General features: G+C 38.8%; 1 protein-coding gene and 1 long non-coding RNA gene across 3 annotated transcripts; one reads left to right on the forward strand and one right to left on the reverse strand.

Moving 5' to 3' along the window:
* LOC109235866 (ethylene-responsive transcription factor ERF118-like) lies at nt 1,517–2,161 on the reverse strand. Its single transcript, XM_019402114.1, has one exon. It carries the CDS (start codon nt 2,159–2,161, stop codon nt 1,517–1,519), a length of 645 nt encoding a protein of 214 aa, XP_019257659.1.
* Nucleotides 4,389–9,087, forward strand: LOC109235260. Of its 2 annotated transcripts, none has more exons than XR_002069346.1 (5): nt 4,389–4,582; nt 6,397–6,467; nt 7,091–7,195; nt 8,328–8,712; nt 8,834–9,087. It is a non-coding gene; the product is annotated as an uncharacterized LOC109235260 (long non-coding RNA). The 2 variants fall into 2 exon arrangements; XR_002069345.1 differs by having other exon boundaries at nt 4,390–4,582; nt 6,394–6,467.

Here is a 54,119-nt window from a genome sequence, read left to right on the forward strand (position 1 = left end):
CGTTTTCCTATTAGCGAAATGTCTCTGTAATGTTTATCGTCTTCAGCTGCCTATGGTTCTCACACTCCAGTAGAATTTTTGGAATTCTTTTACAATTCAAAACAAAATCTATGTTCAACGTCTTATCAATTCTTGGTCCAAATTACATATTCTCAACTACTACTTTACGCTTAACTCTCACTTTGTTGTTCATGTAGATGCCTTATCAGATTTGAAGTGCAACAAAGGTCGCTCAAATTTTTTCCCGATAGCCTACCGCGGTTGTAATACTTGCATTGAAGGCACATTTTGATGGTGTTGTTTACTGCAGTACAGTCTTCCACATTTTGTGTAAATAAGTACGTAGATTTTCATGAACCATTTACTGCAGTACAATGTCTCACATTTTGTATAAATAGTTAGGCAAACCGACTCTTACCAACAGATTTTGGTGGTGTTATTTACTACAGTACAATCCTCCATATTTTGTATAAATAACTACGCAGGCTTTCATGAACTATTTACTATTAGCTAAGCAAACTAAGCCTTTTCATCAGAACTCTAAGCCAACGCCACATACCCATACAAAATAATATCCAACCTTAGCTTAGTACTAACAAATTTACTCTCAAAAATAAAAATTTACTACCAACAGTTAAATGAAAACCCATTCACTCACTCTTACCCTTACCTTGACAAGGTAGCATAATATATAATAAAAAGTACAACATTGTCAGTGTTGGACCCGGGCAAAGCCCGGGCTAACCCTACTAGTATGTGTGTATATATATATATATATATATATATATATATATATATATATATATATATATATATATATATATATATGTTATATCTTTTTTGGCTAGTAAATGCAATTAATTTCATACGACCAACCAATTTTATATTTTGCACTAAATACAAAGGGCAGCCCGGTGCACTAAGCTCCCGCTATGTGCGGTGTCCGGGGAAGGACCGGACCACAAGGGTCTATTGTACGCAGCCTTACCCTGCATTTCTGCAAGAAGCTATTTCCACGGCTTAAAATCGGGACCTCCTAGTCATATAGCAGCAACTTTACCCGTTACGCCAAGGCTCCCCTTCCATATTTTGCACTAAGAAAAATTCTATAAGTCCCTTTTACTACCAACTCTTGTGAAGTAGGGAGCAAATGAAGGGCCGGCATATATATCTCGGGAGCCCTGACTCATTCAAATAAATGTTATGTCGACAACAGGACAAGTGATTGGTCAAGTAATTAAACTTAATCATCAACATGGCTGCAAGAAAATTCCATTGTAATATCACATAATCCAGAAATGGAGAACAAGAACTCAAATTTACATTGTAGGAACAAATTTGTATTGCTGCAAATAGCCTGCAATTACAATTTCAATCATCAACAAGAGGAGTCCATAACATAAGAATAGCAATTCACTCATTTCAATTTCCCCACTCTCATATATCACTTATTCATTGAGAAGTAAATCATTGACTTACAATAACAAGATGGCTATTTTTGTAAAAAATAGTTATCTCAGAGATCATTTTCTACATCACAGACAGAAATACTAAGATCATCCAATTCACTAAATTCACCTAATAAAAATCCATAATTATCAACAATTGGAACCCCCAATTTCAATGAAAAATAAACTTCTTTATCATCTGAAATTTGTATCCACTGCCCCATCAACAATTCTTCAACCCCATTTGATGAATCTGAGGTCTGACTCTCAAGTTCAGATTTTTCAGAAATAGCCTTCTTTGTTTTTGCAATTTTAGCCATTTTTAATTTTCCCTCAAACTCAAGTTTCTTAGACTGATGAACTTGAGAAGCCTCTTCAGCAGTATTAAAAGTACCCAACCAAATTCTTTTCTTGTTAAATGGGTCTCTAATCTCAGCACAATACTTTCCCCATTTTCTCTTTCGAACCCCAGATGGCAATTTGCGAGGAAAAGTTGTAGTTTTTACCTTATCTTGAAAAATTTCATGAACAGTGAGCTTTGGCTGCTGCTTTCTTGGTTGTCTCTTTTCTTGTTCCTCTTCTTCTGAAGATGATGATTCTGTAGCATCTGGGTCTGAGATTTTTATTATTATTTTTCTCTGGATTTTGATTTGTTCATCTTCTCGTTGTTGTTTTTCATTACTTTCGTCTGCAACTTTGGGTTGCGATTTCATGGTCAAAAGGTGAAAAAAAAGAAAAAGGGAGACTTCGGTAAAACCAAAGATGAGAAGACACACATAGGTGGTATTGAGGTTTAGTGATTTGTAAATGACATCAAGCCCACGAAATAAGGAAAATAAAAATGTTTTTTTTTTGTTGCCTGAAATTTGCATTTATGCCCTAACTAATCAGGATTTAGTCTTGTAAATCACAATTAAAGAGGGGGCGCTTCTTATTTTAGAACTCCAACTCAAAATTTTTTACTCAAAATTAGGGGTGGATCCAAGATTTTAAGGCGATGGGGCATAATACTATGCTCAATCAATGCCCGTAAAGGTAACTCGGAGCCCATCGCTCAAATTCATGAAAATTGCGTGAACATTAGCACATGAAAAAATCGAAAATCGTCGTGAATTCCGATTTTATGGTCCTAAAATGGCAAAAACTAGGAACATGAAAAGAAATAACTATTGTTCATAAGATCGTTCCTGAGGGTCCCACCAAATTTTAGGTGATTCAGAGCCCGTCGCCTGAATTCATCAAGATGATATAGATATTAGCACTCAAAAAATTAAAAATCGTTTTGAATTCTTGTTTTATGGCCATAAAACGCCAAAAAACGAGGAACGGTCATGGCAAAGTAATGACTATTGTTAATTAGGCCTTTTCTAATGAGCCACAAAATTTTAGGCTATACGAAGCATGTCGCCCAAATTCATGGACATTACCACACGAAAAATTGGAAATCGTCTTGAATCCTGTTTTATGGTTCTAAAATGCCAGAAAATGAGGAATGGACATGGCGAAGAAATTCATTACATCGTTTTTTAGGGGGCCACAAAATTTTAAGCGATCTAGAGTCTGTCACTCGAATTCATGAAGATGGCGTGGATATTAGCACACGAAAAATTATAAATCATCTGAATTTCTGTTTTTGGCCCTAAAATACCAAAAAAAGGAACAATCATGGTGAAAAAATGACTATTGCTTATTAGGTGATTTCTGATAGGCCCACAAAATTTTAGGCGATTCGGAGTCCTTCGCCCGAACTCATAAAGATGACATGGACATTAGCATAAGAAAAATCGAAAACATCCTGAATTCCTGTTTTATGATCCTAAAATGCCAAAAAATGAGAAACGGTCATGGCAAAGTAGTGAATATTGTCCATTAGGCCGTTTCGATGAAAATATAAAATTTATTGATCACCACAAAACTAACTTATAGTGGAACTTTAAAACAAAATAAAAACAGAGAAACATGAGCCCCTACAACTAATCTTCTCCTAGGTGCCTACACTTGCTATCTGTATTCTTCTATCCTTTCTCTAGCCCTCTAATGTTGTCCTCTATTTACACTTTCAAATTTTCTATATTTACAATCTTGCTTAACCTGGGGAACCTTTTGTTTCCATAGCGCTTCATTCCTAGCCTTCCGAATTCCATAGACAAGTGCTACTAGTACGTCCATCATAAAGGATCTATTAATTTTTCCATTCACATTTCTCGTGACTCTTCTCCACATGCCTTGCATCTCTGTGTTTCTCACTTGAATTTTCAACCATTAGAGGACTTAGTTAGGCATATCTTAGAGAATTGACATTCAAACATTAGGTGCTCTCTACTGACTCAATTAAGTTCCCACATAAGAGGCATGTAGTATCTTGGCATATCCCCATCCCGCTCAGCCTCTCCCTTCTCTGTAGTTTCCTATGCATAGCCAACCAACATATGAGTTTATGTTTGGGTACATTCATATTGTTCCACACTCATTTACTCTTAGACCATCTTGGTACACTCTCTTTAAGCCACACTACAACATTTTATGCCTACAGCCACACTAATTTAGGCAACGCTTAAAAAATGTTGCCAAAAGTATTTGTAAGAACACTTTTTAGGCGTGGCCTTTGAGTATAGTCTTCGGCCACGGATTTTAAGGTAACGCTTGTAAAGCGTCCCTTTTAAATATAAAGACAACATTTTTTAAGTGTTGCCTAAATATAAAATTTTTGGCCACGCTTCTTAGGTGTATTGCTACGTTTTTAAAGAGTTGTTATATTGTCATATTAAATGCAACACTTTACAAGCGTACCCTAAAAATTCCTTATAAAATATTTTTCCAAAAATTTCCCACCAAAATTTCACTTAATAAAATATTTCCCCCCAATTCTCATAAGGGTAAAGATGGACGACGTCCAGTTAGGAGGCAAAAGTCTAAAAATGTCTTATATAAAATTTCACTCAAAATTTCCCCCCAGAATTAATGAAAATATTTTCCCCCAGTACAATATTATCGATCTTTTCCCAATTTTTCTCTCACTGCAGCTTCACCTTAATTGCCTCCTTAACCTAATTTATTCCTTTCAATTCTCTGTTGCATGTATCTTCAGATTACTCTCACCCATATATTATAAATCTCCATCCCTTTCTCTACTGGTAAATATTTCTTTGCTCAAAACTTTTCTATTTTTTTCAATTTTTAGTTTTGTTCTTATACTGTACAATCTTTCTTTTATACTCAAAGCTTTGAACTTTATATAATTTCAGATTCTTGGGCTAAAAAGAAGTAATTTTGTTTTGTTTAGTTTTGGGTATGCTTCGTTAATTTGGGTTTTTGTTTACACTAATTTGGCTTCTGGGTAATTATTGATTTATTGATATGTACTGTTTTGGACCTTTATTTGTTTGCTTACTTTGTGTTTTTTTTTCTTGGGATAAATAGATTAATTTGGGTTCTGGGTAAACGAAATTAGACTAATTTGTTTGCTTACTTTGTGTATTTCGTTGGTTAAATAGACTAATTTGTGTGCTTACTTTGTGTATTTCGTTGGTTAAATAGACTAATTTGTTTGCTTACTTTGTGTACTTCGTTGGTTTTCTTGTGATTAATTGTTTGTGGGTTCATTAAGATAGACTTTTTATTGATGGCGGGTTTTTTCCTTTAGATTTGTAGATATTTAAGTACTTTTTTGGACCTTTATTTTGTCCGTTTTATTTGTGTTTTCTGTTAATTGTTTGTGGGGTTTTAGTTTAGGCTTGAAATCCCAACTACATTGTTCTCCGAAGCATTACGTCGAACACTCAATTCCTTAGAAGAAAACACACTGCCTCGCTTGTGGTTTCATTGTCACAGGTAGTAGCTGGAATTATTTGTTGCAACAGTTTAGGATCATTTAGAAATGATGAGTTTATATCAACACCCTCCTCATCTGCTAGGATTTCAAATCCGTTTGGACTGGCGACAGTTTGTAGAGCATTTGGAATTCCAATAACCAAATCTGGAATTCCATAATATAGATCTATGGCAACTGAGTTGTAGAGCTACTCTAACTGTACAGTGTGTTTAATTGGTCAATTATTGCATATGCCCCATAGATGGCAGATCTTGATATTTTCATGGTCAAGTGAGTTATAGTAAATCATACCAGGGGAAAGATAGAACATCAGGATAGCTTTGATAATATTCAATACTTCATTAAAAGTTAACAAAAATATATAGGAAGATGACTTTGCTCCATGAGTCACGAAGTCCTTTGTCCATATTGGTGAAAAATGTATTCATTGATGAAAATTATTTCTTAGGAAAATGTTTATGGTCATTGGTGTAAATGCTTGGCTGCTTCTCTTTTATATTGATAAATATAAGAACTTGATTCTGTGTTTGTACAGGAATTGCCGTTCCTTTATGTTAAAAGGAATATATTTGAGTAATAGTTCTTAAGAGCCAGAAACAATAAAATTATCGATCAAGACTTTCTTTGTTTGTGAGTCTGATCAAGCTGTGTGTGCTATATCAGTTAATCACTTTGTTCCTTGCAGCTGGAGTTTCTGAGATTCTTTTCTTCTCGCTTCTTCTCTCTGTGAAGAGTGCCTCAAAACACTTCTCATTCAAATGCAGCTATTTTGTTTGGTTCTCTTTTTCATAAACTGAGTTACTGTTCTGTTCCAATCTTGTATGTCATTTGCACTCAGCCCCATTCACAAAGGGATGGACCTTCACCATCTTATTGCTATTTAATATACACAGATAATTGCTAGAACCTTAAATCTCTTTCGCCCACTATTTTTAATGATTGTACATTCTATTCAAAATAATTCTAGTGTGCACATAATCTAGAGCTTTCAAGTTAGTAATTACCTTAACATGGGCAAGCATTATATAAGAATGTAGGTTAGCAAAATAAAGAGAATTGACAAACAAGAATCGTATTGTGGTGGATCCTACTAATTTTACTTTTTTATTCTAGAAGATAAGTCACGCTCGGGAAGATTTATGGTGGACTTGAAGTTGGATTTGGCTTAGCTTAAGTGTCATGACGAGGTAAGAAAGTCTTATTGTTTTACAACACATGATTTTACAGATTTATTCTTGACGTTTAGGATTTAGTTCTACAATATAGTCAATGCTTACTGCAGCACTTTGAGTTCTCACAGTACCTTGTTCCACAGATTGCTGATTTTTGGCATCCTCCACAGTTATGCTTAGGCTTATCTCTTCAGAGTTCTTTTTTGCATTGGCCTTGCCATTAACACTCTGATCCTCTTCATTGTCTGCATCACCATTGTTTTCTTCCTCCACTCCATTTAGCTGGTCTTTTACTAGATGAATATTGCAAACTAGAGCCCTTAGTCCATGAGTTGCTATATGCATGAGAAGAATCACCTATTTTGTCGCCTGAAGATTGTTGTTAGTTTTTTACAGTGTTCTAAAGGTAACTTATTTCTTAAATATTTACTTTCTCACATACTATTATATATTCTTACTAGTTGTTAGGCTAAAGTAACTTAATTATTTTTGTACTTTAGTCGACACTTTGTAATCTTACTTTGTAATTTACATTGGTAATATTTAGTCGACACTTTGTAATCTTACTTTTATTTCTTTTTGTACTTTGTCGGAACAAAGTGATATCTTTTTTATATCTTCTTTGATGTAATTTGTAGCGCGCAACCAAAGAGAACAACGAGGAACCGTCAAAGTCTGAAATGTTTATTACAACTCGTATAAAGAAAGGGAAGGAAGTTCATACATATACTCAAGTTGCAACAGTAAGTCATGTTGCAATTTAAGTCTTATTATTGTATTTTTTCTCTTTAATGCCGTCTCATGAGCTAAAAAAGTAATAAGATGCTTCTTAATGAACTTGCCACCAAATCACCAGACTGATGACTTATATATATATATATATATGTTCATGTACATATGCTTTTGAATATGAATGTGTGTTAAGAGAGTAGTGCATAGTATGATAACTAAAAGTAGCATGTATGCGTTGTTGTATCCTACATTCTTTTAGCACTGATTGATAACTACATAAGAAACAATTATTGGGAAGAAACTAGTTTTGAATGCTAAAGGAGTAATTCTTGTGACTCTGTCTGTCACCTAGGTCTTAATGTGCCAACGAGAAAAAAAGTGTATGTTTATTTGCTTTCTTGGAATAAATTGATAAATAATGTATGTCCAGTTAAATCCTGATAACTGGACATGACAGCACAGTCAAGTAAATGACTGCACACATCATATCTCTAATCTCCAAGCTAGACACAATTATGTATATCATGAGCAATTGGTCCAAAAAGAATAGCAAAAGTAATACAAAGTTTATAAATGTGAGGACCTGAATGACAAAAAACGCAAATAAAAGAAAGTACCACTTATTTGAGTCTACAACTTCAAAGAGCTTGAGAACCTGATTCTAACAGATGCGTGGCCTCATTCTCATGCACAGCATATTTGTGCACATCAGTAGCAGCTGCAACTCCAAAACTTGACGCAACTGTAGCACCTTTTGTAGCACTAGGAATATTACTGATTTTCCACCCTTAGTTTTTCTCAACTAGCTGCACCTCAAGACTCCTCTGCTCCCTGCTACATCATTTTCACGACCTGATGCAACAGTAGGAACAACTCCCCTTGTACCATCATCAGCTTGGCCTGCAACATTATGTGTAATCCCAGAAGACTAATTAGGATTAACATGCACAAATCAGTTCTGTTTGTTTGAAACTTCATATTAAATTGGTTACAATCCTTGTCGCTGAAAACTCCATTGACATTCTTGGATAAATTTTGAGGTCTGCTAAACTTTTTTTTAATCTAACTTGACTTGTTGAAAGTTATTTTAGTGTTCGTTCTATCTTGACTTGTAAGTGATGTGCAATAATATTTTTTTGACAGTCTGAACTTCAGAATCGTCAAAGTTCCGGAGAAACATCAGATTAGGGCTGTATCTGGAAAGGAGCAGCCTGGTCGGGTTAGATGCTATGGTAGATCGGTGACGACAAGCTCTCTGAAAAAAGATGAAGAAATCACCAAGCTTAAGCAAAAGCATGTCAATGAAATAACTTCTCTCAAGGAAGAAATGAAGGAAATGATGAGAGATGAAATGCAATGTATTTTTAGTCAAATGGTGAAAAACAACCCTGGACTGGATTTTCATGATATACAAGTGTTTGTTGGATCTAATATTCCTTCACCAGTTGATGCAAGTAGTGCACGAGCTATGAGAGGCCAAAATCTACCACATTCTTCTGGCTCAACTCACGCCCCAAGTCTTGAAAAGGTATTTATATTTCCCACTTCCAAAAACTACCTCGATTTTAACGTACAAAATCATGCTTTCTAACCAGTGTATACTATATATATGTTTATTCGTAATTTTTAATTTTATTTTGAATGTGTAGGAAAATACGGGTGATGCAATTGGATATGGTGGTCACAAATCAATTTGATTCATTAAAGTGAATGGTGAAGACCTTTTGAACAATTGGGATGTTTATTTTTATTGATTCTATAAATATGAATACATTTGGTTTTGTAGAGGTTTTTGCTAGTGAACTCTTGAACCAACAGTGCTTTATTACTATAGACAGTACATAAAGTATGTTTCTTTGTTGAATTTATTTTAAGTATATGTATTTGAATTATTTTTATTCTATTACTTATTATCTAATTTAATGCTTGAGATATATGTGTGTGTGAGAATAGAATTTGATGCAAACAAATATAGTTTTTTAACCACAAAATTGTGGCTAATATAAGTATTTGAAAAATAATTTTGTTGTGTAGACAAAATCGCCACGCTTAAAAAGTGTGGCCATAGGGACTGTCAATTTGGCGTTCTTACCGATAAATGTTGCTCTAGAAGCCACACTTTGTAAGCGTAGCCTTTAACGTGACAAAGATCACGCTTCATAAGTGTAGCCTTATGTCATAAAAGCGTGGCTATATGAGAAAATATAAGTGTGGCCTTTGTATGGTATCGGCCACACTTTTAAAGCGTGGCTTCTAAGGCAACACCTACAAAGCGTGGCCAATAGTCAAAGGTTACGGTACTTTAGGCCACCCCCAAAAAGCGTTGCCTAAGGTCGTAAAGTGTTGCCTTTGCCCAAACGCTACACTTCTTGGCATCTTAGGCCACACTTCTCAGGAGTGGTTGTATGCCTAAAATGTTGTAGTGCCAATTATGCCCCCACCAATTGTGTATTTGCCGTTGCAAGTTAGTCATCCATTCTAGATATATCTGGGTGCCAATTTATCTCTCATTGTACAGTTTTTTTTCTAGTACCAACAACAGTCCTGGGATTGTATATATTCCTACCAATCCCTCCCCTTCAGGTACACGTGATTAACCCATTTTACCCATGTCTGCTTTCTTTGCTATATCCCATACATATTTCTCAATTGCAGCCTCGTTCCATTTTACGTCTCAAATCCCTAATCCTCTTTCCTTTTTGGGTCTAGTAACCACATCGCATGCCATTGGAGGTGTTCTATTTGTTTCTACTCTCACGTCCCCCAGGAAGTTCATGCAGATTGCTGTAATTCTCTTCATCACAAGTCTTACTCTTTGCTTTAAATTTGGTCGCAACCTTCTATGAATTAATTGGATCATAAGATTTAGAGCGATATTCATTAAAAATTTGTTAACTTCAACATCAGAGCGAATTCCAAACTTCTCATCTCTGAAGTCGAAGCAGTCACTAGAATTATTGGATGAATGAGTAGTCCAATAAAGTACCCCGTTGAGGAATATGTAATCCCTGGAAAAATAATCGTGCTAAGGAGTTTTCGTGATTAGTTCTATTTCTCTCTACGACATAGTTCCTAGAGTTAGAATCATAATCTTTAATCGATCTTTGTGATGATAAACATAAAGAAATTTGTGTTGTTCCACGACCGAATCAAATCCTAGAAACACATAAGAATAACGACCCTCCCAGTAAAAAATTATTAGAGAGGATGGCAAAGCTTTCATCTCCCACATGGTGACATTGCATAAGTAAATTTCAGACTTATACTTGTTATAAGTACAAACAAGGCCATTGCAATTGTTTGAGCACATATGGAACTTAACTCTTGTCTCTAAATAATGACGGGGAACGAGTTATAAAGATAATTTTTCTAGACGTTGTATATTACGCTTAAAAGATCTTCGAGGATTAGGAGGAAAAATATGTAGTTAAAAAAGAGTGGGTGGGTGAGGGACCACGAGCATGAAAATCTACATTATGGGATTTAACAAAGTCAGAATCATGTCCTATCAAACTCTTACAAGCCTTACAAACACACGTGAATCGCATCAAAGATTTGGCAGGAGGGAGCCGTGTTAGTATCTGAAATATTATGTGTTAGAAAATAATGGGATGAAATAATTTGGCATCAATAGTGTAATTATTGTCCTTAAAGAATTTAAGCTTTCCACTTTGTTGCTGTATGGATAATAGTAGAATTCCTCCAGAATTTTATAAAGTCTCTAAAATTCAAGTTTCAGCAATTAACTCGTATTTCTCACAAGAACATAATATTTGTGAGTTGTAGAAAATAAGTAGAAGAGAAAGGGATTCCAAAATTATTGGATGTATTTCATTTTGAAGATGATATGGGTATTTGTAATACCTCTAGGCGTCTGTTGGAATTAACAGATTCATCTCATTATAACATGCACCTGTTAAAACCAATAGTCACCTTTTTTGAATTTAAAAATAAAACTCTTAAAAAAAACGTTTTTAATTAACTAATAAAATAATAAGTGACAAAGCTATTAACTCCGGGCTACTTATTGCCCCAAAGCCCAATTGGGCAATCTTGACTGTTAATAGTATAGTCAAATTTTAATTTCCCTCCAAAACATCCTTTAAAATATTCAAACTATATAAGATAAAGAAGTGGCTTTAAACACTTTTTTCTTTCTTTCCTTTTCCAATACCCTTGAGTGCCTCCCTCCAAGAACTCCACACCTTGCCCTTGGGCTCACTCGAACTCACAACCTCTTGGTTGGAAGCAATGTTTTAAAAGGCGGGGGCGTGAGGCGAGGCGTTTTACCTCTGACGAGGCGAGGCGTAAGCCCTGAGACATGGGGCGTAAGTCCCACGGATCTTTAAATTTTACTAATTTCAAGAATTTTAAAATAGTATAAAATAAAAAATAATTATAAAAATTACATTAAAATCACAAAATTATAACAAATAATATATTTAAAATATTTATAAAGTATAATTCAACTATGAATAATACGAAAAGTATAACATATATCATAATATGCAAATTAGTTGTAACGTCATTACAACTCAAACATCAAAAGTTATGTATTCGATACGAAGTCTTATATGTATCTCTTAAGGAGTAATGAATCTTGAAAGAATTTCGATATTATAAATTTGATATTTTTCTTAAATACTCCTTTTATTTAATATTTCTATTTGAAAGAGAATTAATATGAAAACATAATTCACATTTTCAATATGATTCTCTAGCATCATTTATTTTTATGTTTCAACAATTTAATAAAGTGACACATAATTCACCATACAATACCATGATAACTAATTATTTGTAAATAGTTACTAGCTAATACTGAGCTATTAAATTAATAAGTATTGTATCTCGTAAACGTGAAAAAAATAATATTTAGAAAAATAATTATAAAAAAATTATAAACTATTATATAGTAAAGACATAACAAAAGTTAATAAATAAATACTTTTTTAAATGAAAGATTTATTTAAAATTAACTATCATAGCAGTCTTAATGGATAACGTACAATAATTTTTATTTTAATTATGACACAAAATACTCTCAACTTAATGATTTATGATTAAGAAAAAAGTAATTTTGAATAGTCAACGATTTATTAAGAAAATTTGAGGATTTACAAGGTTAGTTACATACAGTTGCATAAAGTTCTATTAGGCGAGCCCAGTACTCTGGGCGTTGGGCGTGTTCGGGGCGTAAGCCCCGATGGCCGAGGCGTAAGTCTCACGGAACTAAGCCCCACACATAAGCCCAGGGGCGTTTTAAGAGTGCTCCGCTCCGGGGCGAGCCCCGAACGAGTCCGAATTCTGCATTTTAAAACAGAGGTTGGAAGTGGAGTATACTCACCACTAGAGCAACCCATTCTTGTCAACTAGGAATCAAATTATATTCGATCTGTAATACCATATACTCCTACTTGAATTAATTGTATTGCCATGCATAAAAGTAGTCTCACCATATTAGGGAGATCTTTTTTCCAATTCTACTCGGTATTTGATGCTCAACAATATTAGTTTTCAATTTAACGTAAAGAACTTTTGTTCACAAACCGTGAAACAAATTTGACATACAATTTGATTCAAAATATTGCAAAACTAAGAATACAATTGATTTGTTATAAATAGAATCCTATTTATGGTGAATGTCCATATTTAGAGAGATTCTAGGGTTTATTACTTGGTGGCTAAGTCACCATCTCCCTATAAATAGAGGGTTCTATTCCATTGTAATTCATCCCAAAATCAATAAGAATCCTTTCTCTCTCTCTTTCTCTGCAATATTGTTCTTCTACTTTTGTTGTTTTATAACACGTTATCAGCACGAGACTCTAACCAATTGAGTAGAAGCTTTGGGATTGAGCATAATGATTGTCAATTATTCCATGAACTTCCTTCATGATTAAATTCTGGATTTAAGGTAAGTATTTTACTTTATTTTTCTCTTTTAAATTCTTGAAATTCTATAATTTGATTTTATATACAAGCAAAGACAACAAGGTTTGATTATAACTCTAATGGAGTTCGTAAGAAATTATAACCACCTGAAGTGGTAAAATTTCAATGTCTTGCCATGATCAAATTCATGTATGATTACGGGCACAAAAAGTGAAAACTCGTCCCATTGAATTTGCTCCATTCTCATTCCCTTAAGAGAAATGTGATAGCAGTATGTGATAAGTCTGAAAGAAGACAAAATTATCACTATGAATGTATCAATGGATGTGGACGTGGCAATAGACGAAATTATAATCGTCATCATTGTGATAATGAGAATAATAAGGATTCTCAAAATAATTCTTCACTCTGTGAAAGTAATATTTGTCATCGATTTGAAATGAGATTTTATAAAGCACATACAGATGATTATGGTCCATTCATGATGTGAATGTGACAACATCTTATTTATGAATACATATTCATTCTTGGAAGAATATGAACGTGCTAGTGGTAGTGAATATACCACACTCACCTCTAGAAGGAGGTTTGAGATGATATAAGAAAATAATGTCATTATTATGGCATGAATGGTCATTGGTCACGTACTTATTGTATGCCAAAATATTTTGGCATTGTGATTATTAAAAGACAACAGTAATGCAAGAAACAGATCTTGCATATAATTTTAACCATAACCATAATGGTATAACTTTCTCTTTAAAAGAGATATTCACCATATGGATGTTGATGAATATGTGGTAGTACCAAATTAATTGAGAGCTCTGGAAGAGCCAATTATTATTATTTTGGAGAAACACAATTGATTACCAATAAAGTATTGTGTTGTAGTAAGTCTCAAAGAAACTTATTCAGTTTCCAAAGTATACGCGAAAGCGGTTGATTATATTGAGACTATAAATAAAGGAAAGATTTAATATCTTCTATTACTACAACTTGTAGTATGTATGTGAAAAGCTACCCGCTTTATTCTCCAATTTGTACTACATAAACAAAAGAATGCCACAATAAATAGAAGTTTATTGATATAAAAACCCATATCATAATAAACTTGGAGTTTATTGATAATTGCACACGTCATGGTGTAAATATGAAGTTTATCAATATTGATAATTTATTCAGTTGGCATAATTGGTTTATCCATATCAATTTAAGTATGATGTGCAAAAATAAAAGAGAATTCACATGGGTAAATATTAAAGAACAAGAAAGTTCTTTACGAATTCTCTTATGTTGCTTGTTCTCATTAATTAATAGACCAACTAAAATTGGGATTGAATCCCATGAATGCTGGAAATTTCAAAGGTGAATATGGGCCCATTCACCTGCCATGTATACATTAACCCGCAACATGGTGTTTTGCGAGTAACTTGCTCAATAATTTAATTTCGAGCATAATTTCCAGATTTTTTATTCAAGAAGTTTATCTTGATAAGTTGGTTTACATCACAGTTCGTTTAGCAAAATGATTTATTGAGTGCCTCCACTTAATAGCTAAACTATTGCTTATGAGAACAAAGTTATCTATATCAGTTTGATATAGGTTATATACGAAAGTATATTACATTCTCCCCTCACAAGTGGTTCAGGGTCAGGAATCAAATAATTCCATCTTATTATAATTGATGTGCGGCGTATATTTTGATTAACACCATAACGCACAAAGATGGATTCTCAAAGTTGAGAAAACAAGTTAGTTTTTTTCTAACATGAGGGGGAGACAAGAGACAACAGTTAAGAAAAAGTTACATGGAATGAATTATCATTTATACATCTAGATCATCGAATAAAATAATATGAACTTGAAGTTCATAAAAGGATAATTCATGTGCAATTTATTGCAAAGCATGCTAGACGCATTTGCTGACCCAAAGAAAGTAACTATATTCTCATTGCAAATGCTCCTATTAATATAAGTCCTAGAAGGACAAAGTCTATGGTAAGCTTAAAGCGTATAGACAATAAGTTTCAAATAAACTTCTTGATAAAGAAGATGAGCAAATGATCAAAATAAAGGAGGCAAGTGATCTAGAAGATCACATGACATAACACTTCATAAAATCTCATGAGAGATTCAGGTACCTGAATATATGAATGAAGAGATCTCTATGTTATGTCTTTATGAAAAATAAGGAGGTTGGAACCGATATAAAATATTTGTCGACGACATCTATCATAGCGCTAAGATAGATGAGGATCTTAAGTCTATCGAATATAGACACAAAAATATTGGCCAAATGGAAGAGCCACAATTCAGGTATAATTTGAATTCATATGAAAGACATGTAGTTTTGAACATGTAGTTCAAATACTTGAAAGTATAAAGCCAATGATATGTGCAATCAGTTTTCGATATCTTATTTGTCTAGCATGACATGAAACCTTGATATGCATCTAATTAAAGTCTATTATATGACTTATATGGCTTAACTTATGAGACCCTTGAAAGATTTAAATTGCTTGAAGCATATACAATTTTTGATCTTGAAGTACCACATCCTCATTGCAATTTGTGCATATATGTATCTTGCTATAACTATAAGCATGATAATGTGATAGCAAGAATACCTCCATAGAGATATTGAAGAGTCATTCTACGATGTTTATGAAGACATTATATTTCTATCAAGAATGATGATTTCAAGGTGCAATATATTCATTCAAGTTAATATGGCTGATTTGTTCATCAAATCTCTACCAAAGATCTTTTGAAGATGGTGCACAAGATTGGAATGCAAATGCTCAAGGATGTGAATTGATGCTCTCATCAGGGGGAGTTAATACGCGTTGTACTCTTTTTCCGTTTCAAGGTTTTGTCCTACTGGGTTTTCCTTGCAAGGTTTTTAACGAGGCAACCAAAAGGCGTATTGTTAGATAAGTGTACTCTTTTTCCTTTACTAGAATTTTTTTCCCACTGGGTTTTATTTTAGTTAAGGTTTTAACGAGGCACGTTATCTGTTGAATAGACATTCAGGGGGAGTGTTATAAATAGAATCCTATTTATGGTGAATGTCCATATTTAGAGAGATTCTAGGGTTTATTACTTGGTGGCTAAGTCACCATCTCCCTATAAATAGAGGGTTCTATTCCATTGTAATTCATCCTAAAATCAATAAGAATCTTTCTCTCTCTCTTTCTCTGCAATATTGTTCTTCTACTTTTATTGTTTTATAACATGATTACTTTTTAGGTACATCAAAAGTGTATAGGATTAAATTTGGCTCATAACGCCCCCACGCCAAATGGGCACGTCCCTTATAATAAGGGCGACCCGAGTGAGGGCACGACCCAAGTTGGTGAAGAAGAAGTGACGTCGGTTAGTGCCTGACCTTTTTACTGAGTAGAAGCCACCAACTTTTGTACCTTTTTAATTATTTCGAGGGAGGTCTCCTACTATATAAAGGAGACCTCCACATTGTAATAGGGGGATGGTTATTCTCGGATAATACAATTTCTCTCTCTCTCTCTCTCTCTCTCTCTCTCTCTCTTATCTCTTTCTTGATTTTCCAACCATTGCTTCGCTCTTAAGCTAAGTCTATTTCACTACGAACTTACAGATCTACAAACATTCTTGAAGCAATAATCATCTTTTGGGCTTATTATATTTGATAACGATTTAACCCTATATATTTTCGATTGTTTTTAAGCTTATAAAATACGAATATAATTTTTGAGCTAAACAATTTGGCGCCGTCTGTGGGGATTTCGAGAATCAAAACCATAGTATCCACCTAGAGATCAACCAACTACCACTCTCTACACCACACAAAAACAGAAAATGGCCGAAAATAACACAAGATCGAAAGCTATATTGGGTGTCACTACCAATCTCCTTGGCCCTCTCAACGAGGCCAGTGACGATGGCATCCTAAATGCAACCCCTAGCATCACACCGGGTGTAGAGATCTCACCTTCCCCATCCGAAGGTTTGACGATCTTGCACGAAAAAGGAGCTTCCACATCTGCGGCTACGGAAGCACCCTCAGCGGTCAAGAAGCTACTGGAAAGATGGCTAACAAGCACTCTAAGTGGCTTGGTTGAGAGGTCACCACAAAGTAACATCGGGTGTACACCAACGGTAGGTACCACTACTGCCGTGGGTGAACCGGAAGTTGCACTAGCGAATAACAAACCCATCGAGACACAGACCAATGATGGCACGCTAACAGCAATCCTAAAGAAGATGGAAGAAATGGAAAATGAAAACAAGGCGCTCCGCGGTCAGATGAAGGAACATCAGGAGAGGGTCGACAAGATCCCCGGTGCTCCCAAGTTGCTACCAAAACGCGACGTGGGAAGGTTCGTTGAACAACCATACACTGAAGAAGCTGCCCCTCACTCCACCCCAAAAACATTCAAGATGCCACCCTACTTGAGGGTATATGACGGAACCACAGATCCCGAGGATCATCTGATCCACTACGTCACCGCTGTGAAGGGCAACAACCTATCAAAAGAACAGGTACCGTCGGTACTGCTGAAGAAGTTTGGCGAGACGTTGACAGGAGGGGCCTTAACATGGTACTCTCAGCTACCGGCTAAGGCAATATCAACGTTCGAGGAAATGGCGGATAAGTTCGTCACATCCCATGCAAGCGCGAAGAAAGCGGAGGCCAGGGTCAACGACATCTTCACCGTCATTCAAATGCCCATTCCCCTTTATTAAAACTCTACCTCTTACACTCTAACCTACACACATTCTTTTAGGAATTTTTACATTCCTATGCCACATAGAAAACCTTATTACCCTAAATGTTTAAGGTTTGACTTAATTACACTTAGTATACCAAATTACCAATTCTATACCTTAGTGTATTTTAAGGGTACAACTAATGCTGCCAAACAAAATCAGTTAGAGCTTTTGGTGTTTTGCAAATTCTCGTGATGTGCCTCACGTTTCTAGTTCCTTGAGGATCCATGATGTGGTTGCTGACTAGGATAGCTGATTGGGTATCGGAAGTGTTCATAACAACTTCTCACAACTACTAGCAAGAATTAGTCAAAGGTTAGGCTAAGTAATAGCCACATCCTAAAACATTAGCAATGAATAGCTAAATCCTACCAAACAAACTAAAGATTAGGAGAATATGAGTATTCAACCCCTAATTTAATTCTCCAATTTTATGCTTGTCCCTTTCTAAAATTCAGATTCGCCCAAAAAAATCGCACACATTTAATAAAATCTTCAATCCTATAAGTTCAGAAGATTTCATGGCAATAACATATATATCACCATGTATATGAATGTATATCACTAATTAATCTAACCTGCTAGTGCGTGGGATTGAGGTTCGATTGTAGCTTGTAGCTTAATTGGTATTTTCGACATTGGTAAATTTCTCATTCAATTGTAGCTTAATTGGTATTTTCGGCATAATTGCATTTTTTGCAGAAGATTTTGTAGAAGTTTTAGTCGTTTTGGATTTGTGAAAACAGAAAACAATGCATCTACAATCAGAATATAAATATTCTACAATTCATCTACAAAATATCTACAAACTGGGTATATTGAATTTTAATATCCCAATTGCCATTCGATTGTAGTTTAATTGGGATTTTCAACATAATTGCGTTTTTGCAGAAGATTTGTAGAAGTTTTAGTCGTTTTTGATTTGTGAAAACAGAAAACAAAGCATCTACAATTAGAATACAAATAATGTACAATTTATCTACATATTGCAGAAATTGTAGATAAATTGTAGATTATTTGTATTCTTCTTCTTCTTCTTCGAGTTTCAATCTGAAATTCAGTCAAAACCAAGTCTAATCTTCACCAAAACCCCTCAAAATTGAGATATAAACTCCAAACCTTATTCCCGATTATTTTCAACAACACCCAATCCAAACAAATAATGATTTTTGAAAACTCAAATTTGAATTCAAAGCTTTCAAGCTTTTTAATGGCTGTCAATGGTGGAATTGCTGCTCTCTTTTCATTTGCTTTGTATTACTGAAATTTGCGATTGAGAAATAGAGAGAGATGTAGAGAGAATGTCGACGAACAGAGCTTTTGCAGAACTGATTTCTACAATTTGAAATTGAGCTTCTGATTTCGACGAACTGAGCTTTTGATTTGTGTCTTAAGCGAAAACATCGAAGAACAGATCTGAGCTTTTGAACAGATTTGATATCGATGAATTGAGCTTTTGAACAGATTTGATTTGTGGATAAATCAATTAGAACATTCTGTTCCTGAATTTTAGCACGCCTAATTAGGAAGATTCAGCTACTAATAATTAGTATTTAATGAATGGTATAATAATTGTAGGAAAAATGTGGACAGGGCACGTAAATTAGAAACTGTGAACATTTTTGATAATAAAGTTTCATATATGGTATAGGAAGAAAAAAATATCTTTTTTTTAGAAACCTAGAGATCCCTTCCCCTAAACAAAGGGTTGAGGTTTTTGGATGGGGGGGGGGGGGGGTTCTCTTTGTTGTTAGGTCTCTTTTTTGTGAAGGAGAGCTAGAAACGGTGCTCCTCCTTTGTCTAGGGGAAGGTGTCTCTAGGTTTCTAAATAAATGTGTGTAGGTTAGAGTGTAAGAGGTAGAGTTTTAATAAAGGGGAATGGGCATTTGGGTAGTGGGTTGGGACGGTATGGGTTTGGGTAATTTGGGCTTCAAATTGAGCTGGCCCAGACGAAATTGACAGACCAAATCTACTTCTTTTTCATTGTTTTTATTTTGATTCCAAACTCTAACAAATTAAATCCTAAATTAAAACGTAACTTAAATCTAATTTAGCAAAAATAATTCTATTTATCTATTAACAAATGTATGTAAAATCTAAAAATATTTTGTTTGATTTTTATGCATTAATTCTAACAATTAAAGAGTAGTTAATTCCTAAAAATGTAAATTAAACCTACGATGGCATGACACGAAAAATGTGATAATTTTTTATGATTTTTCTATGATTTTAAAATATTAAACATGCATGAAATGCAACTAAATAAAGAAAAACTCTTAAAATCCATTAAAATTATTTTTTCGTATATCTTTAGGAGTAATTTTCATGCGGGGCAAAAATTAGGTGCTCACAGTACGCACTTGTCACCCCGCATACACAACGCTCACATATCATAACAACACCAAATCCTAAGGGGATTCCTCCTCCCCCTACAAGGTTAGGCAAGCCATTTACCTCGAACCAAGCTCAAATCAATCTGTAACAATGCTTTTTCCACGAATATCTGACTCCAAATGGCCCAGATCTATCCAAAATCAATTACATACCATAAATATAACTATAAGAAACTAATCTAATTAATAAAATCAAAGATATGGCAAGAAATTAGAAAATCGCCCAAAAAAAAGTCTCCCCGGGCCCACGTCTCGGAATCAGGTAAAATCCATAAAATATGAACACCCATTCACTCACGAGTTCACTCATACCATAATTATCCAAATTCAATATCAAAATCTCAATCAAAACCCAAAAATCTTAGTTGAAGAACTTCTTCCTATTTCTCCTCAATTTTCCAACTCAAATCCGAATTTAAAGGTGAAATTAATGATAGATTAGTGAAATATAACCATAAAGGAGTTAAAAATCATTAACCAAAAGCTTTCTCTGAAAATCTCTCAAATAATCGCTCAATCCGAGCTCTCAAAGTCTTAAAATTAAAAATGGGATAAAGCCCTCGAAGTTGGCCCTTTTCTGCCTAGCGATTTCGTTTCTGCGGGCCTAGAATCTCACCTGTGACGCCGCACTTGAGGAAATTCCATCGCAAGTGCAGAAATGACTAAAAAGGTTGAGCCCTCTTCTGCGATTAACGGGGCCGGACCGGCGAGTGTGCGCCTGCGAACATACATTCGCTTCTGTGGTCCTTTATCGCTCCTGCGAGTCGTTAAGCGCATCTGCAAGCATCACAGATGCTGCACTTCCCGTTCATCTGTGGCCCCTAGAAGCTCCTCTCCTTTCCGCTTCCGTGCTTGTCTAACCGCACGTGTGATCTCACACATGCGGTCTCCTCACTGCAGGTGCGAAAACACCAGAACTCAGAAAGCTTCAACAATTGCATAAGTCCAAAACTCAATTAGTTAAGCATCCTAAACACACCCGAGGTCCCCGGGACCTCAACCGAACATACCAACAAGTCCTAGAACACCATACAAACTTAGTCGAGCCCTCAAATCACATCAAGCAATGGTAAAAACATGAATCACCCTCTAATTCAAACTTAATAAACTTGAAACTTTAAATTTCTACAACCGATGTTGAAACCTATCAAACCACGTCCGATTGACCCCAAATTTAGCACACAAGTCATATTCAACATTACAGACCTACTTCAACTCTCAGAATCGGAATTCGATCCCGATACCAAAAAGTCCACTACTGGTCAAAATCTCCAAAAATTCGACTTTCACCATTTCAAGCCTAAATAAGCTACAGATCTCCAAAACACAATTCGGACATGGCCTTGAGTCCAAAATTACCCAAAGGAGCTAAAGGAACTGACGAAACTCTATTCCGAGCCGTATTTACATAATTCCGACTACGGTCAAAATCCTAGTCCCAAAACACTTCAAAACCAAAAATGAAACCTCTCGAAAAGTCGCATAAGCTGAAACAAATACGGGGAAAGCAGTAAATAGGGGATATGGGCTATAACTCTCAAAACGATTGGTCGGGTTGTCACAATTAAGTTGCTTGCAACCTGCCTGCATCAGCTGCTTGGAGATAAACTTCAATAGAGTACTAAATGGATAATCTTCTTCAGGAAGATTATCTACATTGGAGTAATAAATGGACATCCATAATAATATTTCATAGGACTCCCCCTTGGATGTTCATAATTAAGTGCCTCATTAAAATCTTACTAGGAAAAAGCCCGTGGGAAAAAATCCTAGTCAAGGAAAAAGAATACACTAATAATATACATTGCAATTGCCTCATTAAAAACCTTATAGGGAAAACCCACTAGGTAAAAAACCCGGGGATTAGAAAAGAGTACAGTGCATACTTTACTCCTCATGATAAAGATGTTGTTTCAAATATCCAAGTTTCCGCATTCCAATCTTGTATATCATCTTCTCAAAGGTTGCAGTTGGCAAAGACTTGGTGAACAAATCTGCCTTATTTTTACTTGAACAGATTTGTTGCACATCAATGTCACCTATTTTTTGAAGATCATGTGTGAAGAATAAAATTTGGTGAAATATTCTTCGTTCTACCTCCTTTTATGATCCTCACTTTAAATATCGCAATATATGTTTAATCCGGTTTCAGTGTCTCCGTGTAGGAGAAGAGATATATCTTGCTAGTAAATTGACAGAAAATGCTATATCAGGTCATGTAGCATTAGCAAGATACATAAGTGCATCAATTGTACTGAGATAGGATATTTCACGACCAAGGGGTTCCTCATTCTGTTCTGGAGGTCGGAACGAATCCTTATTCTCTTCAAGTGATTGAACAACCATTGGTGTACCCAATGGGTGCGCTTTGTCCATGTAAAAGCGTTTAAAGACCCTTTCTGTATAGGCAGATTGATGGATAAAGACTCATCTGCTAAATATTTTAATTTTCAGACCAAGGCAAAGTTCTATTTTCCAAGATCTTTTATCTCATATTCTTTCTTAAGATATTCAATTGCCTTTTGGAGCTCTTATGGAATTCCCACAAGATTTACTTCATCAACATAAACAACAAGTACAACAAATTATGATGACATTTTCATTATAAAAATTGTCACACCTCCTTTTTTCCGAGGGATAGGGATTTTTTTCAATTGAAGTGTCATTATTCAAAATGAGATTATTTATTTAATTAAAGTCACCACTTGGGATAATTATTATGGTGTCCCTAGTCACCAGTTCATTTTATAATCCCAAAATCGAGGAAATTAACTCTTATTTATGTTCTGCTAACACAGAAGATCGGGTAAGGAATTCTGTTAACCCGGGAGAAGGTGTGAGGCGCTCCCGAGTTCCGCGGTTTTAGCACGGTCGCTTTACAATTACACCTGGCTTAATTATCCGATTATTACATGTTTTAGACATATTATGCATTTTACCTTTTACCGTTTTAAATATTTATTTAACCGCTTTTATTATTTATGGAATTTCTTTGAACAAGTCGTGATACAGCGCACCCATTGTTTTTGTGCATATTGCAAATCACGCCACGTGAAACGCACCCGTAATTTACAACAGAAGCTATACACCTTGTTAGGAGGTTGGTGGAACTGTACAGAGAGAGAAAGAAGGATCTGCACATTGTGTTTATTGACCTAGAGAAAGCGTATGACAAGGTTCCTAGAGAAGTTCTCTGGAGATGCTTGGAGACAAAAGGTGTGTCGGTTCCCTATATTATGGTGATTAGGGACATGTATGATGGTGATAAGACTCGAGTTAGGACAGTAGGAGGCGACTCTGAGAATTTTCCGGTTGAAATGGGGTTACACCAAGGCTCTGCGCTCAGTCCGCTCTTATTCGACCTGGATATGGATGCATTAAGAAACCATATTCAAGGGGAGGTGCCATGGTGCATGCTATTTGCCGATGACATAGTTCTGATTGATGAGTCACGAGCCGGTGTTAGTGAGAGACTAGAAGTTTGGAGACAAACTCTTGAGTCTAAAGGTTTCATGCTGAGCAGAACGAAGACGGAATACTTGGAGTGTAAGTTCAGCACTGAGCCGGGGGAAGTGGGCGTGGATGTGAGGCTTGAATCACAGGTTATCTCAAGTAGAGGCAGCTTCAAGTACCTTGGTTCGGTTATCCACGGGGGTGGGGAGATCGATGAGGATGTCGCACACCGTATTGGGGTAGGATGAATGAAGTGGAGGTTAGCATCTGGAGTTTTGTGTGACAAGAGAGTGCCAACGATACTCAAAGGTAAGTTCTATAAAGCGGTGGTTAGACCGGCCATGATGTATGGGGCTGAGTGTTGGCCTGTTAAGAACTCACATATCCGAAAGATGAAAGTAGCAGAAATGTGATATTGAGGTGGATGTGCGGGCATATTAGGATGGACAAGATTAGAAATGATGATATTCGGGAGAAGGTGCACGTGGCTCCTATTGATGACGAAATGCGGGAAACGAGGCTCAGATAGTTCGGACATGTACAGAGGAGAAGCCCAGATGCTCCAGTAAGGAGGTGTGAGCGACTGGTTGTGGAGGGCACCAGAAGAGGTAGAGGGCAGCCTAAGAAGTATTGGGGAGAAGTGATCAGGCAGGATATGGCGAGGCTTCACATTTCCGAGGACATGACACTTGATAGGAAGTTATGGAGGCCGAGTATTACGGTTGTAGGCTAGGAGGTAGCTGAGTCTTGCATTACCTTGTACTGTTGTGACCCTCGTCTGGTAGGGTTTTTGTCTGAAATAGCTAGGGGCATTGTCGTGTCTTACTATTTTCTCTTTTCGGTGCAGGACCTATTTACCAGCCATCATTTTTTTTTGCATTTTTCCTTCTACATTTTATGTTCCTATTTTTTCTATGATCTCTGTGGTGAAACTAATATTCTCTCCTTTCCGTTTTTCTTATTATCTTGAGCCGAGGATCTTCCGGAAACAGCCTCTCTACTCCTTCGGAGTTGGGGTAAGGTCTGCGTACATACTACCCTCCCCAGACCCCACTTGTGAGATTTTACTAGGTTGTTACGTTGTTGTTGTTGTTGTTGTTGTTGTTTATTATTATTTGAAGTTATGGCCAAGTCACGTGAGACACACATTCGAATTGGAATTTAGGTATCCTGACCATGCCACGGGAATCATACCCATGGCTACAATGATTTATTAATCGCGCCAAAATATGATGTTCGAGAATTGTTTACTTCCTATGTTTGAGATTTTGGAAAGCCGCATACTATGATAAATGAGCTGTTGGCATTTGAGATTTTGGTTCATTCATAAAGACTAGATTCTTGATTCGTTTAAATTAAACCAAAACTAGCAATGATTCTATTGGATTTCATCAAAGTCCACACATTTGGATTACAAGAAAACGTGATTCAGCTACAGAAAACAGTTAAGAATTTTAATAATTCAATATCGAAAGAGGGAACTCAATTCATGTTATTATCTTGTAGTAAAGTGAGCCACAGATCCGTCAAGATCCTAAACTCACTAGGCAGCGTTGCAGAGTCCAATTGACTCTGAGATGCAAATAGGCCCAAATGCACTTGCACGGCATGGTATAATTTTTTGGAATTTTTATCTAGCTATACTATAATAGAAACTTATTTACTATCTTTATTTAAGTTCTTTATTAATTACTTTATATACCTATATTTACTAGTTTTATACAAAACCATAAAAAAGAGAAAATGAAACATATCTTAAATAATGGGTATCAGTTACACATAATCCTTCTACATTTAAGATACTCTTCCTTTTCCAAAGGATTACAAAACATCATATGTCTTTGTACTTGCCCACCGTAAGAAACATACTAATATCCAAAATCAGCACATCTCTTTCATACAAATCAATCAATATCTCTCTCTCCCTCATACAAATCAAACTATTATCTCTCTAAAATTGTAACATTATATATTTCTCTGAATCAATTCCAATAACAACCATTAAAAAGCTTCAACTATTGACAAATCAATCAACATTATCTCTGAAATTGTAGGTGGAGGGGTCTGTCATTGACATACCATTAAAAAAGCTTTGAAGCTTTGAATTAGATATTCAGATTTTACGAATTTATGATTTTTTTTGGATTGGGTGTTCTTGAAAACGATTGAAAATATCCTTTAGAGTTTCTATTTTAAGGGAGATTCGTTAAGTGTAAAGTTGTTTTTAGGTTGAATTTCTTATTGAAACTCGAGGAAGAAGAAGTTTCAGAATTGTATTATGATTGTATGATAAGTGTATCATAATTGTATCTGAGTTGTATTTGATACGTCAATATCTAAGACAATTCTGATACAATAATAATACTATTAAATACAATATTGTATCATAATTTAAGTTTAGATTTGGTTTTAGGTGGATATTTTAAATTGAAACTTGAAAAAGATGAAGATCAAAGTTATATCATAGTTTAGAATTGTATCATAATTTTATCGCAAGTTGTACCTAAAATAATATATGGTACGATGCTAATACAAATATAATACGATATTGTATTAGTGTAAGTTTAGAATTGGTTTTAAGTTGTATCATAATTGTATCAGGGAAGAAAGATGATTTAATAAATGATACAATGCTAATACAATTGATGATTTAATAATATAAAGATATCGCCAATGGCGGGAAGAGAGAAGATGGAGATTCTGGATGTAGATTAAGGGATTTTGATGTAAAAAAAAAAAAGGAGAGATAAGAGGAAAGGGGAAAAAAGGAAAGAATATAATCGAATCCCTTAATTGAAGACACTAATAATGAGATGAGAGCCTTTTAAGGAGAAATCTACACAATTTGTAAAAAAAAACCTACATACTTACTAAAAACTACAAAATATAAAAAATATTGGTAAAAATATTTCTAATATAGTATAGTTAGGTAAAAATCCCTAATTTTTTTCTCAAATTCTAGGCCAAACATTTGGGCTTGTATTGAGCCAAACACATGAGAATATGGAACAGATTGTAATGTGAAAATAAAAGCTTACACAAGAAATAATAAATAAAAAATGTTAATTACAAGAATAAGGACAGCCAGCAATTAATTACACAGATGCCAAATCTAATCATAAATTTAAAACTAATTCTTTAATCATCTTGCAACTAAAACTCTTAGTTCACATGCTTTTGTATCTTCCCAATTGAGACTTGAATCCTTTGGCAGCGTATGAATTAACAACATTGCCACGCCAATAACTTTTCCAATGGAGTTTCAGTCGCATTAACTCTCAACAAAGCTGCGGAATTCAAATACCTCAATGGTTACAATCATACTCCATTGAAAACTATTATTATACCTATCAAATGGCAGAAACCTCTTAAAGATTTTTTATAAGCTCAATTGCGACAGTGCTTACACAAATAACACCAAGATTGGTGGTTTGGGAGGAATCATCCGTAACAGTCATGGAAAATAGATAGTGGGTTACCAAAAATTAACTACCATCATTGGCAACACACATGCAGAACTTCTGGCTCTAGAAGCAGGTCTAAAAGTGGCGGTCCAATTCAGGCTTCATCCTTTGGAGATTGAAACTGATTCCACAAAGGTAATAACTCTATTTGATAAAGATCACCAAGTTTATGATCACCTTCTCTCCTCATGCAGGTGGTTAATGGCACAACTGGGAGCTCCAATACTCAGACATAACTTCCGAGAAGCTAACTCTGTAGCTCATCTTTTGGCAAGAAATAATAAGAAACTAAAGTCTATGAATAAAACAGTCATTCATCATGCACCAACACAGGAGGTGGAGGCAGCTTTGAAGAATGATGCTGTGGGAAAACAATACTTTAGGTCTATTTCGGAAGAAGTTTGTAATAGGTTAGCTAGTATGGGTAATGTTAATGCCATGCAAAACTCTAGTACTTTGGTAAGCCCTGTCAGTTTCGATCCCAATGGGATGACTGATAGAGCCTTTTGTAATATTACGTAGTTTATTAATAAAGTTGCTTATTTACAACCAAAAAAGAAAACTTCCTGCTCCACGACAAGCCACTAACATTTGCTAAGTTCAATACCAGACAAACTCACAAATAGCAAACTCCTTAAACATCATGGTCATAAAGGAAAACTTTAGGTAAATCGGCAGAAATTAAAAGTGGTCCAACTATCTTCAAGCTAAAAGAATACATTTCAAATTAAAGTGATCACCTGATTTACAGTAGCATTTTCTTAATCTAGAGACAGAACTAGATTGCCTTTAGTTATGTTACAAATTATTTATTATCTTCAAATTGACTCAAAATGCACACTCAATACACATAGAACTAACAGAAATTAAAAATGGAGCATATCTGAAGATATGAAACAAGGATTCAACCACTTTAAATCACTCAACAAAGCATGATACAAGGGAGTTTTGAACTTACTTAACTGAAAAAGCAAAAATATATTTGTATACGGTAGAAACCGGAGAGCTCGATTTCGAAGAATTGATTGCACTCCTAGCCCGAGTTCTGGAAGCTCGAAGAAAGAATCAAGCCAGGCCCGAATGAGCGCACCTCGAGAAGCAAATCGGGGATCCGTCATGATCTGCCTCGAGGGGAGTACAATTTCGAGGACACTCAAGAAAGAGCGGGAATTTCTCAAGGACACGTGGGTCATGGCATAACTTATAGGATAAGATTTGTACGAAATAGTGCAAGTCCGTACTAGGTTGTTATACAACTGTACCAATAGAATTATTTACCATAATTGGAAATGTACCATATTAGGGTTTTCCCCTCCTATATAAAGGGGACCCCAATCATTTAAGCATCATCTCATTCATTGCAATAGAACATTCTACTCTGATTTTCTTGTTTACCGTGCTCAACAATTGTTCTTCAGCTTTATTGCCTTTACTTTATTGTTCATACTTTATTGCTCTTAGCTCACCTCGAGGCCCCTGAGATAATCGAGCTCGACGTCCTTATTGCTCTAACAACACTGGTTTGGTTCATCAATTCTTCTTACTTAAACTTAATATTATTTGTGCATTCACTAGTATTGGAATAAATTACATATCATTAAAACCACAAATCATATTTAGTTGTTACTTCCATTTTTCAAGGTAAACAGTTTGGCGCCTACCGTGGGGCTAAAGATAATAGTGATTATTTTAGTGCTAGTTTTCTGATAACACACGTTATTCTTCACACTTTTTCTTATCAAAGATTCTTTGATTTCAGGCTACGATAAGTCAAGCACACAAAACGCACCTGCTCATGACAGTGAAGGGCTCGGAGAAAACAGCGGTATAGGGGTCGGTGTACCACCCATAAACCCTAGGGGAGTGGCAAATACGGAGCCAGTTGATATCAGTTTGCATAACGCTCTAAACACAGACGCAGGCACAGACCCCGTAAGGAATGCACACAGGGAAGCCCGACCAGGGGACCAAGGAACGCCAGGAATGGAAGAAGGGGGAGTCATCCTCCAAGCGATATTCGAGATGTTGCAAGTTTAGCAAGTCGCCATCGCTCAACTTCAGAGTCAGAATAGAACTCCAAACTCCGCCGAACCAGAGAACACTCGGCGTGCGGAACCAGCGCTAGAGAGGCCCGATGAAAGTGGTTCGGGGACTGACCCTACGATTATGAAAATGCTTGAGGAACAAGCCAAGAGGATCGAGTCTGGAGAAAAGAAAATTGAAGAAAACGACAAAAAGGTGGAGACATACAACTCGAAGGTCGATCAAATACCAAGACCACCTCCGATTTTGAAAGGACTGGACTCGAAGAAGTTCGTGCAAAAACCATTCCCCCAGAGTGCGGCTCCGAAGCCCATCCCGAAGAAGTTTAGGATGTCGGATATCCCAAAATACAACGGGACCACTGATCCAAACGAGCACATCACCACATATGCTTGTGGCATAAAAGGAAATGATTTGAAAGACGATGAGATCGAGTCTATTTTACTAAAAAAGTTTAGGGAAACTCTGTCTAAGGTGCCATGATTTGGTACCATAACTTACCCCCAAACTCCAATGATTCGTTTGTCATGTTGGCAGACTCATTTCTAAAGGCACATGCCGGTGCCATAAAAGTCGCAACAAGGAAGTCCGATGTATTCAAAATAAAGCAAAGGGAGAACGAGATGTTGATGGAGTTTGTATCCCGTTTCCAGTAAGAACGAATGGAGTTAGCACCAGTCTTCGATGACAAGGCCATACAAGCCTTCACACAGGGGCAAAATGAACGAAGTTCGATAGCTTCGAAATAGCTGAAGCATAACTTGATCGAGTACCCCACTGTGACTTGGGCAGATGTGCATAACAGGTACCAATCAAAAATTAGGGTCGAGGATGACCAATTGGGAGCCCCCTCAGGCTCAGTTTATCCAAGTAGGTTACTAGCAAATGAGTCAGGAAACACAGACAAGCAGTCAAGGTCGAATAAAGAGATGTATCAACCATACGTCGAAGATCGAAGGAACATTTCAAGGTGTAACATACCTCGGAATGATCAAAGAGTATATCGAGGCCAAAGTTCTCGGGGACTCATGAGCAAAACCGGATTTGATAGACACTCGGGACCGGTGGAGGCACCTCGATTATCAGAGTATAACTTCAGTGCCGATGCCTCGGGTATCGTCTTAGCCATTGGCAAAATTAGAGATACTAGATGGCCCAAGCCTATACAGACCGATCTTTATCACAGGAACCCCACCTTGATGTGCAAGTATCATGGTACTCATGGGCATATGACCGAGGATTGCAGGCAGCTTAGAGAGGAGGTAGCCCGATTGTTCAACGAGGGGCATCTTTGTGAATTTCTCAACGATCAGGCAAAGAACCATTTCCGAGAAAGAGATGCAAACAAAAAGAATGAACCTGAAGAACCTCAACATGTCATTCACATGATCATCGGTGGAGTAGGTGTCCCACAGGGACTTATATACAAACGAACTCGGGATTACATGCCCGAGGACACCCTCACATTCAGCAAAGAAGACATCGAGGCCTTATCTCAGCCTCACAACGATGCACTGGTAATTTCTATCCTCTTAAATAAAGTTCAAGTTAAATGTTTTCTCGTGGATCCAGGTAGTTCGGCAAACATAATCAGGTCAAGGGTCATTGAGAAACTCGGCCTGCAAGGTCAGATCATACCTGCATCCCGAGTCATGAATGGCTTCAACATGGCAAGCGAAACAATAAAGGGAGAAATCATCTTGCCAGTAAGCGTAGCCGAGACCATTCAAGACATGAAATTCCATGTGATCGAAGGCGACATGAGGTACATCGCACTCCTCGGGAGACCGTGGATACACAACATGAGGGCGGTTCCTTCAACTCTTTACCAAATGATAAAGTTCCCGACGGAGGAAGGAGTGAAAACAGTCTACGGAGAGCAACATGCTGCAAAGGAGATGTTCGCTATCGAGGAAGTGGTGTCGATACTCGAATCCTTGACCTCGAGCAACAAAGGTAAGCGGGAGGCTATATAGCCACCGCAGCAGGTAACCGAACTTCTCAAAATAGGGCCTATTCGGGAAGTAAAACACCCCGAGAGGTTAGCCAACATTTTAAGGAGGACCAACCTCCGACATTTCGGAGTCGGGGACTTAGTTCTACGAAGAGTCACCCTCGATACCACTGCTAAGGTACGATTTTATCCTTTTGTCCATTTGAGTTTGAAGCTAACTCATTACAGATTTTGGATCAACGGCATACGATCTCGGAGGCATCATTTTCTACACAAAGGCCCTAGGTTTTAAAGCATGCGTTGCACTCTTTTTTCCTTAGACCGGATTTCGTCCCAAATGGGTTCTACCGGCAAGGTTTTTAACGAGGCAACAATTATGTGCTACCTAAGGAAAACTCAGCAGTATCTAAGGCTTCTTTTCAATCAACCTCGAATACATCACCCTCGGAGGCTATACTTTTGAAAAATACTTCACGCCTAAGAAGGCCTCGATAGGAGAACTTTGTTATGGGCCAAACGGTCAAATGAACCGTGTCCATATAGAATAGTCGAGCCCCGACGGCAAAACATGTACGCATATATCGACTATTTGAAGAAGCATTCTGGTTATATCAAAAATACTTTGTATCTCAAAGAAGTTTACTATCATACGAGTTCTACACTTACAATCCTACAGGAAGTGGCTCAAGGGCCAAAGCACCCCAAAATACTCGAGGATTGTCACTGACAGTCAATACATCCGAGTTATCGAAAAGTCGGACTTTGGATACCTCAAAGAGGCACCCCCTCGAAACAAAGGCCAAGTCCAATATACTCGGGATCTAACTTTTCGAACAAGTTTGGAAAGTTATCGGGAAACAAGTCCAAGTGACAAACCCGAAAGCTACGACCATACTAAATACTACGGTCACATAAAGGCTACGGCCAAAATAATACGAATCGGAGATGTTCGATTTCCTCTATAAATTAAAGGCCTTCAAACATTGAAAAAACTTGTGAAATCAGGCTACCATCAGCAAAAGAAAAATATGAAGGGCGTCGATAAATACAACCCTCAATTAATCTGAGGGCTTCGATAACATCGGCATTCGGAAATACCCCAAGAGGTATTCATTTATGTTTACACAAACAAATAGCCAATAAGGTTNCTATTGGCAAGAAAAGTTTTGATGTAATCCGTGAGGTTTGATGTTTTATCTTTTTTTTACACTCTCTATACCAATGCCCCAACTCAGTAGGACACTATCTATGTTTATTTTTTATATTTTTATTTTTAAATATGAATTTGCTATCTTTAAATGAAAAGTTTTCATATTTGTTTTTATATAACCAGGCAAAAAAGAAGGAAATTTCTGATAATCTATAAATTAAGGACATCTTTGTGGCTACCGAAAAAATGAAACCTGGTCGAGTATACAAAGGCTCATATGAGGATACAACTAGTAAAATTGTACGAATTTTCTAAGTTAAAATGGGATTGTTTTTTCTTGAATCCAGTAGTGAGACACATGTATCTGGTTACTTTTTATGATCTTTACTGTTACAACCCTTTTCCCATACCTTTTCAAAGAGCAGAATAACCAATTTAGTAATGTGATTAGAAAAATTGTAGTAGTTTGAAAGACGAGCATTGCAAGTCCACGATGCCTTGTGTGTCATCCCCTAGAAGATGAAAACTTGACTCTTTTTTTGAGAAATTCTCTGAAGTCTAGAAGTATTTGTTCTTTCACCTGCATTTAGTGCTATCATCAAATTCAATTAAAAGAGTTACCCTCTACCTGATCCTAGGAAGCTCCAAAGTGCCTCACTTGCCTTCCACACAACTGGTGCTCCAACCAACCGATTAACGGAGGAGATATTATACCAGCACTCAAGCCTATGAAAGTTGTACCATTAATCAGTAAGGTTTTAAATATACTATATGCTCATGTCAATGTAAATCATGTACTGTTGATTGAGAAAATTCCTGTAACGACCCGACCGATCGTTTTGAGTTCTAGCGCTCTGTTCAGCAGCCTGGGGTCGTGAGCAGCTCCATTTCAGGTATTGTGACTTGTGCGCGTGGTCAGAATTGAATTTCGGGAAGTCCAGAGTTGATTTGGAAAGAGAATTCTCATTTCGGAAGCCTAAAGTTGGAAGAATGAACTAGGATGGGAGTTTTGAGTAAACGACCTCAGAATCGGGATCTGAAGGTTCCAGCAGGTTCGTATGATGATTTCGGACTTGGGCGTATGCCCGGTGCGGGTTTCGGATAACCCGGGAGCATTTTGGCGCCTATTGTGGAAGTTAGCATTTTAGAAGAAATTTCATAAGTTTGGCTTGAAGTGTATTTCAGTGTTATCGATGTCCGTTTGGGATTCCGAGACTGTGAATAGCTCTGTATGGTGATTTTGGAATTGGGGGCGCGATCAGAAGTGAATTCGGAGGTCCGTGGGTCATTTTGGAATCATTTGGCTAAAGATAGAAATTTGAAGGTCTTTGAGAATTTTGACCGGAGGTGGACTTTTTGATATCGGGGTTGAAATCCAATTCCGAAAGCTGGAGTAGGTCTGTAATGTCGAATATGACTTGAACGCAAAAATTTGAGGTCAATCGGACGTGATTTGGTAGGTTTAAACATCGGAAATAGAAGTTTGAATTTTTGAAGTTCATTGAGTTTGGATTGGAGGTCGATTCATGATTTTAGCGTTGTTTGATGTGATTTGAGGCCTCGAGCAAGTCCATAATGTGTTTTGGCACTGGTTGGTATGATTGGTTGGGGTCTCGGGGGCCTCGGGTGGATTCCGGGTGGTTAACGGATCGAAAAATGGGATTTTTGGAAGGTTGAGGTCTGCTGGTTGCTGTCATAGCCGCACCTGCGGAAAGGGGGCCGCAGGTGCGGCACCGTAGAAGCGGCTAGGAAGGCGCAGGTGCAAATTTTTGGTCAAGGGCTGGAGGACCGCAGATGCGGTCAAGGTTCCGCAGAAGCGGGACCGTATCTGCGGAGAAGTGGTCGCAGAAGCGGATTGGGTCGGCTCAGAGTGGACCGCAGATGCGGTCAAATTTCCGCAGAAGCGGGATCGTATCTGCGGAGGGCATATCGCAGAAGCGGAAAAGGGAAGCCTTGGGCGGACCGCAGAAGCGGTGATTGATCCGCACCTGCGGATCCGCAAAAGCGGTCAAGGGACCGCAGGTGCGGAAATCGCTGGAGGCAGAAGGGATGTTTTAAATCGGGGTTTGAGTTCATTTCACCCATTTTTCATGGCTTGGGCGATTTTTGGGGGAGCTTCAAGAGAGGATTTTCGTCATCAACGACAAGGTAAGATATCCTCGCCTATTATGAGTTAAATACATCAATTATGTGTGGATTTAAGCATGAATTGTGTAGAAAAACTTGGGGCTTTGAGGCAAAAACCTAGAAATTATATTCTTGGAATTTAATTACGATTTTGAGTATGGAATTGAGAGAAAATTATATATTTGAGTTCCTAAGGTCATGGCTAATCTGTATCTTCGAAAAATTTCGGATTCCGGGCACGTGGGCGTTTTGGTCAACTTTTCGATCGGAGTTAGGAATTTCTATAAATTAGTTTGTGATGAATGTTTGAGCATCAATTAATGGATTTGCGTAACCGTTGGCTAGTTTTGGATCATGGTGCATCAATTGGAGTCCCCGAAAGGGCATGGATTGCCGGTTATGGATCTTCGGAGCGAGGTGAGTCTCCTTTCTAACCTTGTGAGAGGGAATTTTTCCCATAGGTGAAATAATTGATTATGTGCTCCTATTTGTGGGGGCTACGTACGCACGAGGTGACGAGAGTCCGTGCGTAGCTACTATTATGCTATTGTCCGGGTAGTTAGGACCCAAAAGCATGCTATACTTGAATTATTTACGAACCTATTGATAGCTTGAACTGCTTAAACTACATCGAATCAGTAAACGAATTTCTAAAAAGGGTTTAAACTTTATTTTTCCTAAATTAATAAAGAGAATTAGCTTTCCTTTGAATAATTGCCCCATGTTGGCTTATTGACTGAATGTCTCTATGTGTTTATTTTGGAACGGGCCGAACGCCTCGGCAGATTAAATAGATGCATCTATAGGCGCGCCGTCGACCCTCGGCAAGTGCACATTTCATTTATGTTGGAGCGGGCCGTCGCCTCGGCATGATTTGCGCATGATTTATATATCGTTGCCTGAGAATTTTATACGTTGATGCTGCCTTTCATGGCTTGAGATAAATTGATAAAATAAAGAAAAGTAAACCTTGAAAATCCTTTATTATTTGTTGAAGGTGTATTGCCTGTTTTACAGCTTTGCGAGTTAGAATTGTTATATAAAATCCCTGATTTCCTCACACATTTAGTATATTATCATTGGACCGCTAGTAAGTGTCAAAGTTGACCATCTCGTCTCTACTTCTTCGAGATTAGGCGGGATACTCATTGAGTACACGTTGTTTATGTACTCATACTACACTTCTGTGCATTTTTGTTGCACAGGTATATCTATTTCTAGCAGCCCACTGGGCGTAGCAGCGCGGATGATTTGGGGCTAGGTGAGTTGCACTATTCGAGGCGGCCCGCAGCTAGTATAGCCCTCTTCAGTACATTGTATTTATTCCCTGTCCATTGTATTCCGGACGGATGCTGTATTTTACTTTCCTATTAGTAGATGCTCATGCACTTGTGACACCGGGTTCTGGGATAGTTTGAAGTATTGTATTAACTGCTTATCATTTAAATTTGATTTGAGACTATATTCTTTAATATTGCTAAACTTGAAGGAAAATCATAGATTTCAGAAGTATTAAAACGAGAATTTGATTAAGTACTTTGTTGGCGTGCCCGACAGCAGTGTCCGGCGCCATCACGACCCTTAGTGGATTTTGGGTCGTGACAATTCCCTGCTGTAAATTTTGTTTCTACTCTTTTCAATTATGATGGAACTGGAAAGGCATTATGATTTTCCCATTTAACATGAAGCTTAATTGAATTGCTTGCTTTTCCATTCATTCTTGCTTGAATCGTCAACTAGACGCTTGAAGGATGACTTTTATTTATCTTTTTTATAGGTGGAGAAACATGGTGAAAGGAAAACGAAGACAGTGCGATCTGGATCTTACTAAGAAGATTTTTGAATTATTGATGAAATTTTAGTTGTTTTGAATTGTAAAAACTTATGCACTTGTGTTTGAATACTTTGCTTATTATGTGACTTATATAAATTTTGGTATATTCAATTATAATTGTGCAACAAGTGTATATATCAAGTTAAGTTGTTGTGCATAGGCTACCAGAACCGTAACAATAGGATAAAAAAACATATTCTAATCAGATAGTGTAAACCGTTGCATAGGTCATGCAATCTGTTTCCAACAACTGTTCATATATGAAAACACGTAATAATAGCATTTGAAAAACCATTGTCATATCATTAAAATAGTCATCGCAATAGCTTAGGTAGGCGTTGCATTAAAAAGTAATGGCAACGGTTTGGAACCGTTGCAATAGATGAAAAATAAGCGTTCCGTTAGAAAGAGGATAACCGTTACGATAAGATAGTCCTATAGCAACGGTTATTACAACGTTACCTGAAACGTTGCTTCAGAGCTATGGCATGCGGGCGGATGGGACGGTCGCAAAACCGTTGCACTAGATCAATCGGCAACAGTTTACATGTCTATTGCAACGGTTTTGCATGTGTTGCTATAGGTTGATTTTCCAGTAGTGAGGCTTGTTAGCTACCGCGCATAACAACGGAATGTATTGAAACACAATACCTATAGGCATGTTATCTAATGCAAGCAGTAACATAATATAATTGAACAAGTAATAACATAATCACCGGGATACCTAACAATTTGTGACGACCCGACCCGTCGTCTCATGAGTTACCGCCCCGTTTCCCCCATTTTATGCTTCTTCATGTTTCATCATCGGTATTTGGTGTGTTAGAATTGATTTGGGTTGGTTTTGGTAGGAAATGAGGCACTTAGTCTCTTTAAGAAAGGTTTGGTTTGGGAAAAAGTCAACCGGGTATTGACTTATGAGTTAGAAGGTTCGGATATGAATTCCGATGATTTGGTTAGCTTCGGGGGATGATTTGTGACTTAGGAGTGTGATCGGAAGTGATTTTGGAGGTCCGGAGTAGAATTAGGCTTGAATTGGCAAAGTTAGAATTTTGGCAATTTCCGGTCGATAGGTGAGATTTTGATCCGAGGGTCGGAATGGAATTCTGAGAGTTGCTGTAGCTTCGTTATGTGATTTGGGATGTGTGTGCAAAATTTCAGGTCATTCGGAGGTGATTTGGGTAGGTTTTTGATCGAATGCGTGTTTCGGAAGTTTTGGAAGAACTTAGGCTTGAATTTGATGTAATTTGATGGTTTAGGTGTTATTTGTGGTGTTTTGATGATTCGAGCAAGTTTGAATAAGGTGTTGGATCATGTTTGTGTTTTTGGTTGAGGTCCCGGGGGCCTCGGGGTGATTTCGGACGGCTAACGGGAAGTTTTGGCTTGTAAAACTTAAGAATTTGCTGCTGCTTCTGGTATTTCCGCTCCTGCGGAAATGGGACCGCAGAAGCGGTACCGCAGGAGCGGGTGGAGAGTCGCAGAAGCGAGGGAGAACTGCAGGTGCGGATTGGGTGACCGCATCTGCGGAGTCGCAGATGCGACATCATGACCGCAGATGCGGGTTTTGGAGATTTAATGAGATCCGCAAATGCGGAGCTTAGTCCACAGAAGCGGAAGCCGCAGGTGCATGTTGCAGACCACAGAAGCGGAAAATATCCGTAGAAGCGGTGCAATTAGCGCAGAAGCGGAAGTTGCAGAGGCGGCTAAGGAGTCGCAGATGCGGAAACAACTGATCTGAAGGGGTTTTTATTTCCTTCGCGAATTTTGAAAGAATTCATATTTTTCACTTCGGACTTGGAGAGTTTTTGGGCGATTTTGAAGAGGAATTCAAGAACTTCGATCAGGTAAGAATTTTTGGACTTAGAACACGATTTTATGGTGCAAACACATGAAATTAGACTGAAAACTCAAGGAATTAAAGGTCAAAAATGGTGGTTTAGGGCTTGAAACCTAAGAGAACAAAAATGGGAGTTTGAGGGGTCATTTGGACTCCAATTTTGGTGTTCTTTATATGTATAGACTCGTGGCGAAATAAGGAATCCGTTAATGGTAAATTTACTAATTTTTGAGAAGTGGGCCCGGGGCTCGGGTTTTTGCTAATTTAGGGAATTTAACTATTTTTCGATTGTTTTCGATTGGGTATTGTCCCATTAGCATATTGTGACGTATTCGTTGTGGTTTTGGTCAGATTCGACGCTCGAGGAGGTTAATTCGAAAGGCAAGGGCATAGCAAGCTAGGACTTGGGCCAGCTTGAGGTTAGTAATAAATGTAAATGCTGTGTTGAGGGTTTGAAACCCCGAATTTGCACAATGTAGTGCTATGTGAGGTGACTTGCACACCGGATAACGGGCGTGGGGTAGAGCACCATCGGGGATTGTCCCGCTTAATAAAATTACTACCTAATTGATTGTAGATTAGTAATATCCTTATAAAAATGGATCAAATTGTCATAATTGGGCTTTGTGCCAACTACTTGAATCCTTCAGGGATTATTTTTACTGGTTTCTTACCATAATTATAATTATTGAACTCAGTCCTGGTATTTAACACTGTTTTGTAAACTCAGCCATTTTTCTAAAAGTAGAAACTAAAGTAATATTTTTAAATAAAGTTTGGGCTGAATATTTTTATACTATTGTGCCGAAAGGCTTATGTGATTTTGGACCGAGTATGGGATCGGATTGCACGACGCAGTGGTATGATATTGATCTTGATATGAGGCCGAGAGCCTTCTTGATGCCACGATATGGCTTATTATTGCGCTTGGGTCGTAAGGGGCCCCTCCCGGAGTCTGCACACCCCTAGTGAGCGCCGTCGACGTTAAATAAATGGAGCGGGCTGCACGCCGCAGCGGGGTACTGAAGAGTGCCGGTTTATGTGTTGCATTGCATATTTAATTGTCATTTATTCTTAATCTGATGTGATTTTATTATAATTATTTTCAATGTTTACTGCATTATGCCATTGGCTCACGTTGTTGTATTTATAGCTTTGCTTTGTGTTTATTTAGGATTTCTTATCCTCAGACTTTATTTATATTTATTACTTTCTGAGTTGGAAGTACTCACAATACTCCCTGCACCTTGTGTGCAGATTCAGGTGCACCCACTGAGGCTGAGTGAGATCTTTCTCTGCCTAGCATCACATTCGGGAGATTCAAGGTAGCTGCAAATTGGCGTTCGCAGTCCTGATCTTCCTTCTATTTTATTTATTTGTTTTCCACATTTCTAGAGAAACATTATGTAGTAGGCTAATACTCATGCATTAGAGGCTCAGACTTGTGACACCAGATGCTATGGGCTGAATAGTATATTATATTTTAGGCTTTCCGAATGTTAGAATTTATTTCAGGATTTTCCCGCATTTAACTTGGTATTTTAGTTGTGAAAAATTATTTATCCACTGTGATTAATCGGTTAAGGTTGTCTAAATGGTCGGGCTTGCCTAGCAGTATGTTGGGCACCATCATGACCGGGGTTGGGTCGTGACACATATAGTAGTGAAAACATTTGAAAGAAACAAGCACCTAAAGCAGGATTTCTACCATGCTCTCATGCAAACATTAAACTAGGCCCAGTTTCCCCAATTCACTATTTCCCACTGTTATTACAAATAATTATTACAGAAGATAAGAGAATGAATAAATTACAAAATATGTAACTATAGGAGGCCTGCAACAAGCCCAATGCATCCGGATAACCCAGGCCTTCAAACCATAATAGCTCAAAAGCTCAGAGATACACAGTAACCATTGGCAAAGTACCAAGAACCCAAATCTCTAGTGTGTCAGAGTTCCCAAGGGCTTTGAGAAACCAGGTCAGTGCTCACACTAGAGAACAAATGTTCAAAAGCAGTTCATAAAGGATTGGAAACTAGCCCTAATGTGTCAGAGTTCAGAGAAGTCTCATTGACCGGCCAAAAGCAGTGCTCACATTTGGGGTGGAAGGACCCTAGTTAACTAACAGTAGGAGTCGAAAATAATGTATTAAAATAGAAGATAGTTTTTGTTTTAGGAAAATAGTTTGGATTTTAGAAGTGCATAGAAGCAGATTACCAGATCACAAGAACCATAAGCAGCACACATTTAGTAGAAGGAGTTAAGCATGAACTCCAGCAATCACAACAGACAGGACAGAGTAACAATTAGTTTTAACAAGGTTTCACATGGCTTTAATCCATTAGCTATTACTAGGTGAACATACATGCATGTATTAATCAGAGAACATCATGCAGGGATCAGACAATCATACAGAAAGGTAACAAAGTTAAGAGCATAGAAATCATGAATTAATCAGGAATTTTTTAAGGGGTGAACACTTAAAACAGGACAGAACTCATGCTAGTTGAGAAACAAATAGACATAGGTCTAACTACATAGAGGCAAACATGCTGAAAACAAGAAACACATAGGTCTAATTTCATGGAAGTGGGCATGCTGATTAAGATCAATAAACATGAAGCACATAGGTCTAATAGCATAACATGTTGAGGATGTGTCACGACCCCAACCCCGGTCGTGATGGCGCCCAACATACTGCTAGGCAAGCCCGACCAATTCAACAACCTTAACCCTTTTTATACAGTTCATGATTCAATTAACACAAATAATTACTAAGTCATAATACTGAAACTCTGAAATATAATTAAAACATGCGAAAAACCCAAGTAGAAATACTACTACACAGCCCGAAGAATCCGGTGTCACAAGTCTGAGCCTCTAATACACGGGTGTCAACCTACTACATATTGCTCTAAAGAAATACGGAAATAAAGCAAATAGGTTAGATGGGAAGATCAGGACTGCGGACGTCATGCAGCTACCTTGATGCTCCCAGATATGATGCTCGGCAGAGAAATCCGCACTCAGCCTCAGTGGGTGCACATAGATCTGCACACAAGGTGCAGGGAGTAATGTGAGTACTTCCAACCCAGAGAGTAATAAACATAAATAAGGGTTGAGAGTAAGGAATCCTGGATAGGCATAGTGTAAGCTATAATTACAGCAGTTTAATCCAGATAATGTCAGCTCAATAAACCAATGAAAACAATGATGCTGCAACAGATAAGTAAATGAATGACAATCAATTAAGACATGCAACAAATAGTACGGTACTCTCTAGTACCCCCTGCGGCGTGCAGCCCGCTCCATTTATTTATCGTCGACGACGCTCACTGGGGGTGTGCAGACTCCGGGAGGGGCCCCTTACGGTCCAAGCGCAATATCAAGCCATCTCGTGGCATCCATTAGGCCCTAAGCCTCATATCAATATCAATATAATACTGCTGCGGCGCGCAGCCCGATCCCATACTCAGTCCAGAATCATATAAGTCCCTCGGGCACAATAATATAGAAATATTCAACCCAAACTTCATTAGAAATATTATTTAAGTTCCAAGTTTTGAGAAAAAGTGGCTGAGTTTGCAAAACAGTACTAAATACTAGGACTGAGTTCAATTGTCTAAAAATATGGTAAGAAACCAGTAAAAACAATCCCTGAAGGATTCAATCAGTTGGCACGAGGCCAAATTATGACAATTAATCCATTTTTATAAGGATCTCACTAAGCTTCAATCAATAGGTAGTAATTTTATTAAGCGGTACGGACCAAGTCAGGATCCCCGACGGTGCTCTACCCCACGCCCGTTATCCGGCGTACAAGTCACCCCAACATAGCACTACAATGTGCAAATTCGGGGTTTCAAAGCCTCAACACAGCATTTACATCTATTACTAACCTCAAGCCGGCCAAAATTCTAGCTCGCTAAGCCCTTGCCTCTCAAATCGACCTCCTCGCGCGTTGAATCTGACCAAAACCACAACGAATACGTCACATTATGCTATAGGATCAATACCCAATCAAAAATAATCGAAAAACATCAATAATCTCGAAATTGACAAAACCCGAGCCCCGGGCCCACTTCTCGAAACTCAGAAATTTTTACAGAAAAGTGTTCTTCATCTTCTCCTGATTCCGTACATATAAAGAACACCAAAATCGGAGTCCGTTTGACCCCTCAAATCGACCCCTAAAGGTCTCATAATCTCGGGCCCCAAAATCCTATTTTTCTACTATTTTTCATGAATTAAAGGCTGAGATTATGGTCTATAATCACCCATAAACGAGTTTTAATAATCAAATCACTTACCTCTGTGATACCCACTGATTTTCTCTCTTAAAAATCGCCTCAGAAGCTTCTTCCCGTTCAAAAATTGGAAGAAAACTCGACCTGCTCATTATAGGTATACTGTTCACGCGTTTTACTGCTCCCAATGGATTCCTTGTGAAATTCTAATGAATTTAGGCTTTTGAATCACTCAATTTGACCTTATAATGAAGGAGATATGTAGGTTTTAAGATTTGCAAATAGTGCAGGTTTTTAATACGCCGTCAGGGGCAATTTCGTCATTAACCTAAAAATCTGGGCAACCTTGGTAAAATGGCCAGAAAATCCTCATACGATGTCCAAATTCGACGATTCTTTTTGCTACGGGTCCATAATTACGATACGGATCTAATGCTTCATTCAAAACAGTAATCGGAGCTCATTTGTTCAATATGATATCATTTATGCTTGAAGAAACGACGTCGAAGCATAAGAAAAACGAGCACAACGCAGCCCAAACCTATCCGAAACTCACCCGAGCTCCTCGGGACCGCATACGAACATACTAACACGTCACATATGATCATTCAAACTTAGTTGCACTCTCAAAATACCAAAACTAACATCAAAACACCAAATTTACATCGGATTCAAGCCTAAGTTCTTCTAAAACTTCCGAAACACGCATTTGATCAAAAACCCAACCAAATCACCTCCGAATAACCTGAAATTTTGCACACACATCCCAAATCGCCTAACGAAGCTACACCAACTCTCGGAATTCCATTCCGACCCTTGGATCAAAATCTCACCTATCAACCGGAATTCGCCAAAATACTGACTTCGCCAATTCAAGCCTAATTCTACACCGGACCTCCAAAATCACTTCCGATCACACTCCTAATTCACAAATCATCCCCCGAAGCTAACCGAATCGTCGGAATCCACATCCGAGCCCTCTAACTCATAGGTCAACATCCGATTGACTTTTCCAAAATAAGCCTTCCTTAAAGAGACTAAGTGTCTCATTTCCTTCCAAAAATCAACCCAATTCAACTCGTTCACACAAGACACTGATAATGAAGCATAATGAAGCAGGAAATGGGGGAAACGGAGCGGTTCTCATGAGACGACGGGTCGGGTCGTCACATCCTCCCCAACTTAAACAAACGCTCGTCCTCGAGCGTACCTAGAGTTGTCCTAGAAGCCAACCAATAGCTGAATGACCTTACCAAGCATATACCCGTGGGTGATCCCACGTCACCCTATCTCGCATAGGTCCGATAACACAACATAGCTGAAATTTCACAATCCATCTAGTCCATAAACCATAGAACCACATTGCACTTTCCGAAATCATTCACAAGATCAGAACCTCACATCTATACTCAGAATAAGCCTGAACAAGCTATAATAACCCATACCTGCAACCTCGGGTGCAATCATATGATATACTACATAACCCAAACACTCAAAACGATAACTTCTATTCACAAAGTTGCCCACAACACCCGAATACCGGTAGAAAACCTCTTATCAACTAAGGTATTATTCCAACACTTTCATATACTGCCAACGATAAATGAAACACGCAATAAACCGTAACCATTTCTCAGATCAACCATTCATGAAGCCATTTCTCCTCTGGCAATTACCATAGCAAATTTTTGAACCGAACCTCGATATTTACCCATCAAACATGCTGAAATCGAATTCTTTTGTATTCATTAATGATCCCAACGATCTGTTCTGACCAAACACACTACCCTGGTGACATGGCACATCAATACGGGCCTAAGCCACAACTTGCGTAACTACGCGCACCAATAAGCAACAGTCCGAACATACTCAAATCATCAAAATGACTCAAGTGAAAGAGTTGTACCTCAAGCTCACCAGCACCACCACAACACAAGGCTGGGAATCCGTCTCACGTCATAGAATAAAACACACGAATCTATCCCGCAAGATCATATCTCCACATAGCTTCGCGGCAATGCACGATCCTATCCAAGCAGTGCTCCACCTGAAACACCTCAAGTCACTATGCTCGAAGGCGACAACCACGCACCATTTGAAGTCTGGAACCAAAGCACATCATCATACCCACGGTGAGACAAATAGCATATACCACGCAACCCGATAGGTCATAACCAATACTCCATTCACCGAGCAACACCCAATTACTTTTCCCCGCTCGACTTCCACTATGAATCCCCAATAGAACCGCACCACATGTGCCCATAACCAACAAATCATAACGTCTCACAACACAGAAAAGCAACTCATAGATCTCCCCAGATCACTAACAAGCTCAAAAATGATCGAATCAACCTATCCCTCAACAATACAATTCGGGGCCAACCAAGCCGACTCAAGCTAGAACACGCATCCACATTGGCCTGCCAACGAACTCATTATCAAGGAAGCCTGAAGCTGCTCCTTCCACTACTACAACTCCTACCGGAGCCATAAGATACGGTGCCCGGCACCAAATCAATACCGAAATCCACAACCTTGCCCGGCGACATGCCCGGCCACAAGAAACGCATCCGAAAAGTCCCTCAATATCGGAACTGAATCAATGGTAGAAACCTCTGCACTGACATCCATCACGAAGGCCCAATTAAGAAAGGAAATCCTTCCCAGCCGTCCGCTGGGTCTATTAAATATAAACCACTCTGCTAGAACATAATCTGACGCACCTCGTCATTCAACCCGTGGCATTTTCGGCATAGCCCATAGCGCAATAGTCCAGAATAATTCAACACTGAGACAACCAGTCTACACCCCAATATTATATCCAAAATCTAACATACCAAGCAAAGAAAGATCCACTCGGGCCTCCAAATCCGGGTAGTGGCTAAACAATGCCGAAACACACGATCTACAACCACATTATAGCCTGTATATGAGAACTTCCGTCTCCACATCCACACGGCTCATGAATCATCATATCTGATCCCAATTTCGCCGGCCGAACACATGAACACCTTTAATACCCAATCATTCCACGATAGATACTCTAAAATTTCCTGTGCCACCAAGCAAACCCGAATACCACCAGTTGATCCAACAAGAAAATGCCGCAATACTACCGAAGTATCATCAGTTTAATCACATTACCCTTTTTCTGAGACATATACTCTCGTCAAATCGCTTCCAATTAGCAGTATCATTTCCTTGATTATCTGAGGCTAACCGTTGCCTAAGAGTTTTATGAACTTCCTTTCAGAACTGAACTGTAACCTAGCACATGCAAATCTCGATCCTCCACAACATACCGCATATACCATACCATCCAAGGATAGCAGGAAAACTTTTATCTCCCTTCCGAGCCACAGACATATACGCACTCAACTAGTCAAGAACTTCCATTGATCCCATCTAGAAGAAAAATCATTACACATTCCATGTCTCTCATATTCGTAGAAAATGCACCTCTTCAACCATGGTAGAAATCAACAAGAACTCTCTCAATTCCGTTTGCATAAATTAAACTGCCAGGACGGAATCCTTCTAACTCGACCAAGCTAAGCAAGCCATCAACCCAAGAGCATTGCTGTAAAATACTTGTAAGGGCTCATTACCTCGAACGCATACGAAGAATTAATCATATCCTTACCATCCCGATTCGGTCTACTATCAAGCTATTCCATCTATCTAATTTCCCTTCTGATTCATCATCAACTTGATATTCCCCCTTGCTGTAGCACCACAGTTCCTCAACCCAGGTTCACTACACGAGACCCAAGCACAAGACCACACTGTCTAAGACCCATAAGCCACTGAATCCTCTCTCAAATATTCCCAAAAATACCACATTCCAAAATACTTTACTCTGAAGAACTTCCTGCGAATCTAAATCTGTTACCTTTACTTTCCAAATACTGATACATAGAATCCCATAATTAACATAAAATACCACAAGTCTTGACCTTTTCCAATGAAAACACAGTCTCTAACCACATACACAACCTTAAGACACCTGATTGTTACATGTAGAATCTTGAACACATTAAATTCATTCTCGAGAGTCATTTACTTCTTATTCAAACTGCAATTCACCTGATCAAACGAACATAACCACCCGTGCCTCATAGCACTCTGACACTGCAGGATATGACCTCATCCCAATACAAACAAACATCTTCCTGCTCTATGCACCGAGCATTCTTTACCAACAACAGCTTAAGACATCCTGTGATTCTCACACATCTACGAAGCACCATATAACCTTTGTCAAAATTTTGCTTCACTCGTGCCGTCCTCGACTCAATTTCCGCAACCAGAACTGATTCGCCAGCATGCCTCAAACCGGAACCAACATAGCACATAACCGTACAATTAGCTAATCAATAGCAAACTCCCCAACTTGGCTCGAAGCCACAGATCAAAACACTCCCAACAACTCATAACGCACATACTCCATTGCTGCCTTAGTACCATAGTGAGATTAAACTCAATCCTTCATAAGCTTGAGGAAACACAAATCATGTAGAATTTTTTTAACTCTTCTGCAAATCTCGCATTCACTCACACAACAGTTAAGCCCACTCTCTAGGAGATCCAATTTAGATGTCAACACATTTTCTTCACTTGTAAATGAGATCTTCAAGTAGATAACATAAGGATCACACAACTTTAGAACACTCTGCAGGAGATGACCCACTTGCTTTGCCTCCAACTACCATTTCTGTATACCTTCCACCGTCCTAAACTGTACGCAGGCGCTTAGTCTTCCTGAGTCTGAACTCATACCGCAACATAAAATTTTTACTTCACTCTCAACTGGAAACATGAAAAGATTCTTCACGCGCCCATAACTCAGGCTATACCTCGAATCGCAATGGAATTCAAACACCTAATAGTTCTTCTATCATCCAGTAGGCCTTCCTCATCACCTCCAAGTCACATAGATGCACCTTGCAGCACTAACATACTTACCACGTAGCTAACCACTCGTCACTCCCACTAATAAGGGCAATGCCGAACATATAAGTTCGAAATACTTGCTCATACAATCAGCACCTCGGTGCTTAAGCCATAGGAAAAGATCCGGCCTCAAGTCCTCCAGACTGGCCCAACATAAACTCACAGAGATTACATCTCGCCCCTCGATCAGGGAATCACAATCCATCAAGGCACATCTGATACTGAGCGCTCATGCACGCGTACGAACACGTGGAAGGAATTTCAAGAGTTTCTTTTCAAGTTGAATCAAGGACGCACGATAAGAATTCAAGAATGTGAAGTTTTCCTAAAGGTTCTGCAGCCTCTCGAGGATAAGTACAGACGTCTCCGTACCGATCCACGAGACTCTACTAAACCGGCTCATGACTCGCGAGACCAAGTAACCTAGGCTCTGATACCAACTTGTCACGACCCCAACCCCGGTCGTGATGGCGCCCAACACACTGCTAGGCACGCCCGACCAATTCAACAACCTTAACCCTTTTTATACAGTTCATGATTCAATTAACACAAATAATTACTAAGTCATAATACTGAAACTCTGAAATATAATTAAAACATGCGGAAAACCCAAGTAGAAATACTACTACACAGCCCGAAGAATCCGGTGTCACAGTCTGAGCCTCTAATACACGGGTGTCAACCTACTACATATTGCTCTAAAGAAATGCAGAAATAAAGCAAATAGGTTAGATGGGAAGATCAGGACTGCGGACGTCATGCAGCTACCTTGATGCTCCCAGATATGATGCTCGGCAGAGAAATCCTCACTCAGCCTTAGTGGGTGCACCTAGATCTGCACACAAGGTACGGGGAGTAATGTGAGTACTTCCAACTCAGAGAGTAATAAACCTAAATAAGGGTTGAGAGTAAGAAATCCTGGATAGGTACAATGTAATCTATAATTACAGCAGTTTAATCCAGATAATGTCAACTCAATAAACCAATGAAAACAATGATGCTGCAACAGATAAGTAAATGAATAATAATCAACTAAGACATGCAACAAATAGTACGATACTCTCTAGTACCCGCTACGACGTGCAGCTCGCTCCATTTATTTATCGTCGACGGTGCTCACTGGCGGTGTGCAGACTCCGGGAGGGACCCCTTACGGCCCAAGCGCAATATCAAGCCATCTCGTGGCATCTATTAGGCCCTAATTCTCATACCAATATCAATATAATACTGCTGCGACGCGCAGCCCGATCCCATACTCAGTCCAGAATCATATAAGCCCCTCGGGCACAATAATATAGAAATATTCAGCCCAAACTTCATTAAAAATATTAATTTAAGTTCCAAGTTTTGAGAAAAAGTGGCTGAGTTTGCAAAACAGTACTAAATACTAGGACTGAGTTCAACGTCTGAAAATATGGTAAGAAACCAGTAAAAACAATCCCTGAAGGATTCAATCAGTTGGCACGAGGCCAAATTATGATAATTAATCCATTTTTATAAGGATCTCACTAAGCTTCAATCAATTAGGTAGTAATTTTATTAAGCGGGACAGACCAAGTCACGATCCCCGATGGTGCTCTACCCACCGCCCGTTATCCGGCGTGCAAGTCACCTCAACATAGCACTACAATGTGCAAATTCGGGGTTTCAAACCCTCAACATAACATTTACATCTATTAATAACCTCAAGCCGGCTAAAATCCTAGCTCACTATGCCCTTGCCTCTCAAATCGACCTCCTCGCGCGTCGAATCTGACCAAAACCACAACGAATACGTCACATTATGCTATAGCATCAATACCCAATCGAAAATAATCGAACAACATCAATAATCCCGAAATTGACAAAACCCGAGCCCCGGTCCCACTTCTCGAAACTCAAAAATATTTACAGAAAAGTGTTCTTCATCTTCTCCCGATTCCGTACATATAAAGAACACCAAAATCGGAATCCGTTTGACCCCTCAAATCGACCCCTAAAGGTCTCATAATCTCAAGCCCCAAAATCCTATTTTTCTACTGTTTTTCATGAATTAAAGGCTGGGATTATGGTCTATAATCACCCATAAACGAGTTTTAATAATCAAATCACTTACCTCTGTGATACCCACTGATTTTCTCTCTCAAAAATCGCCTCAGAAGCTTCTTTCCGTTCAAAAATTGGAAGAAAACTCGACCTGCTCATTATAGGTGTACTGTTCACGCGTTTTACTGCTCCCAATGGATTCCTTGTGAAATTCTAATGAACTTAGGCTTTTGAATCACTCAATTTGACCTTATAATGAAGGAGATATGTAGGTTTTAAGAATTGCAAATAGTGCAGGTTTTTAATACGCCGCCAGGGGCAATTTCGTCATTAACCTGAAAATCTGGGCAACCTTGGTAAAATGGCCATAAAATCCTCATACGATGTCCAAATTCGACGATTCTTTTTGCTACGGGTCCGTAATTACGATACGGATCTAATGTTTCATTCAAAACAGTAATCGGAGCTTATTTGTTCAATATGATATCATTTATGCTTGAAGAAACGACGTCGAAGCATAAGAAAAACGAGCACAACGCATTCCAAACCAATCCGAAACTCACCCGAGCTCCTCGGGACCGCATACAAACATACTAACACGTCACATATGATCATTAAAACTTAGTTGCACTCTAAAAACACCAAAACTAACATCAAAACACCAAATTTACATCGGATTCAAGCCTAAGTTCTTCTAAAACTTCCGAAACACGCATTTGATCAAAAATCCAACCAAATCACCTCCGAATAACCTGAAATTTTGCGCGCACATCCCAAATCACCTAACGAAGCTACAGCAACTCTCGGAATTCCATTCCGACCCTCGGATCAAAAACTCACCTATCAACCGGAATTCGCCAAAATACTAACTTCGCCAATTCAAGCCTAATTCTACACCGGACCTCCAAAATCACTTCCGATCACACTCCTAAGTCACAAATCATCCCCCGAAGCTAACCGAATCGCCGGAATCTACATCCGAGGCCTCTAACTCATAGGTCAACATCCGGTTGACTTTTCCAAAACAAGCCTTCCTTAAAGAGACTAAGTGTCTCATTTCCTTCCAAAAATCAACCCAATTCAACTCGTTCACACAAGACACTGATAATGAAGCATAACGAAGCAGGAAATGGGTGAAACGGAGCGGTTCTCATGAGACGAGGGGTCGGGTCATCACAGATTTCGACCCCAATTTGAGGTCCGATTTCAAAACTAATTGCATATTTGAGTTCGTGAGTGAATGGGTTATCGGGTTTTGGTTCGAACTTCGGGTTTTGACCAAGCGGGCCCAGGGTCGATTTTTGACTTTTTGGGAAAAACAATGAGAAATCTACTTTCATACATTAGAATTGGTTTATTTAGCATTTATTAACGTTATTAAGTAAATTATGACTAGATACAAGCAAATTGAAAGTGGAACCGAGAGGTAAAGCGATAGTTGAGTCTCAATCTTGTCCGTGGATTCGAGGTAAGTGTTTGGCTTAACCTTAGCTTGAGGGAATAGGAGTTGTGGTCTTATTTGCTATGTGGTAGTATCGAGTACGACGTATAGGTTCGGTGACGAGTATCTATACGTTGGTGTCAAGCATGCCCGTTAGTCTTATATCATGATTGCTGTGACTCTACTATGTATTGATCATGCTCAAATTGATGATTATTAATGTTGAACAAAGCTTATGAAAGTTTCTTGGTAATTGACTATTGTTGAGTATTGTGGATATTGTTGATTCCCTTGCCGGGACGTTTTGTTTCTATTGTTTGGGTGAGGAAGAGTGTAAAGCACGAAGGGTGATGTCGTGCATGATATCGTGAGTGAGTATAATGCACGAAGGGTGATGCCGTGCCGATATTATGAGTGTTAATGCACGAAGGGTGATGACGTGCCATGATTTGAGAGTTAATGCACGGAGGGTGATGCCGTGCCGATATTGTGAGGAATAATGCACGAAGGGTGATGCCGTGCCATGATTATGAGAGGTAATGCACGAAGGGTGATGTCGTGCCGTTTCTGTTGATTCATATGGTGAGGACAAGAGTAAAAGCACAAAGGATGATGCCGTGCACGTGTTACCGTTTCATTATTCTTGTTGATTTAGATATGATGTTCATTTTGCTTCTTTATTTTTGTTTTCTTATTGGTTTATTGTTAGAATATGATACTCCCCGCAGCATGTCCCCTTCCCACCTTATTCTGTTGATTTCTGTTATTATGTTTCTGTTTGTATGTGATTTAACTACACATGTATATATGATTGTCGTGTCCTAGCCTTGTCACTACTTCGCCGAGGTTAGGCTCGACACTTACTCAGTACATGGGGTCGGTTGTACCGATACTACACTCTGCACTCTTTTATGCAGATTTTGGTACCGGACCCAGTGAGTAGCTGAGGTAGTGCCTTCAGTCCAAGGAGACCACGGTAGATCTGCTGGCGTCCGCAGAGCCTAAAGTCCCCCTTCCCTGTTTAGCTTTCCTACTATCTCTTTTCATTCCGAGAATAATTGTACTATTCTTTCCAGACTTGTATTTGTTGTAAAAATCTTAGTCGCTCGTGAATTTGTGACACCAGATTCGTGGGTAGACTTGCATTGGAGTATTTGGATTTATTTTAACTCTTCCGCGCTTTTCATTTGTGTAGCTATAGTTACTGTTCATATTTGTTTGGTTTGATTGTTAATGTGTAGAACCTTAATAGTTGGCTTGCCTAGCTTTCACGAGTAGGCGCCATCACGACTTCCGAGGGAGGGAAATCTGGGTCATGACAAGTTGGTATCAGAGCACTAGGTTGCCTAGGTCTCATAATTCACGAACTAGCTAGGTAGAGTCTGAGGGATCGGTACAGAGACGTCTGTGCTTATCCCCCAGAGGCTACAGAGTTTAGGAATAACTTCACATCTATTCTTCTCTGTCGTGCTATTTGACTTCTTAATGCTAATTGAACTTATACTCTATTCTTCGCAGATGGCGAAAACACGTGCTTCTTCATCCGCTGATCAGCAGCCCGAGCCCCCAGTGGCAGCTCCTACGAGGGGCAGAGGATGAGGCCGAGGCCGTGCTAGAGGCTGAGGTAGGGGCAGGGCTCAGCCCAGAGCAGCAGCACCAGCGGCCGAGCCTCAGGTAGAGTTTGAGGAGGAGGCTCTATCCCAGACCGTTCCAGCAGGGCCAGCTGAGGTCCCAGAGGGGTTCATCGCTACCCCGATACTCCAGGATGCTCTGGTCCGTCTAGTGGGTCTTATGGAGAGTGTCGCCCAGGAAGGCTTACTTCCTGTAGCACCAGTTGTCTCTCGGGCTGGGGGAGGAGCACAGACTCCCGCTACTCGCACTCCGAAGTAGGTGGCTTCTCAGTTTCAGACTCTAGCAGCTTAGCCAGTTGGAGCAGTTCAGCCGGGTGTGGTAGCTCAGACCGGTGATGGAGCAGCAATGTCTGCTGATGCTTTGTGGAGGTTGGAGAGGTTCACCAAGCAATTCACTACTATTTATGGTGGTACATCCTCAGAGGATCCCCAGGACTATTTGGACAGCTGTCACGAGGTTCTTCGGAACATGGGGATAGTAGAGACTAATGGGGTCGACTTTGTTGCTTTTCGTTTGTCAGGTTCCGCCAAGACTTGGTGGAGGGATTATTGTTTGGCTAGACCAGCTGGGTCACCGGCTTTGACTTGGGATCAGTTCTCTCAGCTATTTCTGGAGAAGTTTCTTCCTATCACTCAGAGGGAGGACTATCAGAGGCAGTTTGAGCGTCTCCAGCAGGGTTCTATGACCGTCACTCAGTACCAGACCAGATTTATTGCCTTGGCCCGTCATGCCCTTACTATACTTCCCACTGGGAGAAAGAGAGAGAGTGAGGAGGTTCATTGAGGGTCTCGCTTAGCCTATTCAATTGCAGGTGGCTAAGGAGACAGGGAGCGAGATTTCTTTTCAGGATACGGCCAAAGTGGCCCGGCGAGTTGAGATGGTTCTATCACAGGGGAGTGGTCAGGGGTCTGACAATAGGCCTGGTCATTCGGGCAGATTCAGTGGTGCCTCATCTGGAGGCAGGGATTCTTTTGGTAGGGGCCATCCTCCCAGGCCGTTTCATTCAGCACTTCAGGCTTCTCAGGGTGCTCCAGGTGGCCGTGGTTCTCATATGCAGTATTCGGATCAGCTACCCTACAGTGTATCACTAGCTCCTATCAGTGCACCTCCGCTCCAGAGTTTTCAAGGTGGTTACTCAGGCTGTCAGGGTCAGTTTCAGGGTCAGCAGTCTCAGCAGCCGAGGACTTGTTATACTTATGGCGATCCGAGGCACATTGCTAGATTTTGCCCTCGAGCCTCGAGCAGTTCTCAGCATCAGGGTTCTCGTGCTATGGTTCAGGCACCGGGTGTTCCACAGCCCGCTCGGCCAGCTAGAGGTGGAGGTCGAGGTGTTAGAGGTGGAGGTCAGGTCATTAGAGGTGGAGGTCAGGCCATTAGAGTTGAAGGTCAGGCCGCTAGAGGTGGAGGACAGCCAGCAGGAGGCCATCCCGGGGATGTAGTTCAGGGTGGTGGGGCCCATCCCTGATGTTATGCTTTTCCAGCCAAACCTGAGGCTGAGGCTTCCGATGCAGTTATCACAGGTACGGTTTCAGTTTGTAGTAGAGATGCTTCAGTTCTATTTGATCCGGGGTCTACATACTCCTGTGTGTCATCTTATTTTGCTACGTATTTGGTTGTGCCTCGTGATTCTTTGAGTGCTCCTGTATATGATTCCATTATTGTAGATCGTGTCTATCGCTCGTGTGTGGTTGTTATTGGGGGTCTTGAGACCCGTGTAGATCTCTTACTTCTGG

Source organism: Nicotiana attenuata, chromosome 12 (genome assembly GCF_001879085.1).
Source record: "Nicotiana attenuata strain UT chromosome 12, NIATTr2, whole genome shotgun sequence".
Lineage (NCBI taxonomy): Eukaryota > Viridiplantae > Streptophyta > Magnoliopsida > Solanales > Solanaceae > Nicotiana > Nicotiana attenuata.

Bases quoted from the DNA above. Each gene is read 5' to 3' on its own strand.
- LOC109235866 (XM_019402114.1), bottom strand. From the start codon at position 2,161: ATGAAATCGCAACCCAAAGTTGCAGACGAAAGTAATGAAAAACAACAA.